The sequence below is a fragment of the Molossus molossus genome, unplaced genomic scaffold, assembly GCF_014108415.1.
Source record: "Molossus molossus isolate mMolMol1 unplaced genomic scaffold, mMolMol1.p scaffold_m16_p_1, whole genome shotgun sequence".
Taxonomy (NCBI): Eukaryota; Metazoa; Chordata; class Mammalia; order Chiroptera; family Molossidae; genus Molossus; species Molossus molossus.
This window is the reverse complement of record NW_023425344.1, coordinates 120414377-120464933: the sequence shown is the minus strand read 5'-3', so window position 1 is coordinate 120464933 and position 50557 is coordinate 120414377. Positions and strand designations below refer to the sequence as shown.

Sequence of the window (50557 nt, the reverse complement as noted above, 5' to 3'; positions counted from 1 at the left end):
TAGACTCAAGTTTAATTTTTGTTTTATTTGGTAATTAGAAAAAATAGAGACTTCCGGTCAAGATGGCGGCATAGGTAAACATGGTATGGCGGCCTCCCATAACCACATCAAAGTTACAACTAAACTACAGAACAACCATCATTCAAAACCACCTGAAATCAAGCTGAATGGAAGTCCTACAACTACAGAATTAAAGCAGCAGCCGCACTGAGACTGGTAGGAGGGGTGGAGGCTGCCGGGCTGGTCCCACACCCACGTGTGGAGGATAAAATCAGGATACCTCGGCTGGGAAGGTCCTCTCTGAGGACTAAGGGGTCCCCGTCCCACACCAGGCAACCTGCTCAGGGTTCCAGTGCCAGCAAGAGAAGTCCCCATCACTTCTGGCTATAAAACCAGAGGGAACTGAGGCTCAGGGAGGCTGAGGCTGCTGAAGCCCCAGGTATCTCCTCTTAAAGGGCCCGCGCACGAACTTACTCAGACTCTCTCCCTCCAGGCTTCAGCATGGGGAAGGCAGCTTAAAAGGCACCAGAGACATATGGGCAAGAACTGAGTTGTTTGGTATTGAAGCAAGGGCTAGAGAGGCAGCTTTCTCCTGGATACATGTGCTGTCGGAGGCCTTTGTTCCTTTGGTGAGCCCTTCCCTGAGGTGGCAGACAGCCACCATATCTGGGACTCCAGCTACCTGGCTCACACTGGTTGCCCTGCCCTGGTGATTCCCTGAGGCCCTGCCCAACCCAACTTTCAGGCCCACCCAAGCTGTTGCCGGTTGGTTAACTATAGGATTGGCCTGTCTTGGATCCTGCTTCAGGTATTCCTAAATTCTTTCAAACAATCAGCATCTGGTTTCAGCTAGCCCCATACCTCTCATTAAGTAATACATAAAAACAAACATAGGGAGGCAGTCATATGAGGAGACAAAGAAACAGGTCCCAAATGAAAAAAACAGAACAAAACTACAGGAAAAGAACTAAGTGAAATGGAGATAAGCAACCTAACAGATGCTTATAAGGATGCTCAATGAACTTAGTGAGAACCTCAGTGAACTTAGTGAGGGCCTCAAGAGCATAAAAAAGGACCAGTCAGAAATGAAGGATGCACAGTCAGAAGTAAAGGAGGCACTAACTGAAATAAAGAATAATTTACACAGATTCAATAGTAGAGTAGGTAAAGCCAAGAAGCAAACCAATGATTTGAAATATAAAGAAGCAAAAATAAACAATACCCAATCCAAACAGCAAAAAGAAAAAAGAATCCAATAAAATGAGTACAGTGTAAGGAGCCTTTGGGACAACTTCTAGCATCCCAACATTCGCATCATAGGGGTGCCAAAAGGAGAAGAGAGAGAACAAGAAATTGAAAACCTATTTGAAACAATTATGGCAGAAAACTTCCCTAACTTGGTGAAGGAAACAGACATACAAGTCCAGGAAACACAGAGAGTCCCAAACAAGATGAGCCCCAAGAGGCTCACACCAAGATACATCATCATCAAAACGCAAAATGTTCAAGACAAAGAGAGAATCTTAAAGCAGCAAGAGAAAGGCAGCTAGTTACCTACAAGGGAGTTCCCATTAGGCTGTCAGCTGATTTCTCAAAAGAAACTTTGCAGGCCAGAAGGGAGTGATGAAATATTCAGAGTGATGAAAAGCAAGAACCTTCAACCAAGATTACTCTATCCTGCAAAGCTGTCATTTAGAATCAATGGCCATATAGTTTCCCAGACAAGAAAAAGCTAAAGGAGTTCATCACCACCAAACCATTATTATATGAAATGTTGAAGGGTCTTCTTAAAGAAAAAGATAAAAAATATGAACAAACAAAATGGCAATGAATACATATCTATCGACAATTGAATCTACAAACAAAATGAACAAGCACAACAGAAACATTCTCATAGATATAGAGAACATTTTGTTGGTTGCCAGATGGGAGGGGGGCTGGGGGAATGGGTGAAAAAGGTGAAGGGATTAAAAAGTACAAATTAGCCCTGGCCAGTTTGGCTCAGCGGTAGAGCGTCAGCTTGCTGTCCAGAGAGACCCGGGTTTGGTTCCCGCTAAGGGCATGTACTTCGGTTGCATTTTGTCCCCGGCCCTGGTTGGTGGCAGCCACTCGATGTGTCCCTTTCACGTCGATGTTTCTCTCTCTCTCTCTCTCTCTCTCTCTCTCTCTCTCTCTCTCCCTCCCTCCCTCCCTCCCTCCCTCCCTCCCTCCCCACTCTATCTGAACAAAAAATGAAAAAGTGTCCTTGGGTGAGGATAAAAAAAAAAAAAAAAGAAGTACAAATTAGTTGTTAGACTGACAAACCTCAAAGGGAAAGGGGAGTGGGGTGGGAAGAAATAAACCAAAGAACTTACCAATGGACACAGACAACAGTGTGGGGAAAGGCAGGAGGGGGACAGGAGTGGGAAGGAGGGGAGCAATAGGGGAAACATGAGGAACATCTATAATATATTCAACAATAAAGATAAGTTAAAAAAATAATTAAGGAAAAATCTACAGTACTTATTAACTGATAGTTATCATGCACTAAGTATTTCACTTACATTTTTATCATTTAATTCTTACAATAACCCCCATTTTACAGGTGAGAAAACTAATATGGGAGTTAAGTAACTTGCCCAAGATTAAGTTTTATATTATAGGTAGCAGAGCTAAGATTTAAACCCAGGGCTGTCTGACTACAATTTATGCTGTTAATCACCAAGTTATATTTCTCCTATCAGTGTAAACATTTGACTTATCACCATTTGCGTTTCAATATACACTATACAATAGTGGGCCACAGAGAATTGATATGGTTCCATATTAGCTTTGTAATTTGGCTAAGAGAAGCTATGTGAAGTCCTAAATCAGAGTAAAATCAGATCATGCTGGACATGAAGCTGACCTGTACCTTTTTTTGCAGAGTACCAACTGAAAGAACTGGAACATAAGACACTAGCAAAAGATTAGAAACAGCTGGGTTGTCCCCAAGGAGGGCATGCTTCCCACTTCACTGTAGCCATGGAGAACAATGGCTAAGGGAGGACTTGCCAGGAAATAAGGAGAAAAATGACAAGATTTATTTTTCCTAAAGAGCAAAATCAGGTCTAATCTAAGAATTTGCTGGGAAAGGGAGTCTTCATAATGTACATCTACCAGAATTCCATAATTGCTTTGGACATAACTGGGTTGTGTTTCCCATTCTCTCTTTTCCATTTATTTCTTTATATCTTTACTCCATGCCTCTCTCTTCCAACTTCATGGAAGTTATAGTGAGGTCATATGAAATGACAGGCTTAGGTGGAAGGAGAGCCTTTAAACTGGTCTTTGCAATAGTGTTGAATTCCTCTGTTTAATTGAAATATCTCAGTGGACCTTTGTTTCTCAACGCCTTTTGTCCTGCTGTTGGAGTTCAATGGCTTCTCCAACCTTTCAAGACTCCACTTCTGGACTCCTATTCCTTTTCATTTCTGCTTGTGAAACAGACAACGAATGGGTCCGGGATGCCTGTCACTACTTGAGTCAATTAAGCAGGAACAAGTTTGAATCATATATGAACGTTTATTCCAATATTGCCAGCAGTGTGGGAGAGCAGTGGGTTATCCCACAAAATCTGCTCTGCACTCCCTCCATAGCCAGTAACTTACATTGGGTATTACATGGGGACATAGGCAAAAGGGAATGTCAGTGGGTAAAATGGTTGGGGAAGTAGGCAAAGGGAATATCAATGGCTTGTAACAGATTACAAGGCATGAGGAAGTAATGGGAGCTGGGGAATGTAGGCTGTCTCCAGTGCATCACCTCCAAGACTCCAAAGTTGTTAGTCTTTCCATAATAGGGTGGAGGGCAGTTCTCAGGTAAGGAGAATGGACAGCATTCCCAAGGTAAACTTCCAGGGCATCCAGCTCCCAGCCAGGTCAGAATGGGCTTTCTTCAATCAGAACAAAGCAATCACAATGAACAGAGTAAGATATTCAATATTTCTTATAACTATGGCTAGCACCCCATTATGATTCATTCTCTATTATTCTTTTATTCTCTCCCACTCCTTTCACTTGCAAACCAGTATGTTCTTGCCTGAGTTTATCTCTTGCAATATCTTGTTAAACACAGCAAGAAACAACCAATACACTCAAACATTCTGACTCGTAGTCCATGACTTCAGAATATCATGGAAAGGGATTTTTTACCCTCCTCAAGTATCCCTATTAAAAGTGGACACTGAAGCCCTGACCAGTTAGCTCAGCGGTTACAGTGTTGGCCTGAGGACCAAAGCGTCCCGGGTTCAATTCCTGGTCAAGGGCACGTACCCAAGTTGCAGGTTTGATCCCTGGCCCCAGTTGGGGTAGTATGGGAGGCAACCAATTGGTGTGTCTCTCACATCAATGCCTCTCTCTCTCTCTCCCCCCCCCTGCTCTCCCTCTCCCCCTCCCCCTCCCCCACCCTCTCCCTATCCCTCTCCCCAATCCCTTCCACTCTCTCTAAAAAAAAAAATCAATGAAAAAAATATCCTCAGGCCTGGCTGGTGTGGCTCAGTGGATTGAGCATAGTCCCATGGACGAAGAGGTCCTGGTTCAATTCCCAGTCAGGGCACATGCCCAGGTTGTGGGCTCCATCCCCAGTGAGGGGGCATGCAGGAGGCAGTTGATCAATGTATCTCTCTCACATTGATGTTTCTCTTTCTCCCTTTCTCTCTCTCTAAAAAAAAATCAATAAAAACGTATTTTAAAAAATATATCCTCAAGTGAGGATTAACAACAACAACAAAAAGAATATCAAATAAGTGAGTTTCCTGGTGTCTTGGAAATTTCCGTCATTGAGTAAAAGCTCATACTAAAAATAAAATTAGAGGAAACACTTTATTATTATTATTTTTGTATGTGCCCTTAGCGGGAACCGAACCTGGGACTCTCTAGTCCACAGGCTGACGCTCCAACTGCTGAGCCAAACCAGGCAGGGTGACTTTGACATTTTGAAGAGTTGGGGCCAGTTATTCGCACAGTGTCCCTCAATTTGGGTGTGTCTAATACTTCATTAGATTTGAGTTTGCATAGGTAGCAGGAATATCCCAGAAGTGACGGTGTGTTCACATTGATCCTACTATTGGTGATGTTAATTTTGATTACCAAGTCCTGGACAGATCCTCTAAGTCTCTCCACTGTAAAGTTACTATTTTTCCCTTTGTAATAAATAACTAACCTATATAATGGGGTTTAAATTCTGACAAGTCCAGGTAGGAAATTAAAGCTGCAAGAAGTGATGGCCCTCAGGCTGCTGTCTTGCTGCTTTATTGGCAATTTGGTTTCCCTGGTTTGTTTGGGAACCATCCTGGTGTCCTGGGCAATGCACTCTGCCAGTCTGGTTCAGGAGATTCGCTGCCTCTAGCAATTTTAAAATCTCTTTTGCATGTTTGATGTCCTTATTCCCTGAGGTTAAGAGTCCTCTTTCTTTCCATATTGCTCCACAGGCATGGACTACCATGAAGGCGTATTTAGAGTCTGTGTAGTTATCCAACCCAATTATCCCTGGGATAATTCTAAGGCTCTGATGAGGGCTTATCAGTTCAGTTTTTTGTGCCAAGGTTATTCATTAGAGTGAGGGTTTTTGACTGGCAAAATGAGGACGTTATAAGGAAACTGGAGTGGCTGAATTAATCCTTATTTTAATAATTTCTGCAATACTCATTGAATTCCTTTTTAAGGGGGTATTGTTTCTTTTATGGGCTCTGTGTCCCTTCTTTTAGGTTAATTTTTACAGGTTGGGTGTTAACCACCCTACCCAGGGTTCCATCAGCCCAAACAGCTCAAGCCACCTGGTCTTAAATCTCAGGTGGGAAAAGTTCACCTCCAGGTCCTTCCGGGCAACTCAGGAACACCTGGAGCTGGAGCACAGGTTCCAGCAGGACTTCTAAACATAATTGGTGTTTCTCAGGGTAACAAGTTATTTGAGCATGCAATTTACAAAGTAATTCTTGGCCTAACAATGGAATGAGGCAGTCTGGCATGTAGAGAAAACTATGTGTAAGTTTCTGACCCACGAGCTGGCATTATAGAGGTTGAAGGAATGCCTGTTTTTGTAACTGTCCTGTCATCACCGCAGCTGAACTTTTCTTGGTTTGTTTTGTATTTAGCACTGAATATGTAGCTCCTGCATCTATGAGGAAGTCAATTAGCTTGTTCTCCACTGTCAATTATACCTGGGGCTCCTGTGGGGAAATAGTAATAGGTCGGAGGTGTCAAGGGGGGCGGGCCCCTGGATCTCTAGATTAATCATTCCTTTCTAGTTTTTCTTGGTGAGGTTTTCTATTTTATTATTCCTTTTTTTAAAAATACGTTTTTATTGATTTTTTTTTTAGAGAGAGAGGAAGGGAGAGATAGAAACGTCTATGTGAGACAGTACCATCCCTCGGCTGCCTCCTGCATGCCCCCTAGTGGGGATTGAGACCCAAACCCAGGCATGTGCCCTGACAGGGAATTGAACTGGGACCTCTCAGTACTTGGGAGGATGCTCAATTCATGGAGCCACAACAGCCCAGGCTATTATTCTTTTTCAGTTTCGGGCAGTCCTTTCTCCAATGGCCTTCTTCTTTGCAATAAGCGACTAGTCGGTCTTTTTATTTTCCTTTTGGGTGCTGTCTCTCCTTCTGGTTTTCTCACACTGTTTCTAAGAAAACCATGGCCTGCTTTCATTTCCTTGTTTCCTGGGCATGGTAAAATTTAAAGGCTATGTCCACCAGCTGGGAGGTATTCATTCCCAATGCCCAGGCTAAATGTCGGAGCTTCCTTCTGATATCTGGGGCACTTTGCCCAATAAAAGTCATGTTTACCATCTGGACATTTTCTGTTCCCGGTGGGTCAGCATCAGTGTGCTTTGAAAGGCTTGATAGAGCCTTTCTAAAAATTTAGAAAGATATTGTCTTTGTTTCTGTTGAGTGGTCTATATCATATTCAGGCTCTTTTGTTTAGGCAGCCTTTTCTTAAGCCCTTCTAATACGCACCATTATTTATTTATTTATTTATTTTTTATCCTCACCCGAGGATATTTTTCCATTTTTTGTACAGATAGAGTGGGAGGGAGAGAGAGGAAGGGAGAGAGAGAGAGAAACATCGACGTGAAGGGACACATTGAGTGGCTGCCACCCGCACGACCAACCAGGGCCGGGGACAAACTGCAACCGAAGTACGTGCCCTTAGCGGGAACCGAACCCGGGCCTCTCCGGACCGCAGGCTGATGCTCTAACCGCTGAGCCAAACTGGCCAGGGCTAATACGCACCATTTTTAATGTTCTAGGGAGGCTAGGTCCCCATCATTCGGGTCCCAGTGGGTTCTGTAAGGGAATTGCCCTAGCTGGGTTGGGGTCCTGTTGGGATTCTCTTGATGAAATCTGTTTATTAGCCTTATTTATAACTAGCCACATTTTGTCTGCCATTAGTGGGATGTTAAGGAGAGCCTGTATATCTGCCCAGTTTTGATAGTGAGTGGCAAGAGTGGAGGCAATAAGACCTTACATTTTCTTAGGATTCTTCCTTTATGAGGAGTTAAAATTCCTCCAATTCAATAAATCTGAAGTGGAAAATGGAGTATGGGCCCATAGTGGCCAGTGGGCTGGCCTTCCTGGTTTATTTTGCCTATAGGGTATCGCCTCAAATGGAATTGTCCTGCTCTGGATAGGGATGCTCCCTGGCTAACTTGAGTGCCCTGTCAGGTGACAGTGGAGACCATTCCTTTATCATATAGGGGTGGGGCTGTCTCCCCTCTGGGTCCTATTTCAGGGGTATCTAACAGTAGGGGTGGTGGTGGTCAGGGGGAAATCTTCCTGCTTTTTATCCTGGGTCCCTCAGTTTAGGGCATTAGAGATTCATCCCCTCATTTCCCTTTTTTCCTGTGTCTTACTCTCAGGGAGGGGTTTTGAAGCCAATTCCTTTCTCTGCATCATTAGTTTGTTCCCTTTCTTTGCCAAATTCTTATTGTGTAAAGACAAACACCTGGACATAAAGGATTTTGTCCCATCTTCCTGACCATTGGTAAAACAATTTCAACTGTATGATGGTGTAGTTATTTAGGGAACCATTTAGGGGTCATCGCCTCTTATAGTCTAAAGTATACATAGGCCAAGCAGTGTTACAATAGAAAACCAATTCCTTGTTAGTCATCGGATCACAGCTGAACATGGACCAATCTGCTAAAATTTGGCCCAGTGGGTTCCCTTCAGGAGTTGAAACAGAACAACCCCCATTGCACGAAAGTACAAACCAAAACCACAACCATGGCAAGACCCCAAAGTGGGAACACATGAACAAAACTTAGATCCTTAATTCCATTAGTCCAAATGAGTGCTCACAAGCAAGTCTTAATATCTTATCCTCTTCCAACCAATACTGCAGGTGGTCCTGACAGGACCCAGAAGGAACAAAGCCCAAGCAGTAGGGATATAGGACCACTGGTGTACACGCTGGTTTGACTTACCCAGTCTTCGAGTTTGTCTGCTCTCTAGGAACTCATTTCCTTTCACTAGCCAAGCATTTCACATGGTTGACACCCTGAGAAGGCGTGAGGAGAAATTCCCCCAGAAAATCTCTCAGCAGCTGCTGAGAAATCTCCACAGTCTCGCTCTTCCTGGGTCAGCCTGCCACAGGCAGCTGGGATCCCAGCCTGAGCCCTCTAGGACTTACCGAGGTCCAGGTTATTTCACCAGAGTTACCAAAAACTATAACTGAACAAAAAACACAGATTGGCTGCCTGCTATAAAGAAAACCAAACTGTGAGGCAGGTGCTGGTGCAAAAAGAAAAGAGGTTTTACTTAGGAGTCACAAGACCTGGGAGAATGGCTGACTTCTGTTTCAAACACCAATATCATCGCCTCCCTCTCAAAGATCATCCCACTTCCTGCTCAAACTGGCTGATCTTATAGGGATAGGCAGGGAAGGGAAGGGCTTTTTTTTTTTTCCTATCCAATTATCTTGCTAGCTTTTGGTGTACTTGGGCCCTATCCATTTATTTTTCTAGCTTTGGCGCACTGGGTGTAAGAACCTCCTCCTGTGCCATCTTGGCCAGTGGAGGAGAATCCCCTGCGCTCCTACTGGCTGTCTATGGGTAACATTCCCTCTGTAGGATATTCTGACTCAGTTGTCTGAGGATAGAGGAACATTTTACTGGGGCAGTTATTCTTGAGCTACATGAAATGTTGCCTCTCATGTAGAAGTCTTGCTGCCCTTAACCCTCTCAATTATCTAGAAAAGTGGGGAGAATATTTTCTAATATTCTAGAAAAGGAATATTAAAACTTAAATTAGCTAAATCATCAAACACACTTGAGTTCACATGGCCTTAAGTACTATCCTTGGCTCTTAAAACCTTTGTGTTCTTCCCCTTCAGGAACTCATAGGTTATCTCCCTATGAATTGGTCACTAGCAGGGCAGGCAAGCCCATATGACTAGGAATCTCTCCTATACTTGATTCTAACCTCTTATAGGCAGAGTTGGTTAAATATTATAAAGGCTTAACCCAGTATACTCAGTCTGATCACCAATAGGTACAGGCCACATTCCCTTGCCAGCCACCTGACTTCTAAACCACCTTAGACCAGGTGGTTGGGTATTCTGGCAATATCACAGAAAGTTAGACCTTATTTTTTAAAAAAGGACCTTACCACAGCAATCAAACTACAAAGGATCAACCTTTGGATTCATGTTACTCCGCTAAAGTGATATTATCCATTGCACAACAATAAAAATGACAAAAATGCACTTATTGGAAATTTCAAACTGAAGTTACTAGAGAGTGGCCCCAAAGCAGTGATTCTTAGAAGTTGCTACTGAACACAAGAACCTCAGCATAAGCTGATGACAATATGAAGTAGAAAGAAAGCCTCTATTTAAGAGCCACTGACTGACATGCAATTCTTTTCATGGTTTTGTTCTTTACCTACTGGCCATAATTTCCCACTCTATGTGTTTAAGTTTATATAATTAAATAAAGAGTTGTTTTGTAATCATTTCAGACTTGTAGAAAAGTTGCAAAATTAGTACAAAGAATTCCCATGAACTCTGCCCCCAGACTCTACAAATGTTTCCATTTTACCACATTTGCTTTATCATTCTTTTTTTTTTTTAATTGATTTTTTATTTTGAGAGAGAGAGAGAGGGAGGAAGAGGGAGAGAGAAAGAGAAACATGGATGTGAGAGTGAAGAGCTAATCGGCTGCCCCTGTACACCCCCTAGCTGGGATGGAACACAAAACCTCGGCATGTGCCCTGACAGGGAATCGAACCAGCAACCTTTTAATGCACAGAATGACCAACTGAGCCATACTGGCCAGGGCACTTTAGCATTCTTTATCTTTCTGTATCCATATTGTTACCATATTCTGTGAACCATTTGAGAGTAATTTGTGCCCTGGCTGGTTTGGCTCAGCGGTTGGAGCGTTGGCCTGCGGACCAGAGAGTCCTGGATTTGGTTCCCGCTGGGGGCATGTACCAAAAAAAAAAAAAAAAAAAGAGAGAGAGAGAGAGAGTAATTTGCTGACACAATTTCCCCTTATTCCTAAATATTTTAGTGTTTTTCAAATGTCCCCAAAATATACTTTATTATTATTATTTTTTAGATTCTTATTTATTAGAAGTACTGCTTTTCAGGGAAGGGAAACCAGAATTTACAGCAAAAATTCTGTTAAATGCTTTAAATACAAAGCTATGGTTGTCACCTGGTTGTCTGGCACTCCTCCTGCCCACGTACAAGCAGGCAAAGTAAGGAACTGCTACATTGGGGCGCGTAACCGAGCGGGACGTCAGTGGGATCTCTGGCTGCTGCAGGGCACGGGGACAGAGAGCAGGGCACCAGGTGGTGTTCTGTGCCTCTGTGCCCACGATAACCATGAATGGGCAGATGTAGCACCCATCGCATGACCAAGATACAGGACCCATGGCCCAGACTTCTCAAGGATGAATGTCTGGGTTACCATTGCAGAAGCCCCTTAAGTTAGCAGAAGTGTTGAACAAAGGTGAAATAAATCTAAAGTAGAAGAAGGAGATAAATACCTATTATGTCCCTTATTATGTGGCTAGTCCCATTAATCAACCTCCTGAAGTTTGTTCTGCTGTGTTTTAAAGGAATAATGACTAGCTTCCACCTTGAAGAATCAGTTACCAGACAGAGTGAACCCAAGATGGGACAGAAGTCAATAACAGCGGTGACACAGTTGACACTTCCCTCAAGGCAGCCTCGTGGCAGTCCCTACTCCCTGTACACAGGTGGCTTTGGGCTGCAAGCACCATGACCTTCTTTCTGAAGGCATTCTCTAGTCACACAAGCTGATTTGGTCTAGGTACCGGACTAGCCCAAAGTGCCAGGAAGCTAATTTCCTCAAAAGGAGACCTCAACTAATGTTAGTTGAAAGTTGGTGGATGAATAATCAATCCGCCTCACTCTCGGGTGGGACAACTCTGAGGCTGATTGTAGATGGTTTCCCAGAGGCCCCCCAGTGGGGTCAGGCCTCCGTTTCCCACATGGCGATGTGGCTCGTGAACGCAGTCCACACCGGCTTCCTTCCCTTCCCCAGCTCCTGTGGTTCCTTGTGTTATTGCAGAGGTTCTGGTATCTTCTCAAGGGGTGGGTGCCTTAAACAGACGAGGGCAAAGGTTGTTTCCCTTGGGCTTTAGCAGGGAAAGGGCAGACTGGACTGGAACTCAGGATTTGGAGGGGGCTCAGAGCTTTTGCTGAGTTACAGCCACGCAGGACGGTGGCCATCTTGCTCCTTCCCAGGGCTCTCCAAAATATACTTTATAGCAAAATAAAATAATGACCTTATTTCTAGTCCAGATCACACATTGCTTATAAAATTGTCAAGTCTCTTTATTTTCCTTTAAGTTAATAATCTACAGTCTGTCTTCTATAACTTTGATATTTTTGGAGAGTACAGGCTTGTTATTTTATACAATATCCTTCAATTTGAGTTTGCCTGATTGAACAGAGGATATACATTTCTGGTAGGAAAATTATGGAAGTGGTGTCATTTATTTTTCTTGGTGCATCATATCAGGAGGCATATGATGTCAATTTTTCTGATTACTTGTGATGTTAACTTTGATCATTTGGTTAAAGTGGTGTCTGCATTTTCTCCATTATAAAGTTACTCTTTTTCCCTTTGTAATTAATAAGTATTTTATATGGAGAGACACTGAGAAGCTATAAAAAATATTTTGTTTCTCATCAACTCTCATTAACTAGTGTTAGTATCCATTCATGCTTTTTTTAAAATTTTTTTTAATTTTTAATTTTATTTTTGTTACAGATGTTTCTCCTTTTTTACCCCATTGACACCCTCCTCCCCATCCCCCCGCCCCATCCCCAGCTTTGTTGTCCATGTCCATTGGTTATGCATATAAGTTCTGTGGTTTATCTCTTCCCTCCCCCCACCACCCTCTCTTCTGGGAATTGTCATTCTGTACCCTACTTCCACGTTTCTGGGTCTACCCTATTCCTCAGACTGTTATGTTCATTATATTCCATAAATAAGTGAGATCATGTGGCATTTGTCTTTTTCTGCTTGGTTTGTTTCACTTAGGATAATACTTTCCAGGTCCCTCCATGTCGTCTCAAAGGATAAGAGATCTTTCTTTCTTACCGCTGCATAGTACTCCACTGTGCCATTCATGCTTTTTGCCTAAACAATTATTACCACATTTATTGCCAAATGGTGATTTTTCTAATTCAATTTTGTAATTCTTTTTATATTTATTGGTTGGTCTTTCTTTCTTTTTTGGTGGTATATGCCCCGATCGTGAACCGAACCCAGGACTCTCTGGTCCACAGGCTGGCGCTCAATGACTGAGCCACACTGGCTAGGGCTGTTACTGGGAGCCTTTTCAAATTGTCTTCTGTGTTACTTTGAAGTGATTCCACCATTCTTTGAGCACTTTCTGAAAGAACATATTGTATTTTCCCTGGATTCACCAATTTCTTCAAAGAGCCCTGGTTCTTTAGGGGAGAATGGTATTTAAGAGAACAAGATCTGGCCCTGGACAGTTTGGCTCAGGGGTTGAGTGTCAGCCTGTAGACCAGAGAGTCCTGGGTTCAGTTCCTGCTAGGGGCACGTACCACAAAAAAAAAGAAACAAAATAAGATCTGGATTATTAGTGTGGTGTTATTTTGTTGTTGCTTTTAGGCCCTCTCAAAATATAGACCCAGAAAATTATATATATTGTGTAATTAATATAGTTATAAATTTAATATTTATTAAATTTATATATAATATGTATACATATATGTGTGTATATAGCTCCCTCTGCCTATCAAAAACATGAATAGATATGGACATCTTTAATTTTCAGTTCAACACCATCAGGTTAATTCTTGTCTTTCATTTTTCCATATTTGTAACTCTCTTGAACAGTGAGAAACCTGGCTCACATTCGCCACAATATATTTATATGCTCAGTCCTAGAATACACATAAAGTAACTTAAGAATTATAACCCATATCACTGTGAAAAACAAACACAGTAACTAGAGTTCAATATTGGTTACCAGGTTTTTTTGGTCTTTAGCCTCAGGGTATATAGTCAACATACTGTGTTCAAAAGTTATTTTCCTCCCCTTCAGTGTAATTAAGTTATTCACTTGAAAATGCAGGTGGGTCACATGTTATATTCCATTTGGGGGTCCCACATCCCCAGCCTTATTGATGTCCCTTTTTGAATATTTGAGACACTAACATGGTTCTACAAGTCTGAACTAGCCCAGCTGGTATGGCTCAGTGGTTGAGTGTTGACCCATGCACCAAGAGGTTGCCAGTTTGATTCCTAATCAGGGCACATGCCCAGGTTGTGGATCCAATCCCCAGTGAGGGGCATGCAGGAGGTGGCCATTTGATGTTCTTTCTCATTGGTGTTTCTCTCTCTCCTTCTCCCTTTCTCTTTCTCTAAAATCAATAAAGAAACAAAAATTTAAGTCTGAACTGTACAAGAAGGCATACAGTATTCAGAGAAGTGCCCCCCTCTCTATCCCTTCCAATCTGTTTCCATCTCCCTTTCTCTCCATCCCATTATGACCACCTTCTTCTTTTTTTTTTTTTTTTTTATCCTCACCGGAGGACATTTTTCCATTTTTTGTTCAGATAGAGTGGGAGGGAAAGAGAGGGGGAGAGAGAGAGAGAGAGAGAAACATCGACGTGAAAGGGACACATCGAGTGGCTGCCACCCGCACAATCCAACCAGGGCTGGGGACAAACTGCAACCGAGGTACGTGCCCTTAGCGGTCTCTCCGGACCGCAGGCCAACGCTCTAACCGCTGAGCCAAACCGGCCAGGGCGTGACCACCTTCTTGTAGGCAACCAATCTCATTAGTTTTCAGTTTATCCATCTTCTGTTGTTGTTATTTTTTGTTTGTTTGTTTGTTTTGCATTTATCTTCAGATATAGTGGGAGGGAGAGAGGGGGGAAGAGAGAGAAAGAAACATCAATGTGAGAGAGGCACATCGAGGGGTTACCACCCACAAGACCCCAACTGGGGCCGGGGACTAACTGCAACCGAGGTATGTGCCCTTAGTGGGAACTGAACCTGGGACTCTCTGGTCCACAGCCTGACACTCTAATCGCTGAACCAAACCGGCCAGGGCAGCAAAAACTCTTAATAACTAGTAACCACCATCACAAACCTAACAATGCCAAGCTGCCAATACCATTTATTGTCATGTTTAGAGTAGAATATTTTTGCTTACACAAAAATTAAACTAAAAAGTCTAAAGCGGGGACCAGTTTGTGTGATCAAATTTACAGAATTGACAGCGCAGTGGAAGAATCATTGGTATGGTTCATCCCAAAAAATGCTTAATCTATGGAGCTCTTGTTACAGAAGCATACCAAAGCATTCTTTCAGACATTTTAAGTTAGTTTAAAATGGAAGTAGTCCAGGTCCACTGACTTTACCATGATCCATGATGAGAGTTATGGATTATATAGGCCTGAACACCGTTCCACGATAGCTCCTAATGAGTGATACTTGATTTGTGGAATAAAGGCCTCCTGGTTACTCCCTGCAAATTGGCAGTAAGTTTGTACTTATGGCACTGTTGCCTGCATTCATTCATCCATCCATCCATCCATCTATTTATTTAGAATGTTTATGGCAGCTTAATTTATTATAGCAACTGACTGAAAGAAAACAAATATCTTTCAAGAAGAGAGTGACACAGCTGATCATCATTACTCATGAATTCCACATTAGCAAATTCATCTACTCGCTAAAATTTATTTGTAACCCCCAAATCAGTATTTGTGGTGATTTTAGGGCCATTCGCAAATAAGTACATGTGTGCTCAGAGCAGTGAAAAATCGGAGTCACCCAGAGCAAGTGTTCCCAGCGGAGGTGGAATCGTGTGCCTGCATTTAGAATAATTCAGGATCTCACCTTTGGGTCAGATCTTTACTCTGGATATATGTGAGCAAGCCTTGCCATAATGTCTATGGACATAGGTGTGAATTTAACTTTGAGAACACAGACCACTGAAAGAGGATTGGAAATTATTTTTCTGTCCCCAGGCAACTTCACAACATGCCTTGCAGGGGACACATAAGTTTGGGAGAGTTCTTCAAGTGTATAGCTATACAAATGACTGTAAGCTTAACAAAGACCTCCCAAGCTTTACATTTGTTACTGTAAGAAGTCACCAAAATAGGGAATAAGCCAAAATAGGGTGGCCTTACATATCCTCCTTATCTCACAAAAAGGAGCTTGTACTGCTCTACAGTAAAATGTTACAGTTATAGTACCAAATATCTTTCAAAGAGATTTTTGACATTACCAAAAAAGCAGGAGACTGGGGGAACAAAGGAGAAACATCTGTAACAAAAATAAATTAAATAAATTTTTTAAAAAGTAGGAGAAACTACAAAGTCTTTCACCCCAGAAAAAATATGGGTCAAATCTAGCCCACCACCTGTTTTTGTAAATAAAATTTTATTGCAACATAGTTATGCTTATGCATTTAAGTATTGTCCATGCTGCTTCTGTGCTGCTCCAGCAGAGTTGAGTAATTAGGACAGAGCCAGTATCATTTACAAAGCCTAAAACATTTACCTGCTAGCCCTTCACAGGAAAACAAACAAACAAACCCATCCCCATTTAGCCTCCCTTTCTTCATGATTTATCAGAGAGGACCAAAAGGAAGATGAAAATGGAAAATTCCATCTTGCCTGAAGGTCCGACTCATGCCCTCAGATACTTAAACAGGAAACTGTCAGACCAGTCAATATCAGAATTGGGCTGAAATACCCACAGACACAAAACCCTGCTTCAATAGGTCTGCTCTTGAAACCCATTCAGTCATGACTAACCCCACTTCAAGCCAATCAAAGGCAATCACTGCTATTTAACCTATACCCCACATTCCCCCATATAAACCCTATCTTTTTAAAATCTTGTATAGGGTCAAAATGTACTGGCCTGCTCCTATCACTTTGTCCTGATTAAATAAACAAAAGGCCAACTATGAAGCTTTCAGAGACAAACTGAGGAAGTACCAGCTGGCCTGCTACTCCTCTAAATGAATTTGTCCTCTAAACAAATTTGTTAGTGTTTAGAACTCAGAAAATAAAATAAATAGCAGGATAGATGTGTGCTGACCCAGTTCACCCAGTTCCCTTTTGCCTCAGCTCCCTCCCACCTCCGTTCTCTCCCGCTTATCGCTAACTGCCTCCGCTTCTGTACTTGCTTGCTTGCTCTTCCCCAAGGCCAACAAGAAATGCCAGTTGCAGAAGTTTGTAACAAACCCCCTATAAAATAAACAATCAGTTGAAAGTCGGGGCTGATCTCTGAGAACTGGGGATCAGTCTCCGGCTGGCTTTGCTCTCTATTTGGCTTTAATTTGGCTCTGGTGGTCTCTTGGTTCTCTTGTGCCACAACAGAAATGCAATGCTTTTGCCCTGGCCAGATTGCGCAGCAGTTAGAGCTTCAACCTGCGGTCCAGAGAGACCCGGGTTCAGTTCCCACTAAGGGCACGTACCTCAGCTGGCCCTGGTTGGGTCATGCGGGTGGCAACCACTCGATGTGTTCCCTTTACATTGATGTTTCTTTCTCTCTCTTCCTCACTCTCCCTCCCACTCTATCTGAAAAAAAAAAAAGGAAAAAATGTCCTCGGGTGAGGATTGAAAAGAAAGAAAGAAAGAAAGAAAGAAATGCAATGCTTTTATTTTTGTTTGATTAAAAAGAAAATGATCTATGCAAAACCATTTTTCTGTCCTTTTTAGAATTTAGATAATAGAGCAATTCTAAAATATGTATGTTTAAACCCTATCTTACACTTTATTCACAGAGATTACATGTCTCCTTGCAGTTCTCTCTTGCCTAGCAAGAGATCATTTCTACCTTTGTTTTTTTAGATTTGAAAGATTTATGAGCCCTGGCCAGTTTGGCTCAGCCGTTAGAGCGTCGGCCTGTGGTCCGGAGAGACCCGGGTTCGGTTCCCGCTAAGGGCATGTACTTCGGTTGCAGTTTGTCCCCGGCTCTGGTTGGTCGTGCGGGTGGCAGCCACTCGATGTGTCCCTTCATGTCGATGTTTCTCTCTCTCTCTCCTTTCCTCTCTCTCCCTCCCACTCTATCTGTACAAAAAATGGAAAAATATCCTCCGGTGAGGATTAAAAAAAAAAAAGAAAGATTTATGATTCCTTTAATACCAGCAAACCTAAAATATAACGACTTAACAAAAGAGAGGTTTCTTTCCTGTTCACATAGTAGTCTTGGACACTTGGACAGGTGTTTAGCCTGGTGGGGCAGCTCTCCTCCTCTCCTCCTCCTCCTCTCCTCCTCCTCCTCCTCTCCTCCTCCTCCTCCTCTCCTCCTCTCCACCTCCTCCTCTCCTCCTCCTCTCCTCCTCTCCTCCTCCTCTCCTCCTCCCCTCCTCCTCTCCTCCTCTCCTCCTCCTCCTCCTCTCCTCCTCCTCTCCTCCTCTCCTCCTCCTCCTCCTCCTCTCCTCCTCCTCCTCCTCTCCTCCTCCTCCTCCTCTCCTCCTCCTCCTCTCCTCCTCCTCCTCCTCCTCTCCTCCTCCTCCTCCTCTCCTCCTCCTCCTCCTCCTCCTCCTCCTCTCCTCCTCCTCCTCCTCCTCCTCCTCCTCTCCTCCTCCTCTCCTCCTCCTCCTCTCCTCCTCCTCCTCTCCTCCTCCTCTCCTCCTCCTCCTCCTCTCCTCTCCTCCTCTTCCTCCAGCTCTCCTCCTCCTCTCCCTCCAGCTCTCCTCCTCCTCCTCTCCTCCTCCTCTTCTCCTCCTCCTCCTCCTCCAGCTCTCCTCCTCCTCCTCTCTTCCTCTCCTCCTCTCCTCTCCTCCTCCTCCTATTCTCCTCCTCTCCTCCTCCTCTCCTCCTCCTCTCCTCCTCCTCCTCCCCTCCTCCTCCTCCTCCTCCTCTTCTCCTCCTCCTCCTCTTCTCCTCCTCCTCCTCCTCTCCTCCTCCTCTCCTCCTCCTCTCTTCCTCTCCTCCTCTCCTCTCCTCCTCCTCCTATTCTCCTCCTCTCCTCCTCCTCTCCTCCTCCTCTCCTCCTCCTCCTCCCCTCCTCCTCCCCTCCTCTTCCTCCTCCTCCTCTCCTCCTCCTCCTCTCGTCCTCCTCCTCCTCTCCTCCTCCTCCTCCAGCTCTCCTCCTCCTCTCTTCCTCTCCTCCTCCTCCTCTCCTCCTCCTCCTCCTCCAGCTCTCCTCCTGCTCCTCCTCCTCCTCTCCTCCTCCTCCAGCTCTCCTCCTGCTCCTCCTCCTCCTCCTCCTCCTTTTCCTCCTCCTCCTGTGGTACGTGCTCCTAGTGGGAACCAAACCTGGGACTCTGGTTCGCAGGCCAACACTCAACCGCTGAGCCAAACTGGCCAGGGCACAGCTCTCATTCTTGTTGTCGTTATGGACCCAGCTTCCTTCTGTCTGTTCTCTTTTAAAATTTTTGTTGTTGTTGTTGTTAATTCTTACTCAAGAATATTTTCCCATTGATTTTTAGTTTTTATTATTATTTTTTAAATTATATCTTTATGGTTGAATGTATTACAGGTGTTCCTCATTTTTCCCCAATTGACCCCCTCCTCCCCACTCCTGTCCCCTTCTTGCCTTTTCACACAGTGCTGTCTGTGTCCATTGGTTATGCATCTAAGTTCTTTGGTTTATTTCTTCCCACCCCAGCCCCACTTCCCTTTGAGGTTTGTCAGTCTAGCAACCAATTTGTACTTCTTAATCCCTTTACCTTTTTCACCCATTCCCCAACCCCACTCCCATCTGGCAACCAACAAAATGTTCTCTATATCTATGAGAATGTTTTTGTTCTGCTTGTTCATTTTGTTTGTAGATTCAATTGTTGATAGCTATATATTCATTGCCATTTTGTTTGTTCATATATTTTATCTTTTTTTTTTTTTTTTTTTATCCTCACCCGAGGACATTTTTCCATTTTTTGTTCAGGTAGAGTGGGAGGGAGAGAGAGGAACAGAGAGAGAGAGAGAAACATCGATGTGAAAGGAACACATCGAGTGGCTGCCACCCGCACAACCGACCAGGGCCGGGGACAAACTGCAACCGAGGTACGCGCCCTTAGCGGGAACCGAACCCGGGTCTCTCAGGACCGCAGGCCGACGCTCTAACCGCTGAGCCAAACCAGCCAGGGCCATATATTTTATCTTTTCCTTCAAGAAAACCCTTCAGCATTTCATATAATAATGGTTTGGTGGTGGTGAACTCCTTTAGCTTTTTCTTGTCTGGGAAACTCTTTATATGGCCATCGATTCTAAATGACAGCTTTGCAGGATAGAGTAATCTTGGTTGTAGGTTCTTGCTTTTCATCACTCTGAATATTTCTTGCCACTCCCTTCTTGCCTGCAAAGTTTCTTTTGAGAAATCCGTTGACAGTCTTATGGGAACTCCCTTGTAGGTAACTAACAGCTTTTCTCCTGCTGCTTTTAAGATTCTCTCTTTGTCTTGAACCTTTTGCATTTTGATGATAATGTGTCTTGGTGTGGGCCTCTTGGGGTTCATCTTGTTTGGGACTCTCTGTGTTTCCTGGATGTGTATGTCTGTTTCCTTCACCAAGTTAGGAAAGTTTTCTGCCATTATTGTTTCAAACAGGTTTTTGATTTCTTGCTCTCTCTCTTCTCTTTCTGCCACCCCCATGATGTGAATGTTGGCATGCTTGAAGTTGTCCCAGAGGCTCCTTACACTATCTTCATTTTTTCTGGGTGGGGGTGGGGGATTCTTTTTTCTTTTTGCTGTTCTGATTGGGTGTTTTTTGCTTCCTTATATTCCAAATTGATGGTTTGCCTCTTGGCTTTACCTACTCTACTATTGAATCTGTGTAAATTATTCTTTATTTCAGTTAGTGCCTCCTTTATTTCTGACTGTGTGTTCTTCATTTCTGACTGGTCCTTTTTTAAGCTCTTGAGGCCCTCACTAAGTTCACTGAGGTTCTCACTAAGTTCATTGAGCATCCTTATAAGCAGTATTTTGAACTCAGTATCTGTTAGGTTGCTTATCTCCATTTCACTTAGTTATTTTCCTGGGGTTTTGTTCTGTTCTTTCATTTGGGACCTGTTTTTTTATCTCCTCATTTTTTCTGCCTCCCTGTGTTTGTTTCTATGTATTACTTAATGAGAGGTATGAGGCTAGCTGAGATGAGATTGCTGCTTGTTTGAAAGAATTTAGGAAAACCTGAAGCAGGATCCAAGACAGGCCAATCCTATGGTTAAGCAACTGGCAACAGCTTGGGTGGGCCTAAAAGTTGGGTGGGGCAGGGCCTCAGGGAGTCACCAGGGCGGGGCTACCAGTATGAGCCAGGTTGCTGGAATCCCAGATATGGCTTCTGTCTGCCGCCCCAGGGAAGGGCTCACCAAAGGAACAAATGTCTCTGACAGCACATCTGTCATGGAGAAAGCCCCCTCTCCACCCTCGCTCCAGTGCCAAACAGCTCAGTTCTTCCCTGTATGTCTCTGGCACCCCTCGAGCTGCCTCCCCTCCAAGCTTAGAGGGAGAGAGTCCGATAAGTCTGTGCGCGGGCCCTTTAAGCGGAGCTGCCTGGGGCTCCAGCCACCTCAGCCTCCCTGAGCCTCAGTTCCCGCTGGTTTTTCCAGCCAGAAGTTATGGGGACTTCTCTTCCTGGCACTGGAACCCTGAGCGGGGCGCCTGGTGTGGGACGGGGACCCCTCAGTCCTCAGGGAGGACCTTCTCAGCTGAGGTGTCCTCCTGATTTTTATCTGCCACACGTGGGTGTGGGACCAGCCACTCGCGCCTCCGCCCCTCCTACCAGTCTGGATGTGGCTGCTGCTTTAATTTCGTAGTTGTAGGACTTCCATTCAGCTTGATTTCAGGCAGTTTTGAATAATGATTGTTCTGTAGTTTAGTTGTAATTTTGATGTGGTTGTGGGAGGACGCGATACCGCGTTTACCTACCCGCCATCTTGACCGGAAGATCCCCCCATTGATTTTTAGAGAGAGTAGAAGGGAGGGAGGTAGGGGGAGAGAGACAGAGAGAGAAACATCAATGTGAGAGAGACACATAGATCGGTTGCCTCCCAAAGGACCTCAGGAACAGGGATTGAATCTGGAACCCAGGCATGTGCCCTTGACTGGAATTGAATCCAAGGCCCTTCGGTCCTCGGGCCAGCGCTCTAACCACTGAGCCAAACTGGCCAGAGCCTGTCTGTTATCTTTTGTGCCCTGTCACCATCTACATCCAGCTGGCAGAGGAAAGAAAATAATTTAATGGGGGGGAGTGGGGGTTGAGGGAGTTTCCTAAGCCAGTGCTGAAAGTGACACCCATCAGATTAACCCTAACCCATCTCACATTCCACTGGAGAGAATTTAGTCTAAAAGCTATATCAAATTGCAAGAAACACTGGGAAACATAGCCTAGCTTTGTGTCTAAAGCAGAAAAGGTATATTAGTAGGGAACCAGAGGGCTCAACTGCAGGGTGGAAATTTTAATTTTTGTGTTCCACTGGCCCATTAATTTATTCTCTGGTGCTAGTTTCCCCTTGCCGCATTAGATGAAACCTTGGTCAAGTCCCTCAACCTTGCTGATCACTCATGTATTAAAAGTCCTTCTGTCACACTTATCTTCCAAACAGCACCAGTTAAGTAACAAAAATGCCTGTCCCCTTTTAATAGTTATCACTTGAAAATTTATTCAAAACCGAGGCTTATCCCTCTCTCCCAGCTTGGGCCTCTATGAGGTAGGTCACCTCCTATGGAAAAGGATTGTTGACCAGTTTCACTCTTGCTTCATTCAGTGCTTCCCCCTTTTTTGTCATCCTGCTAGCTATTGTCTCTGATCCCTTCAAGTTGAATGGCTGCTGGCCCATCTGGTATCTTTGAGTAGATTAGAGAAAAGTTCCCCTTTTGAGTGGATGCAACCCTGTATCAAGTAGAAAAAGGCATCTCTTCCTGTAAGTGGACACAACTCTGCCAGGGCATATGGTTTGGAGCGTGAAAAGCAGGCTGGATTTCAGCCCCCATTTGCACCTGCATCCAGGCACCTTTTTCAGTGAATGACTTACACAACCATAAGGCCTAAGGTTGTACTACATGGAGGAAGTAATAAGAGAGACAGTAAAGTTTGTATTTGACTAGTACCATCATTGGTGGTAACTGCATTCTCTGGGGTTCGCAGATGTTTAAGGCTTACTCTTTTTTTGTGTGGAGGGGAAGCTGTATGCTTGAGTTCTTTAAAGCTCTCTCCTCCCATCACAAGGCACTTTATCTTCACATAGATTAATGCATTGCTTTTACAGTCACTTATTTACAATTCTTTCTCTAGACTCTGGCCATCTGATGATATGCCTCTACCTTCCTTCTGCTGAGGTCCCCTCACTTCTCTAGGCAGCTTTCTTGAACAGGATCTAAGACAGTTTTTTTTTTTTTTATCCTCACCCGAGGACATTTTTCCATGTTTTGAACAGATAGAGTGGGAGAAAGAGAGAGGGAAACATCGATGTGAAAGGGACACATCGAGTGGCTGCCACCCGCATGACCAACCAGGGCCGGGGACAAACGGCAACCGAGGTACGTGCCCTTAGCGGGAACCGAACCCAGGTCTCTCCGGACCGAAGGCGGACGCTCCAACCGCTGAGCCAAACTGGCCAGGGCTAAGACAGTTCTTCACAGCTCTTGTGTGGAGGTACCATATTATGCTAGAGGAAATATCCCAAACCACAGCCTTATCTCTACCCCATAGGATGCCAAAGCCAGTCCTTCACCCTTTACCACGTCTCAGGCATAATTCAGACGTTGGCCGCTGTGTCTCACAAATTGCAAGGAACACATACTACGTACTTATGTGTGACCCAGTAAAATGTGAGATGAGAGCATACACTTCTTATGGTGAAGTTAGGGGTAATGGCAATGACTCAGAACACTTATAGCTTTCTCTAAAAACCTCGAATCTCCTATCTTTTTTCAATCTCTCCAACATCGTATGTAGGCTGGAGATGGATGGTAAACTAAGGGTGGAAAACTGATTTTCTACAATCTCTTGCTGCAAATCTGTGTTGGTGGATTTACATCTAACTTTGTTTTTGTTTTTGTTTTTTTCCTTTATTGATATTAGAGAGAGAGGAAGTGAAAGGGAGAGGGAGGAGAAACATCAATGAGAGACAACATAGATTGGCCGCCTCCCGCATGCCCCCCACTGGGGGTCAGGCCCACAATCTGGGCATGTGTCCCGGCCAGGAATTGAACCAGCGACCTCTTGATGCATGGGTCATTGCTCAACCACTGAGCCACACTGGCTGGACTACATCTAACTTTGAATATGACTTTACTGTTTTGGGGTCTCAACCAAACCTGAGACTAATTAAGGTTTATTTAAACAATTTATGTATAACAGATCACTGGAAGTACACATATAGAACAGGAAATACTGGTTACCTTTGGTGGAAAGTATGCTGGCCCAGGGAAGCTGTGGAAGGGAGAATTTTCACATATATTCTTTTGAACGGTTTTAATTTTTAACTATATGTATGTAGTACCTATTTTTTTTTTTATCCTCACCTGAGGAGATTTTTCCATTTTTTGTTCAGATAGAGTGGGAGGGAGAGAGAGAGAGAAACATCGACGTGAAAGGGACACATAGAGTGGTTGCCACCCACACGACAAACCAGGGCTGGGGACAAACTGCAACCAAGGTACGCACCCTTAGCGGGAACTGAACCCAGGTCTCTCTGGACCACAGGCCAATGCTCTAACTGCTGAGCCAAACCGGCTACGGCTGTGTGTGGTACCTATGTAAGAAATTTAAGAAATATACCTTCGCCCTGGCTGGTTTGGTTCAGCGGTTAGAGCATCAGCCTGAAGACCAAACAATCAAGGGTTCGATTCTGGTCAAGGGCAGATACCTTTGTTGTGGTTCGTCCCCAGCCCTGGTCAGGGTCATGTGAGAGGCAACCAGTCGATGTGTCCCTCTCGCATCAATGTTTCTCTCCCTCCCTCCCTCCCTCCCTCCCTCCCTCCCTCCCTCCCTCCCATTCTATCTGGAGATAAATGGGAAAATATCCTCAGGTGAGGATTAAAAAAAAAAAAAGAAAAAGAAAAAGAGATATATTAAAATACATTATATAATAGAGTACTTTCCAAACCTTAAGAAGAATGAGCTATATATTCTTTTTAAAAGAATTTTAAAATTAATTTGAGAGAGACAGATAGAGAGACATTTATTTGTTGTTTCACTTACTTATGCATTCATTGGTTGATTCTTTAAAAAAAAAAGGTTTGTTTTTTTTTTCTTTTATTGATCTCAGAGAGAGAGGAAGGAAGAGAGAGAGAGAGATAGAAACATCAATGAGCAAGAACATCGATTGGCCACCTCCTGCATGCCCCACACTGGGGATTGGGCCCACAATCTGGGCATGTACCTTGACCAGGATTTGAACTGGTGACCTCTTTATGCATGGGTCGACGCTCAACCAATGCGCCACACTGGCTTGGCTAGCAGATTTTTTTTTTTATTCCTTACCGAAGGATGTTTTCTATTTATTATCAGATAGAATGGGAGGGAGGGAGCGAGAGAGAGAAACAGAGAGAAACATCGATGTGATAGAGCCACATCGACTGGTTGCCTCCCACAGGACCAGACCAGGGCTGAGGATGAACCGCAACCGAGGTACATGCCCTAGACTAAAATCGAACCCGCAACTCGTTGGTCTGCAGGCCGACACTCTAACCACTGAGTCAAACTGGCCAGGGTGAGTATATGGTGATTTTTTAAAAAAGGATTTACTGCCCTGGCCGGTTTGGCTCAGCGGTTAGAGCGCCCTGTGGTCCAGAGAGACCCGGGTTCGGTTCCCGCTAAGGGCATGTACCTTGGTTGCAGTTTGTCCCCAGCCCTGGTTGGTCGTGCAGGTGGCAGCCACTCAATGTGTCCCTTTCACATCAATGTTTCTCTCTCTCTCTCTTCCTCTCTCTCCCTCCCACTCTGTCTGTACAAAAAATGGAAAAATATCCTCAGGTGAGGATAAAAAAAATAAATAAATAAAATAAAAAGGGATTTACCTTTGGGGAGAGACACTGACTGAGAAGAGCGTAAATGGGGCTTCTGGGTGCTGCTGGCAATGTCTATTTCTTGAACTCGGAGATGGTTACCCGGGTGAGTGCACCAAGCTATACACTCAGGATTTATGCACTTTCATGTTACTGTGGGACACAGGGTACTGCTGCCCAGCTGGAGGGAGAGTGGTCAGCATTCTCCAGCTATCAGCTCCTTCAGAGTCTTCAGAAGGCCATCTTGCCTGAGGTCATGCCCTTCCTAGGACAGCCTGCTTCTGGTGACTGAACAAAGTAGAGATGTAAGGTCCTGCCATTTAGACTTGATGCTGGACAACTGATGGGACTTCTCACTTCAGAGTGACCTGCTGACAGCCTGAGACTTTGTTGAGCCCTTGGCACAGACTGACTTCTTCACCATCGCACTGCAGGAGGAAAGCCCAATCCTGCTTTTGCTCCCTTCTTTTCACAGTTGTGGCTTTCTCATAAGCATTTTGCATCCTCAACTCAGTCTCTTTCTTGAGAACCTTACTTTGACAGTTGGTACCAGAGTGAAAAAGAAAGCAGATGATAAGATGGGGTTTTTGGAACTGGATCACCACCCATCTGAAAATGAGGATTCCATTACCAGAGGTAGGTCAAAGCACAGACAACCAGTGGTGAATTGGGAGGGGACAAATAGAATGGAATGTTCTAGATAAAGGGCACAATGTATCAGATACTTGAGGTATATGGAGGGAATAGTAGCTATAAGGATGATGGAATTGGATGACTATTGCTAAGCTCCATGAATGTGCTATAGGATAATGAACAACTTAGGGCCAGTAACAGGCAATTGAAAACCAGATATGAAAATCAGAGGGCCACCTTTTCTGTGCTACCCAGAGAGGGGCCCATACATTGTTGTTCTCGGTTCCCACATAACTTAAAGGGAAACTTCACAATGTCTGGAGCCCTTGATGTCCTGCAGATGAAGGAGGAGGATGACCTAAAATTCCTTGCAGCAGGAACCCACTTAGGTGGCACCAACCTTGATTTCAAAATGGAACAGTACATCTACAAAAGGAAGAGTGGTGGCATCTACACCATAAATCTGAAGAGAACCTGGGAGAAGCTTTTGCTGGCAGCTGGTACCACTGTTGCCATTGGAAACCCCGCTGATGTCAGTGTCATAATGTCCAGGAACACTGGCCAGCAAGCCATTGCAGTTTGCTGCTGCCACTGAAGTTCTTATTGCTGGCCACTTCACTCCTGGAACCTTCACCAACCAGGAAAAGCAAGACTTCCGGGAGCTGAGACTTCTGGTGGTTACTGATCCCAGGGCTGAGCACCAGCCTGTCACAGAGGCGTCTTATGTTAACCTGCTTACCATTGCTCTGTGTAACACAGCCTCTCCTCTGTGTTCTGTGGACATTTCCATCTTTTGCAACAACAAGGGGGTTCACCCAGTGGGTCTGATGTGGTAAATGTTGGCCCAGGAAGTTCTGTGCATTCGTGGCACTGTCTCCTTTGAACACCCACGGGAGGTCCTGCCTGATCTTTACTTCTACAGAGACCCTGAAAAGATTTAAAAGGAAGAGCAGGTGTTGGCTGAAAAGGCTGTAACGAAGGAGAAATTTCAGGGTGAATGGACTTCTCCAGCTCCCAAGTTCACTACTGCTCAGCTTGAAGTTGCAGACTGGTCTGAAGGTGCAAGTGCCCTCTGTGCCCATTCAGCAGTTTTCTACTAAAGACTGGAGCACTTAGCTTGACACTGAGGACTGGTCAACAGCCCCCACTGCTCAGGCCACTGAATGGGTAGGAACAACCACTGAGTGGTCTTAAGTTGTTCTTCCACAAACTCTTAACAGAATGGAAATAAGGTTGAAGGAAAATACAGTTTCTAAAAGAAAAAAAAAATTAGAGGGCCTCTTTTGTTCATACAAGAAGCCCACATTTCCTGCAGTGGGGGAGCTGAGAAACCAAGGACTTAATAGTTTGAGTGACTGACTTCAAAGACAGTTAAGTGCCCAAATAAGGCAGATCTCTTATGCTAAAGTTAGGGTTCTGGCTGAAAAAATCTGGGACCCTGTACATGGAATGTAAATATCAGGGTAGATGCCAGAAGATTAAAAATATATATATTTCTTGGTTTTTAGAGAGAGACAAAAGGAGAAGAGAGAAAAATTGACGTGAGAGCACAACATCGATCGGCTGCCTCCTGCACGCCCACCACCAGGGATGAGGCCCGCAAACCAGGCATGTGCTCCAACCTGGAATTGAACAAGCAACCTTTCCATGCACAGGATGATGCCCAACCAATGGAGCCACACTGGCAAGGGCTGATGCCTGAAGATTTTGATGCCATAAAATCCTCTGAATCTCCAGAAGTGGCTCACACCTCCCTAGTAAGACCCAGAGCATCCTGTCTCCTGGAAGACAGTGCAGACACCTCTTCTTTGCAAAGCAACAGGTACCTCCTCAGCATCTGTCCCCACCTTCCCTCCTAGCTGCTAGGCCTATACTAGGTTAGCTGCAGCTTAACCCAGCTAGAGAAATGCTGGGCTTGGTGAGGGAGAAAAAAGAACTATATCCCATAGAAGTGGCAAGGCCTAGCCAGAATGTACCGACAGGAGCCAGAGATGACACACATGGAACTGAATTCTAAGGGTACTTGATGAAGGGGGAAGGAACATAAAATTGGAAAGGAAAGAGTCTTTTGACTTGGGTTCATCTCTTGAGTTACAGAATTCAATATCCTGGCAAGCACCAGGAAGATGATGCGAACTTTCCTCTAGGATGAGTCCTAAAAGCATGGAAAAAGCAAGGAGCTGTGCTGAAGTAAGCTCAGATGCTAGAATTGCTATGGCTGATGTTGGAAATGGGATGGAAAGACTCAGGTGGGTATGCTGGAATGGACTATGGATAACCAGAAGACTTGTCAGATAAGTATGTTATGGAAAGGCCCAGAAGACACTCTGTTTACAAGGCCATAAAGAATTTGCTGGTGAGAGACACACCAGAATCTCTAAAGAGTTAAGTGGTAGCTGTCCTCTGTAGACCAAGACTGATGATAAAATAGAATTACAGAACTTGGCTCACTGATAGCAATGGAGACAATTGGGCCCTGAAATGATATAGGCCGGGTGGCAGTGCTTAACTTCCAGAAGTTAGGGAATGAAAATTACCTAAATGGATGGTAAGTATGGAGTGGCAGCCAGGAGGATCTGGTCCACAGAAAATTATGGAGATGGTTAATAGAGCAAAGCATCTCTATAGTTAAATAGATGGGCAATTGACAAAGGTACTACTTAGCTTGTAACAGCAGAAGAAATTAAGGATAGATGACTAAAAGACTGAAGGCAATCGCCCAATAAAAAGTCACAATCTCTTGCCCAGTGTTTAGACCTGGAATCCCATGACTGAAGAGGTGACTAGGTCCTTAGGAGGAGGAACACTTAACACTATAGCAAAAATACATGGCAATGATTTCCCCAGTTTTTTCCCAAAGAAACCAATGGCCATTTACTTAGGTAACTGCACTGGGAAAAAGGGAATACCTGGACATACCAAAGTCTGTTGGGCATGGGGTCTGTGTTGACACTGATATTGGAGACTTGACGTGTCATCTGCTCCCCCCCATTAGAACTGGGGAGACAAATGGGGGGGGTAGGTAATAATTGGAATCTTGTCTTAGGTTTGGCTTATTTTGGTCCATTGGGTGCTTGGAGTCACTCAATGGTCATTTCCCAATCCCTGAGTATATACTTGGAATTGGCTTACCCATGGAGTTCAGCATAGAAAAATGCTGGGAGTGGGAGTAACAGATTAGTTTCATCCTTAAGGATCTAAAGGATGCATGAAGGCAGTTTCCATAATTAACCCTGTTTAATTTGCCATTTTCGCCTCTGCAGAGCCCTCATGAATCCTGGAGGGTGACTGTAGACCACCACATGCTCAACCAGGTAACATAGCCCTAATTGTGGCTATTGTGCCAGATGTGGTAACTGTCTGGAGAGGTTACTTTGGCCTTAGGTGTGTGCTATACAACCACTGATTTTAAAATTGTGTTCTTTTCTGTCACAATCAGGAAAAAAAAAAAAAGACAGAAAACATTTGCATTTACATGGAATGGACAATATTATACACTTAAAAAAATTTTTTTTCTTTATTGATATTTAGAGAGAGAGAGGGAGGGAGAGGGAGAGAGAGATAGAAACATTAACAAGGGAGAAGATCGACCAGCAGCCTCCTGCACACCCCTATACCAGGGATCGGGCCCACAACCTGGGCATGTGCCCGACTAGGAACTGAACTGGTGATCCCTTGGTGCATGGGTCAATGCCCAACCATTGAGCCACACCAGCTGGGCAACAATATTATACACTTAAAGTTTTCCCCCAGAGCGATGTCTCCTACCCTATGTCATAATATAGTCCAAAAAGATTCGGTCTATTGCAATGTACTGCAGAGTATCACACCAATCCATCGTATCAATGACACTGTGTTAATGAGCCAGGTGAACCAGAGTGGGTAGTATACTGGAGGACTTGGTAAAATATATGCATTCCAGAGGGAGCTCTGAAGATTCAGGGTCTTTGATAGAATCCAATTGTCAGGGGTACGACAATCCTCCTCCAAAGTAAAATAATTTATTGCCATCTTACTTCTACCATATAGAAGGCAGCACACCACCAGGTGGGCCTCTTCAGGTTCTAGAGTCAGTGTATGGTACACCTAGGGAGACTGCTCCAGTCTATGGCACAAAAGGCTGGCAGCTTTGAATGAGGCCTAAAGCAGGTCCAGAGCACACTGGTCCTTTTCCATCCCAGAAGAGCCAGCAGTTCACTCTCACAGGAACAGACACATTCCAGAAATGGGTTGCCTTTCCTGCCCATAGGGTCTTAGCCAGTACCACTCACCCATGACTTATAGAGTATTTCATCCATTATCATAGGATCCCATGTAGCAAACTAGGGGCCCACTTTACAGTAAAGAAATTGTGGGAGTAGGCCCATGACCATGGTAATAATGGTTATATTCTACGCTGTACCTGATATAAGATGCTGGCTTGGTAGCATGCTGGGGCAGTCTGCTAACGGCATAGCTGAATAGAGGCAATTCTCCACAAAGATGGGATGTCATTCTCCAGCACACATTGCATCAATATGACAGGAGAGGTGTGCCATAAGTGTGTAGATTTATGCTGGAATAGATAACATGGATTACTGGTATGGGTGACCAAAAATTGGCTTTCCATGTCCAATACTCTTTTTTCTTTAGAAATACATCAAATCATTCTTTCTATAAGTTGACAATTATTTTGTATTGAAGTATGCATATGTGTACACAAAAATGTAAATTAGAATTGTACCTGAACGATTTTGTTTTATGTTTCTTCTCCCACCCTCTATTGGATCAGTAGTTAAAACAAGATGTATTTTCTTTTTTTTTTCCAGTCCTCACCCAAGGACGTTTTTTTTTCCCTATCTAACTTCAGATAGAGTAGGAGGGAAGGAGAGAGAGAGGAGAGAGAGAGAGAGAAACATTGACGTGAGAGGGACACATCGACTGGTTGCCTCCCGCACGACCCAACCAGGGCCGGGGACAAACTGCAACTGAGGTACGTGCCCTTAGCGGGAACCGAACCCGGGTCTCTCTGGACCTCAGGCTGATGCTCTAACCGCTGAGCCAAACCGGCCAGGGCCTTATAAACAGTATTTTGAACTCAGCATCTGTTAGGTTGCTTATCTCTATTTCGCTTAGTTCTTTTCCTAGGGTTTTGTTCTGTTCTTTCATTTGGGACCTGTTTTTTTATCTCCTCATTTTGGCTGCCTCCCTGGGTTTGTTTCAGTGTATTACTTAACGAGAAGTATGGGGCTAGCTGAGATCAGATGCTGCTCGTTTGAAAGAATTTAGGAAAAACCTGAAGCAGGATCTAAGACAGGCCAATCCTATGGTTAAGCAACTGGCAACAGCTTGGGTGGGCCTGAAAGTTGGGTGGGGCGGGGCCTCAGGGAGTCAGCAGGGCGGGGCTACCTGTGTGAGCCAGGTTGCTGAAGTCCCAGATATGGCTTCTGTCTGCCGCCCCAGGGAAGGGCTCACCAAAGGAACAAAGGCCTCTAACAGCACATTTGTCCCAGAGAAAGCCCCCTCTCCACCCTCGCTCCAGTGCCAAACAGCTCAGTTCTTCCCTGTGTGTCTCTGGTGCCCCTCAAGCTGCCTCCCCTCCAAGCTTAGAGGGAGAGAGTCCGATAAGTCCGTGCGCGGGCCCTTTAAGGAGCTGCCTGGGGCTCCAGCCGCTTCAGCTTCCCTGAGCCTCAGTTCCCGCTGGTTTTTCCAGCCAGAATTTATGGGGATTATCTTCCTGGCACTGGAACCCTGAGCAGGGCACCTGGTGTGGGACGGGGACCCCTCAGCCTCAGGAAGGATCTTCCCAGCCGAGGTGTCCTCCTGATTTTTTATCCGCCACACTTGGGTGTGGGACCAGCCCGTCGCACCCCTCGCACCGCTGCCCCTCCTACCAGTCTGGATGTGGCTGCTGCTTTAATTCCGTAGTTGTAGGACTTCCATTCAGCTTGATTTCAGGTGGTTTTGAATGATGGTTGTTCTGTAGTTTAGTTGTAACTTTGATGTGGTTGTGGGAGGACGCGATACCGCGTTTACCTATGCCGCCATCTTGACCGGAAGTCCTCTCCTCAGTCTTTTTTTGACCTTCACGATCACTTTGATAACAGGCCCATTATTTTGTAGAATGTCCTTTGATCTGGGTTTATCTGATGTATCATCATATGTAGATTCAAGTTATGCACTTTAGCAGGAATATCACAAAGCGATTCTATGTTCTTCCTCTTGCACCCTGTCAGATGGGGCACAATTTCAATTTGTTGCATTACTCATGATGTTAACTTTGATTACTTGATTTATTTGATTAAGATAGTCTGTGCCAGGCTTTTAAGAACTCAGAATCTAAGTGCCAGGTGCTAAGTGGGCTCCTTGCTTTTATTCTTTATTTTACTTAATTGTTTTTGTACATGCCCCTAGCAGGAACCGAACCCAGGACTCTGCTCCGCAGGCTGATGCTCCAACCACTGAGCCAAACCAGCCAGGGTGGGCTCCTTGCTTTTATTTTATTATTTTATTTATTTTTTTATCCTCACCCTGTTGTAGCTCACTGTCCTTAGAATCCAACTTGTCTTTGAGCTGCCCTAATTAACAACCTCAGAGACAGCAAGATGAACAATGGGGAATGTTATAGAGGGCTTTAGCCCCATAAAAATTAACCAGAGTTTGACCTTCACTGGGAATTTGAAAAGCAACATCCTTCAGGAAAAGGAAGGACAGAAATGGCCCCAAGGCCAGAGTGTCCTGCATGCTCTGTAAAGAAACTGATAGGGAGAAACTGAAGCTCCCTTTACCCCATAAAACTATAACTGTTAAACATGTGTGTATTGCACCTGACTGACCGCTGATATCCGTCTTGAATTTGTTAGTTTTTAAAACTTGGATAATGGAATGAATAGCAGGATAGATATATGCTGACCCAGTTTACCCAGTTCCCTTCGCCTCAGCTCCCTCCCACCTCTGTTCCCTCCTGCTTATCGCTAACTGCCTCCGCTTCTGTACACGCAGCTTGCTTGCTCTGCTAAACTCTTGAATGACCCCTGCCCTATATAAGCAACCCTCCCCCTGAGCTCGGGGCTGCAGTTCTCCTCTGTGTAGGTTGGCTGCAGTCCCTGCGCAGGTAATAAAACATCCCCAAAAAACTGAAAAATTGAGTCTGAGTGTGGTCGATCTCCTGGGTTACAACAACCCAAGGACATTTTCCATTTTTTGTTCAGGTAGAGTGGGAGAGAGAGAGAGGAACAGAGAGAGAGAGAGAAACATCGACATGAAAGGGACACATCGAGTGGCTGCCACCTGCACGACCAACCAAGGCCGGGGACAAACTGCAACTGAGGTATGTGCCCTTAGTGGGAACCAAACCCAGGTCTCTCTGGACCACAGGCTGGCGCTCTAATGGCTGAGTCAAACTGGCCAGGGTGAACAGTGACCTTTTGGTGCATGGGATGATACTTCAACCAACTGAGCCACTCCAGCCGGGCTGTCATTTCATTTTTTGATACTGAGAAACTTAGCTCCCATTTTCTCATTATCCTCATAATCCTGTACTTACTTACTTACTTGATCAGTCCTTTGTATCTTCTGTGCCACCATTCTCCTGCTCTTTTATGCACTCTCTTCTTTCTTCACCTGGCTTGGCCTCTGATATTCCCAGCTGGGCAGCTGCTGCCACATCGCCATTCCCTCTCGAAACCCACTTCGTACTTGTGCTCCCACACATCAGTCTTAACCATCACCAACCCCCCTCTTCCCACACAGACTCCCTCCTCACTCGGTTTGGTCCCAGCCATAAAATGACATTTTTTAAAGGAGAGGGATTAAGAATGTGCACTATAAATTCTGACTGTGATGAAATCAGTCATATGTCTTTATAGAGGCAAGAGAACAAAATGAACAACATTTGAACTTATATTAGGGTTCTAAAAGTACCAACTACATTTTAGCATTTAATTATGTGGCACTTATTTTTAGAAATAGTGTAAAATGGGGGTCCAATTTTTTTCCTGGTAAATAATGCCAGCATTATTTATTATATAGTCATCCTTTTCCCATTGAATTAAAATTTCACCTTTCATATGTTAAGTCCTTATAAAGATATGTAAATATTTATTCCTGGATTTTTTTAGTCTGTTATACTGATTCATTTGTCTATTCCTATGCCAATATCATATGGATTTTATTATGGTAACTTTATATTGTCTTCTGATATCTGGTAAGCTGCGTGAACCCTTAGTGTATTCTTCCTACATTTATCGGCTACTCATTGGTACTTTATTCTTTCCATATGAATTTTTTTTTTAAATCCTCACCCAAGGATATTTTTTCAATCTTTTGTTCAAATAGAGAGGGAGGGAGGGAGGGGGAGAGAGGGGGAGAGAGGGGGAGAGAGAGAGAGAGAGAGAGAGAGAGAGAGAGAGAGAGAGAGAGAGAGAGAGAGACATCAACAGGAAAGGGACACATCGAGTGGCTGCCACCCACACAACCCAACCAGGGCCGGGGACAAATTGCAACCGAGGTATGTGCCCTTAGCGGGAACCGAACCTGGGTCTCTCTGGACTGCAGGCCGACGCTCTAACTGCTGAGCCAAACCAGCCAGTGCTCCACATGAATTTCAAGACACTTTAATCCAATTAAAATCTGTAGCAGTTATAATTGGAATTTTATATAAATGTGTAGAGTTGACCATTTCATGACATCAAATTTTGATATTCAAGAGTAAAAAAATAGATTACATCAAAGTTACAACTAAACTGCAGAACAGCCATCATTCAGAACCACCTGAAATCAAGCTGAATGGAAGTCCTACAACTACAAAATTAAAGAAGAATCCACATCGAGACTGGTAGGAGGAGAGAAGGCACAGACCCACGTCCACAGGTGGTGGATAAAAATCGAGAGGATACCTCTGCTGTGAAGATCCTTTCTGAGAAGTGAGGGGTCCCCGTCTCACACCAGGCTCCTTGCTCAGGATTCCAGTGCCAGGAAGAGAAGTCCCCATAACTTATGGCTGTAAAACCAGGGGGAACTGAGGCTGAAGCAGGCAGAGGCTGCTGGAGCCCCAGGTAGTTCCTCTTAAAGGGCCCTTGTGTACTTGCTCCCTCTGAGCTCGGAGGGGAGGCAGCTTGAAAGGCATCAGAGACATATGGGGAAGAACTGAGTTGTTTGGCCTCAGGATGAGGGCTGGAGTAGCAGCTTTCTCTCTGACATACAGACATGCTGGTGGTTCCTTTGGCGAGTCCTTCCCCAGGGCGGCAGATGGCTGCCGTATCTGGGACTCCAGCAACCTGGCTCACACTGTTTGCCCCGCCCTGGTAATTCCCTGAGGCCCTGCCCCACCCAACTTTCGGGACCACACAAGCGGTTTCCAATGGCTTTACCACAGGATTGGCCTGTCTTGGATCTTATTTCAGATTTTTCTAAAATATCTTGAGCAAGCAGCATCTGGTCTCAGCAAGGCCCATATCCCTCATTAAGTGGCCCCAGGCCTGGCACTAGAAGCAGCCAGCCTTGGTTCACAACTTGGCTTTGCCTGGGCACCTCCAAGCCCAGCACAAGAAGTATCCATTGGCATATCACTTTGTGGCTTTTTCTGGGTGGCCCCAGATAGAACACAGGCAGTGGCTGACCTTGCCCCAGAGCCAGTACACCCAGTGGACAGCTTCAGACCACATTGAAGCACCACCGCCCAACCACCTCCACAAGTGACATGCTCGATGAGTGAACTCAGTGGGTACCAGAATCCTGCTGAAGTAAGTCTTGCTCTGTGTGGTGGGCCCCTAAGCCACTGATCCTCTGGGGTAGTTGGGGGCCAGTGGTCAGTGGGCATAGCCAGTCCTTGCAGCTGATCAGCCTAAGTGGGTCCCTCCCATTCATGTGCCAACAGCAATCAAGACTCACTTACAACAGAAGGTTGTACAGTCCACACTAGGGGTGCACCTCGAGGGCCCAGCTAGGGTGATCAGTGAGGCTATACCACTGGATCCTACAGGACACCTACAAAAATAGGCCACCCTAGGAAGCTTAAGAGACATAGCAACTCTATCTGATACATAAAAACAAATATACAGGGAAGCAGCCAAAATGAGGAGACAAAGAAAGATGTCCCAAATGAAAGAAATGAACAAAACTCAAGGAAAAGAACTAAACAAAATGGAGATAAGCAATCAATCAGATACAGAGTTCAAAACACTAACCATAAGGATGCTCAAGGAACTTAGTGAGACTTTCAAGGAACTTAAGGAGAACTCCAAGGAACTTAGTGAGAACATCAATGACATAAAAAAGAACCAGTCAGAAATGAAGGATGCACTAACTGAAATATAAAAAAATTTACAGAGAACCAATAGAGTAGTAAAGCCAAAAAACAAACCATCTATTTGGAATATAAGGAAATAAAAAACACCCAATCAGAACAGCAAAAAGAAAAAAAAAATTTAAATGAGGATAGTGTAAGGAGCCTCTGGGACAACTTCAAGCGTGCCAACATTCACATCATGGGGGTGGCAGAAAGAGAAGAGAGAGAGCAAGAAATCGAAAACCTATTTGAAACAATAATAGCAGAAAAGTTCCCTAACTTGGCAAGGAAACAGACATACAAGTCCAGGAAGCACAGAGAGCCCCAAACAAGATGAACCCGAAGAGGTCCACACCAACAAAATACATCATAATCAAAATGCCAAAGGTTAAAGACAAAGAGAGAATCTTTTTTTTTTTTTTTCGTACAGATAGAGTGGGAGGGAGAGAGAGGAAGGGAGAGAGAGAGAAACATCGACGTGAAGGGACACATCGAGTGGCTGCCACCCGCACGACCAACCAGGGCCGGGGACAAACTGCAACCGAGGTACGTGCCCTTAGCGGGAACCGAACCCGGGTCTCTCCGGACCACAGGCCGACGCTCTAACCGCTGAGCCAAACTGGCCAGGGCCAAAGAGAGAATCTTAAAAGCAGCAAGAGAGGAGCAGTTAGTTACTCACAAAGGAGCTCCCATAAGACTGTCAGATGATTTTTCAAAAGAAACTTTGCAGGCCAGAAAGGAGTGGCAAGAGATATTCAAGATGATGAATACCAAGATTACTCTACCCTGCAAAGCTATCATTTAGATTCGATGGACATATGAAGAGTTTTCCAGACAAGAAAAAGCTAAAGGAGTTCATCACCACCAAACCAGTATTATATGAAATGTTGAAGGGTCTTCTTGAAGGAGAAGAAAAACAAAACTATGAACAATAAAATGGCAATTAATACTTGTCTATCAACAATTGAATCTACAAACAAAATGAGCAAGCAGAACAGAAACAGACTCATAGATATACAGAACTATTATTATTATTTTTTTGCTTGCCAGATGGGAGGGGGCTTGGAGAGATTGGTGAAAAAGATGAAAGAGCCCTGGCCGGTTTGGTTCAGCAGTTAGAGCGTCGGCCTGAGGTCCAGAAAGACCCGGGTTGGGTTCCTGCTAAGGGCATGTACCTTGGTTGTGGTTTGTCCCTGGTCCTGGATGGGTCATGCGGGTGGCAACCACTTGATGTGTCCCTTTCACGTCGATGTTTCTCTCTCTCTCTTCCTCCCACTCTATCTGAACAAAAAATGAAAAAATGTCCTCAGGTGACAATAAAAAAAAAAAAGAAAAAGATAAGGAATAAGAAGTACAAATTTGTTGTTAGACTGATGAACCTCAAAGAGAAGTGGGAAGGGAGGGCTGGAAGAGATAAACCAAAGAACTTCTATGCATATATGCATAATCAATGGACACAGACAATAGTGTGGGGAAGGCAGGAGAGGGGCAGGATTGGGGAGGAGGGTGTCAATAGGGAAAAAGGGGGGGGCATCTGTAATACATTCAACAATAAAGATAAGTTTAAAAAAAAGAGTGAAACAATAAAGGTCATACAATGTCTGTTCATGGTTCAGATCTTGCTTCATTTATTTATTCAACAGATATTTTTGAGTACTTACTACATGCTAAGCACTGTTCAAGATATTGGGGACACAACTGTAAACAAAATAGACCAAATTCTTGTTTTGAAGTATACATTCTGGTAGGGGGACACAGGCAATAAATATATAATATATATGACAAGTAAATGGTCAATATGTCAGATGATGTTAAATGCTATGACAGAAAAAGAATCCAGTTGATGGGGATATAGAATGGTGGGAGGAGGGATTTTTTTTTTTAAATGAAGGTGACAAGGTGATGTGGTGATATTTGAGCATAGCCATGAAGGAGTAATCCAGGCTGTCCAGATAGAAGATGTAGCAAACACAAAATGGGAGCATGCTTGCTGTGTTATACCAGCAGAGAAAGAGCAAGCATCCCAGTATGGCTACAGTGGAGTGAGTAAGGGGTAAACAAGTAGGGGTGTTGGGGTAGTGAGGACTTTGGCTTTAACTCTGAATGAGAAGGAAAGTTTCTCCTGAGTTCTGAGCAGAGGAGTAACATGATCTGATGAAGGTTTTAAGAGATCATTCTTGTGGACAGGAGTGGAAGGAGAAAGACCAATTAGGAATCTCTTAGGATAATTCTTGCCTGAAATGATGGTGGCTTGCTTGGACCCAGGCGACAGAGATGGGAAGAAATGGGAGATTCTGATCAGCCTGGCTGAAGTGCCTCCATAGTCCACTAGAGGGCAACACACATATGTCTGAGTGAGGCTGAGCAGTGATAATGGTAGGTTGTGAAATCTACCTACCGTAACAACCACCACGCCCCCTTTGCTGCGAGAATTTGATTCCTTTTGGGACTGTGGTGTGCCCAGACTCAAAAGATGAATCAGGATGGTGTAAACACCATCTCCATCTACACAATGGCCATCATCTAATGTCATACATAAACTTTCTTTCCTTCCAAAACCCTCTAATCTCTCCATCAACCTCTCCTATACACGTGTGTTCCTCAACTAGGGTGGTAAAGTAGTCCTGGAAAAGAAGTTTGCTGAATATAACTAGGAACTCCTGTCCTTGCCATTATTTCTTATGGGAACAATGCCTTTTTAAACCTGTAATCTTGAATGGAAAATAAATGTTCTTTAAAATTCAATTCATGTGCATGTAAAAAAAATTTGAGACAAAAGAGTTTACAGCAGCACTGTCCAATAAAACTATACTAAGAGACACATATGTAACTTTAAGTCACAAATGTAACCAGATTTTTAAAATGTAAAAGAAACAAATTGAAATTAAGGTTAATAATATATCTTATTTAATCCATTATATCAAAAATATTATTTTAAAATTTAATAAATATAAAATATACTTAATGAGATATTTTACATCCCTTTTTTTCATACTAGATCTTCAAAATTTAATGGGTATTTTATACTTTAAGGTCATCTCATTTTGGATCGGCCACATTTCAAGTGCTCAATACTCACACATGGCTATTGTCCACAGTATTGGATAGTGTAGGTTTACAGAATGAGGAAGGACATCTTGCCATTTCCCAGTACTTATTCTTCTCCTTCTTTCATTACAGACCCTCCCATAATTTAACAAGGCACTTGAATGGCCAGCTGGAAATATAATTTCCAAAATTTCCTAAGAGTTATGTGTGGCTATGTGTATTCATTTTCTATTGAAGTGTAACAAACTACCACAAACTTGGGAGCTTAAAACAACACCACTTACTCTCTCAGAATTCTGTAGGTCAAAAGTCTGGGCTTGGCCAGGTTTTCTGCTCAGGGTCCCACAAGGCCAAAGTCAATGTATCCACTGGGCTGGACTCTTTTCTAACAGCCCTGGGAAATAACCTGCTTCTAAACTCATTCAGGTTGTTGGTAGAATCCAGTTCCTTGTGGCAATTGATCTGAGGTCCTGTTTCTTTGCTGTGAGCTGGAGACTGCTCTCTGCTCCTAAAGGCTGCCTAGACTCCTTTTCATGTGGCCCTATTTATCTGTAAATCAGCAACAGGAGAGGAATGGTGACATGAGGGACCCCCTAAGCCTCTCCCCCTGAAACTTCAACAAATTAATCATCTATAACTCAACAAAGGATTCCCTGCTCAATATAGGAGCATGCCGGAGAGACCCATGCATTGAAGCATCTAAAGGTGGGCAACCAGGAATAAAAAGGGAAGTGAAAACGGAGGAAAGACCAGACAGTCATGGATGCAGCTTTGCAGCCAAGAGCTGGTGACCAGCTCGGCCCAGAGAGGGGAGGAAGGAGGTGGTATTGGGTGCTTTCTTCAGCTGGGAGAAACAGAGAGTCTCAATGGGTTTTTAGCAGAGTGAGCAGTGTGAACAATGGCCGAGCCAGCAGGGATGCCTGGGCAAGGACATAGCATAGCGATTCTGCAGTGGCTGTTTGCTGTTGGGTGGTGGTGTTTCAGACAAAGAAACAGGGCCACAGAGCCGTGCTACCCCGTGGACTCCCAAAAGTACCTCCAGTTTCCCTTGGTTTTGGTTTGAGGAGCACATTATCTGTAAACTGAGAATTTTTGCAATAGAATCACTGTTTCCCTCTGTGATCAATCCCCAGGTAGTGTGCACCCTGTGGAGGTCTGGTGTTGCCATTACATCAAGGGCAAAACAAAACCCATCCCCAAGCAATGTGGATGTACTGTCTTACAGAGAGTGAAGAGGCCAGCTCTGGGAGGTCACAGAGTTAAAAATCTTGTGCTTTTTTTTTTTTTTTCTGGAAAATAGTAGAAAGACCTCTTCAGAGAAAGCTGCTAGAGAAAGGTCAACAATACAATAGGTGCCTAGACAGAGGAGACCAACAAATACCATGAATAACCACAGTAATAAGAAAGCTTAGAAAGAAAAGGAAAATTTCCAGAAAGCAAGCTGAAATACATGAAAATATGTGATGTAAATTACAGAGAATTCAAAATTGCAATGCTGAAAATACTCAACAAGATGTGAGAAAATACGACAGGCAATTCACTGCACTCAGAAAACAAATTAATGAACAAAATGAGTAATTTACCAAAGAGATTGAAACTTTCAAAAATAACCAATCAGAAATCCTGAGAATGAAGCATACAATTAAGGAGATTAGGAGTGAAGTACCAAGCATAGGAAACAGAGCCAACCAGATGGAGGAAAGGGTTAGTGACATTGAAGATAGGAATCTAGAAATGATGCAGAGGGAAGAAGAAAGAAACTTGAGCATTAAAAAAAAAAACACAACAAAAAACACAAAACTCTATGAGAACTATCTGAGTCCATTAAAAAAAGCAATATAAGAATAATAGGCACCCAGAAAAGGAAGAAAGGGAGAAAGAAACGGAGAGCCTATTCAAACAAATAGTGTGTGAAAACTTCCCAAACCTATGGAAAAGAACTAGATCCTTAAATACAAGAAGAAAACAGAACACTTAATTACCTCAACCCAAAGAGGCCTGCTCCAAGGCACATTGTATTAAAACTGTCAACAATTAATGACAAAGAAAAAATTCTCAAAGCAGCCAGGGAAAGAAGGAAGTGACTTTCAAAGGGAAACCTGTCAGAATATCATCTGATTTCTCAGCAGAAACTCTACAAGCCAGAAAAAGAGTGGAACTAAATATTCAAATGAGTGAAAGAGAGAAATTACCAGCTAAGAATAATATATCCAGCAAAGTTATCTTTTATTTTTATTAAAACAAATTTTTTTTTATCCTCACCCGAAGATATCCTTCCATTTTTTGTTCAGATAGAGTGGGAGGGAGAGAGAGGAAGAGAGAGAGTGAGAAACATCGATGTGAAAGGGACACATCGAGTGACTGCCACCCACACGACCCAACCAGGGCCGGGGACAAACTGCAACCGAGGTACGTGCCCTTAGCAGGAACTGAACCCTGGTCTCTCTGGACCGCAGGCCAACGCTCTAACCGCTGAGCCAAACCGGCCAGGGCAAAATTTTTTTTCTTTATTGATTGTTTTTTTAGAGAGAGAGGCAGGGAGAGAGAGATAGAAACATTGATGAGAGAAAACATCAATTGGCCGCCTCCTGCATGCCCCCCACTGGGGATCAGCCCACAACCTGGGCGTGTGCCCTGACTAGGAATTGAACCAGTGACCTCTTGGTGCATGGGTTGACACTCAACCACTGAGCCACACCAGCCGGCACAAAGTTATCCTTTAAATATGAAGTAGAAATAAAGACTATCCCAGACATACAGAAGCTGAGGGGTTTTGTCACCAGAAAACCTCCATTCCAGAAAATACTAAGGGGAGTTATTCTACCCAAAACAAAGAGCATAAGGTCAAAACACTACAAGTAAGATCACCAAAAAAATTACAACATAGATAGGGATAACTTGTGACAACAAAAATATAAAAGGGGAGTAAAGGCCTAAACTGGCAAAGGAAGATGGAGATCAGATGCACTCGAAAACAAAAAATCTACTGTATATATGCATCTTTATTTTTCATAAACCTAGTGGTAACCACACACACACACACACACACACACACACACACACACACACGACACATAGCTTAAAAAGAGAAAACAGAGGAAAGGAGTATAGAATACCACCAAACAAAAAATAGCAAACGGAAACACAAAGGAAAAGAACCAATGGAGGCACAGAGCTACCAGAAAACAAAAGATAAAATGGCTATAGAAAATCCTCAATTACCCTAAAAGTAAGTGGACTGAATTCATCAATAAAGAGGCACAGAGTAGCAGATTGAGTAAAAAAAAACAACAACAACAAAACCTAACCATATGCTGCCTTTAAGAGACATATCTAAACTGCAAAGACAAAGGTAGTAGATTCAAAGTGAAAGGGTGGAAAATGATTTTTCAAGCAAATAACATCCACAGAAAAGCAGGTGTAGCCATACTTATATCTGACAAAATAGATTTAAAGATAACAAGAGACAAAGATGGACATTTTATAATGATAAAGGGGTTACTACATCAAGAAAACATAACACATATTAATATATATGTACCCAATCAGGAAGCTCCAAAAGATATAAAACAACTACTCATAGAACTAAAGAAAGAAACAGATGAAAACACAATCACAGTTGGAGACAATGTGGGAGGCAACCACTTGATGTGTCTTTCTCACGTTGATGTTTCTCTCTCTCCCCCTCCTTTCCTCCCTACCTTCCACTCTCTCTAAAAATCAATGGAAAAAATATCCTTGGGTGAGGATTAAAAAATGAAATATATATATATATATATATATATATATATATATATATATATATAAATGAGAATGACAATACAACATATCAAAACTTCTGGGATGCAGCAAAAGTAGTAATAAGAGGGAAGTTTATATCACTACATATCTATCTCAAGAAACAAGAGAAATCACAAGTAACCAACCTAACATTACATTTTTGTTTTAAAATATGTTTTTATTGATTTTTTAGAGGGAGAGGAAGGGAGAGAGAGATAGAAACATCAATGTGAGAGAGATATACCAATTGGCTGCCTCCTGCAGCCTCCTACTGTGGATCCAGCCTGCAACCCAGGCATGTGCCCTGACTGGGAATTGAACTGGGACCTCTCAGTCTATGGGATGATGCTCAATCCACTGAGCCACACCAGCTGGGTGATTTCCATCATAAAGTACTAGAAAAAGAAAAGCAAAAGCAACCCAAAATCATCAGAGGAAAGGAAATAATAAAAATTAGAGCAGAATTAAATGAAATAGAGAACAAATAGAACTATACAAAAAATTAGTACAATAAAGAGCTGGTTCTTTGAAAATAATAAAATTGACAAACTGCTGGCTAGACTCACTAAGGAAAGAGAGAAGACTCATATAAACAAAATCAGAAATGAGAGAGGAGAAGTCACCACGGACATCACAGATATACAAAGGATTATACTAGAATACTATGAAGGACTATATGCCACCAAATTCAATAACCTAGAAGAAATGGATAAGTTCCTAGAGAGATATAACCCTCTAGACTAAATAATGAAGAATCAGAAAATCTAAATAGACTGATCAGCAGTGGGGATATTAAAACAACCATCAAAAACCTTCCAGCCCTGGCCAGTTTGGCTCAGCGGTTGAGCATAGGCCTGCGGACCAGAGAGTCCCGGGTTTGGTTCCCGCTAGGGGAACATACCACACACCCCAAAAAAAAACCTCCCAAAAAATAAAAGTCCAGGACCAGATGGCTTCACCAATGAATTCTACCAAACATTCAAAGAAGATTCAAAACCTATTCTTCTCAAAGTCTTCCAAAATAGTAAAGAAGAGGCAATACTTCCTAAGACATGTGATGAGGCCAACATAACCCTAATACTAAAACCTGTCAAGGATAACACACAAAAAAAGAAAACTGCAGACCAATATCTCTGATGAATACAGATGCAAAAAAAAAAAAAAAAAAAAAATCCTAAAAAAATACTAGCAAATTGAATACAATACATCAAAAAGATACCTGGTCAGTGTGTCTCAGTGGTTGAGCATCGATCCATGCACTAAGAGGTTGCCAGTTCAATTCCCAGTCAGGGCACATGCCCAGGTTATGTGCCCAATCTCCAGTGAGGGGCATGCAGGAGATGGTCATTTAATATTCTCCCTCATCAGTGTTTCTATCTCTCTCTCCCTTTCCCTTTCTCTTTCTCTAAAATCAATAAAGAAAAAAATTAAAAAAAAAAAAAGATAATCACAATCAAGTGAAGTTCATTCCAGGGGCACACGGATGGTGGAACATATGCGAATCAATCAATGTAATACACCACATCAACAAAAGAAAGGATAAAAATCATATGATATCAATAGATGCAGAAAAAGCATTTGAAAAGATACAACATCCATTTATGATTAAAACACTAAGTAAAACAGGAATAGGAGGAAAGTACCTCAACATAATAAAGGCCATATATGATAAACCCTCAGTCGATATTATACTCAATGGTGAAAAACTGAAAATGTTTCTCTAAAATTGGGAACAAGATAAGGATGCTCATTCTCACCACTGTTATTCAACATAGTTCTGGAAGTCCTAGTCAGAGTAATAACGCAAGAGAAAGAAATAAAAGGCATCCAAATTGGGAAGGAAGAAGTAAAAGTGTCACTTTTTGCAGTTGACATGATTCTGTACATAGAAAACTCTAAGGACTCCACCAAAATAACCTATTAGAGCCCTGGCCGGTTTGGCCCAGCAGGTAGAGCGTTGGCCTGCGGTCCAGAGAGACCCAGGTTCGGTTCCCGCTGGGGGCGTGTACCTCGGTTGCAGTTTGTCCCCGATCCTGGTTGGGTTGTGTGGATGGCGACCACTTGACGTGTCCCTTTCACGTTGATGTTTCTCTCTCTCTCTCTTCCTCTCTCTCCCTCCCCCTCTATCTGAACAACAACAACAACAACAACAACAAAAAACCCTACTAGAAACAATAAATACAGTAAAGTTGCAGGATACAAAATCAAGGTACATAAATCCACTGCCTTCTTGTATACTAACAAAAAACTTTAGAAAAAGAAATGAAAAAAAAAACACCCCAAAACAATTCCTTTTGCACTGCAACCAAAAGAATAAAATACCTAGGAATAAACTCAACAAAGAACATGAAAGACCTATATACTGAAAACTCTAAAGGATTATTTAAAAAGATTGAAAAAGGTAACAAATTGGAAAAATACCCCATTGCTGCGTCCTCTTCCAACCATATTGTCTGACAAAGTCCGGATATGGATAAGAAAGCTTCAAGGAATACATCTTCTAGAAAGAGGACGTAGCATGGGAGTGGAATTAATCGGTATCACGGGAATTATAATAATTATTATTCTACTATATGACTAACCTGGGAATAACAAATAAGATATCTGAAATCATGCCTCTTCAATTAAACTCTGAAGAAACTCCAGCTTTCCCTGAAACAGTCACCACGGCATGTCCAGACTGTCTTAATAATTTACTAATTCAATTAGGTAAAAATTTTCCCCGAAAGTCCCCAATAAACAATTCATGGATGAATTGTGACAGGTAGAACTAATAGAGGCACCTTATACTCCTGTGCCTTCTCTCCAGATAGAATAAAAATAGTTAACAAAGATGAACTAAATGTTCCTTATGCAAGCTTGCCTTCATGGAATGATTGGCACGCCAAGGTCCCCCTTGGTGCTTATGCACAAAGGAACAAAAGAAATCTCAATCACTGTAATTGAATAGGTTTTATAAAAAATGTTGAGTTAGCTAGGGAGGTAAATCAAAACTAGCTGATCTAAAAACCCAGAACTAGATTTTATATAAAGGTCAACTATTAATCTCAGACAAAGGGCCTATAGAAAACTCTGTCTCACCTTACAGGTTACTCTACTCCCTTCTTTAATAGTATCTATAAACACAAAAGTGTTATAAATTAATTCTGACAAAAATGAAACTAACATCCTGGTACCAAGGAATGAAACTCCCTGCTTCTTTAATCTCAAATGTTAAACTCATGCCAAAAAAGAAAGTATATAAACACATAGAAACTTGCAATAAATCGAAACAGTGTCACACTTTCTCTAAGTCGTGTAGTCACCTGTTTCCCAGTGCCAGTGCCTTACCCACCTTCGGGACCCCCTGGATCCTGCTGTAGCTGGACTGTGGCATCTCATGTTCATGGATTGGAAGAATCAACATAGTTAAAATGGCCATATTATCCAAAGCAGTATACAGATTTAATGCAATCCCCATCAAAGCCCCAATGTCATTTTTAAAGAAATAGAACAAAAAAAATCAGGTTTGTATAGAACCACAAAAGACCCCACATAGCCGAAGCAATCCTGAGAGAAAAGAACAAAGCTGGAGATATCACACTGCCTGACTTCAAATTATACTACAGAGCCACAATAATCAAAACAGCATGATATTGGCAGAAAAACAGACACAGAGATTAATGGAACATAATTGAGAGCTCAGCAATAAAACCACCTATATATGGGCAGATAATTTTCAACAAAGGAACCAGTAACACACAATGGAGTAAAGAAAGCCTCTTCAATAAATGGTGCTGAGAAAATCGGAAAGCCACATGCAAAATAATGAAACTGGATTACAGTTTGTTACCATGTACAAAAATTAATTCAAAATGAATCTAAGACCTAAATATAAGCTCTGAAACAATAAATCACATAGAAGAAAACATAAATACTAAACTTATGGACCTTGGTCATAGAGAACATTTTATGAACTTGATTCCAAAGGCAAGGGAAGTAAAGGCAAAAATAAATGAATGGTACTATATCAAACTAAAAAGCTTCTGCACAGCAAAAGAAACCAACAACAAAACAAAGAGGTAGCCAACCAAATGGGAGATGATATTTGCAAACAATAGCTCTGACAAAGGTTTACTATCCAAAATATATAAAGAACTCATAAAACTCAACACCAAACAAACACACAACCCAATTAAAAAATGGGCAGAACACCCTAACAGACACCTCTCCCAAGAAGATAGCCAACAGATATATGAAAAGATGTTCAGCCTCACTAGCAATAAGAGAAATGCAGATCAGAACTACAATGAGATACCACCTCATACCTGTTAGAATGGCTATGATCAACAAGACAAGTGACATGAAGTGTTAGAGAGGTTGTAGAGAAAAGGGAACCCTCATTCACTGCTGTTGTAGACTGGTACAGCCACTATAGAAAACAGTCTGGTGATTCCTTAAAAAATTAAGACTAGAGCTACCATATGAGCAAGCAATCTCTCTTCTGGATATATACCCCAAAAACTTGAAAACATGTGTTTGCAAATATATATGCAACCCTATGTTAATTGCAGCATTATTCAAGTGGCCAAGACATGGAGACAACTAAGGTGTTCTTTAATAGAGGACTGGATAAAGAAGATGTGGTACAGCCCTGGCCAGTTTGGCTCAGCGCTTAGAGCATCGGCCCGTGGACCAGAGTTCTGGGTTCAGTTTCCCCTAAGGGCATGTACCTCAGTTGCAGTTTGTCCCCGACTCCGGTTGGGGTCGTGTGGGTGGCAACCACTTGATGTGTCGATGTTTTTCTCTCTCCCTCCCTCTCTCCCTCCTGCTCTATCTGAAGGTAAATACAAAAATGTCCTCGGGTGAGGATTAAAAAAAAAGAAGTAGTACATATACACAACGGAATACTACTCAGCCACCAGAAAAAATGAAATACTGCCATTTGGGACAACATGGATGGATCTTGAGAATATTAAGCTAAGTGAAATAAGTCAGGCATAAAAAGCTAAGAACCATATGATTTCACTCATATGTGGACTATAAAACTGAAACTCATGGACACAAACAGCAGTGTGATGGTTTCCAGAGAAAAGGGAGCAGGGGAGCGAAAGGGACTTAATATATGGTGATAGAAGAGGATGTGACTTTGGGTGGGGTCACACAGTGCAATATATGTATCTTGTGTCAAAGATTTTCACACCTGAAACCTATATGATTCTATTAACCAGTGTTACCCCAATAAATTAAAATTAATTAATTAGTTAATTAATTTTTAAATCCTCATCCAATGATATTTTTCCATTTATCTTCAGATAAAGTGGGAGGGGGAGAGAAAGAGAGAGAGAGAGAGAAACATTGACGTGAGAGACACACATCAACTGGTTCCCTCCTGTACGACCCCGTTCAGGGCCGGGGACCAAACTGTAACCGAGGTATGTGCCCTTTACTGGAATTGAAACCCTGACTCTTGGGTCCACAGACCAACGCTCTAACTGCTGAACCAAACCGGCCAGAGGGTTAATTTTTTAAAAAGCAGCATCAGTACAGTAAGTCTTCATGCTTTGAGTTTCTCTGACTTCCCCTTCTGCCTACCAGCCAGAAAAAAAAAGTGTTTTTAAAGGCCTTGGATTAGCCCAGCTGGTGTGGCTCAGTTGGTTGAGTGACTCCCTATGCACCGGGGGTTGCTGGTTCAATTCCCAGACAGGGAATATGCCTTGGTTGTGATTCCCAGTAGGGGCTGTGCAGAAGGCAGCAGATCAATTTTTTTCTCTCTCTCTCTCTCTGAAATCAATAACTACATATTTTGTAAAAATTAAAAATAAAGGGCTTGGATTATTATTTTTAATGTTTTATATATCATTTTATTTATCTATTTTTATTATTAATTAATTTATTTTTGTTAACAAATGTTTCTCCTTTTTCCCACATTGACACCCTTCCTCCTGCCCTTGCCCCCATGGCATTGTTGTCTGTGTCCATTGGTTACACATATATGCATATAAATTCTTTGGTTTATCTCTTTCCTCCCTCCTGCACCTCCTCCTCTGAGGTTTGTCAGTCTGTACTTTACTTTTATGTCTCTGGGTCTATTTTGTTCACCAGCTTACTTTGTTTATTGTAGTCCACAAATAAGTGAAATCATGCGGTATTTGTCTTATTGGCTTATTTCACTTAGCTAATACTCTCTAGGTCCTTCCATGTCATCTCAAAGGATAAGAGCTCTTTCTTTTGTATAGCTGCATAGTGTTCCATTGTGTATATGTACCACAGCTTTTTTTTTATTTTTTTTTATCCTCACCCGAGGACATTTTTCCATTTTTTGCACAGATAGAGTGGGAGGGAGAGAGAGGAAGAGAGAGAGAGAGAGAAACATCGACATGAAAGGGACACATCGAGTGGCTGCCACCCGCACAACCAACCAGGGCTGGGGACAAACTGCAACCGAGGTACATACCCTTAGCGGGAACCGAACCCGGGTCTCTCTGGACCGCAGGCCGATGCTCTAACCGCTGAGCCAAACCGGCCAGGGCAATAGTATGGACATTTTAATGATGTTAATTCTTCTAATGCATGAACAAGGTATATTCTTCCACTTTTTTATATCTTCCTCTATTTCTAAAAATATGAAATGCTTCACAAATTTTGCATTGCATCCTTGCACAGGGGCCATGCTAATCTTCTCTTTATTGGTCCAATTTTAGTATATGTGCTGCTGAAGCAAGTACGAAAACTAAGAATTCATTATTGGAATAAAATAAAAAAATCTCAAGGAAAGAAAATCAGAGCCAAGGATTTTATATTTAGAAAACTTATTTTCAAGTGTAAAGACCACAGACAAACTGTTATTAATATGAAAGAAATTTTTAATTTTTAAAATTGATTTTAGAGAGGAAGTGAGACAGAAAGAAACAGAGAGAGAGAGAGAGAGACAAGAGAGAGAAAAACATTGATGTGAGAGAGACACATCAATCATTTGACTCTCACATGTGCTCCAACCCAGGATCAAACCTGCAACCTCGGCATGTGCCCTTACCAGGAATCAAACTTGTGACCTTCTGGTGCATAGGATGATGCTCCAAACAATTGAGCCACGCCAGCCAGAGCAATATGAAAAATTTTAGAAAACATTCTAGCCCTTTCTGAAATCCACTAAAGAATGGGTTTCAATTCTAAGAAACTAGTGGTGAGCATTAAACATAGAATTCTTTGTAGAATTAAAGGGTTACAGAGACTTAGGTAAAGTATTTAATAGGTATAGAGTCAGATAATATGTAATGCATCTGTTAAAATAGAGAGGAGTAGAGTGGGTATAATGAAAAGGGTATGTGAACATTTTAAATTGTTCTCAACAGTTGTATTGGTGATAGTTGTACTAATATTGTTTTTCTGGAG

At 43.0% G+C, this 50557-nt stretch overlaps 1 non-coding gene and 1 pseudogene across 1 annotated transcript; one reads left to right on the top strand and one right to left on the bottom strand.

The window, feature by feature from the left end:
• Positions 1-26401: 26401 nt before the first annotated feature.
• LOC118640679 lies at positions 26402-27282 on the top strand (annotated as a pseudogene).
• Positions 27283-49782: 22500 nt separating this feature from the next.
• Positions 49783-49890, bottom strand: LOC118621429. The gene has a single exon (XR_004957690.1). It is a non-coding gene; the product is annotated as a U6 spliceosomal RNA (small nuclear RNA).
• Between the last annotated feature and the right edge of the window lie 667 nt (positions 49891-50557).